A 72,089-nucleotide genomic window follows, 5' to 3' on the forward strand; every position below is an offset into this window, starting at 1 on the left:
TGAAGGGCATTTTGAAGTCGATAATATTATGGTCGCTATTACCTAGGTGCCCCCCTATCTGTACCTCAGTTATTCTATCAGGCCTATTAGTCAATATTAAGTCCAACACGGCCTTCCCTCTCGTTGGTTCCTGCACTAGTTGGGAGAGATAATTATCCTTAATATTTGTCAAGAACCTTTTTCCTTTCTGAGATCTACAGGTTTCTGTTTCCCAGTCAATATCCGGGTAGTTGAAATCCCCCATTACAATCACTTCATTATGTTTTGCTACTTTGTCTATTTGTCCTAATAGCAGATTCTCATTCTCCTCTGTTATATTGGGTGGCTTATAGCAGACCCCCAGTAATATTTTATTATTATTTTTAGTTCCCTCTATCTCTACCCACATGGACTCGACACCCTCTTCTCCCTCTCCTATATCTTCCCTTAGTCTGGGTTTTAGACATGACTTTACATATAAGCAGACTCCTCCGCCTTTCCCCTGTTTCTGGTCCCTTCTAAATAAACTATAATCTAATAAATTTACCGCCCAGTCGTAGCTATCGTCTAGCCAAGTCTCTGTTATACCTACGATGTCATACCTCTCCTCCCATATAAGCGCCCGCAGCTCATCCGCCTTATTGGTCAGGCTTCTTGCGTTGGTCAGCATGCAAGATAAAACTTTGGGGTTATTTAGCATCCTATTCTTCTCTAACGATCTAACTGTACTATCCCCACCCCCCTCTCCACCCTCATTATATTCACTTCTCCCCTTCCCCCTTGCTTGCCTCACATCCCACCTATTTCCTTGGTTTCCCCCCCCCCGTCTCTAGTTTAAAAACTCCTCCAACCTATTAGCTATCTTCTTCCCCAGCACCGCTGCACCCTCCCCATTGAGGTGCAGCCCGTCCCTACGGTAGAGCCTGTATCCGACCGCGAAGTCGGCCCAGTTCTCCATGAACCCAAACCCTTCTGCCTTGCACCAACTCTTTAGCCACTTATTCACCTCCCTAACTTCCTGTTGGCGCTCCTGTGTGGCTCGCGGGATTGGTAGTATTTCTGAGAAAACTACCTTGGAGGTCCTTGCCCTAAGCTTCCTACCTAGGTCCCTGAAATCATTTTTAAGGACCCTCCATCTACCACTCACTTTGTCATTGGTGCCGATGTGGACCATGACCGCTGGGTCTTCGCCAGCCCCACCCAGTAACCTGTCAACCCGATCCGCGATGTGCCGGACTCGAGCGCCAGGGAGGCAGCACACCGTTCGGCGATCCCGGTCTTTGTGACAGATTGCCCTGTCTGTCCCCCTAATAATAGAGTCACCCACTACCAGAACCTGTCTTGCCTGCCCTACACTTCCCCCCTCCCCCTCATTACTGGAGCATACACTCCCCCGGCGGTCAGAGGATCTGTCATGCTCCAATAATGCCGGTTCTGAACCAGCCTTCCTATACTTCTTCCCTCTATCCCTCCTTACTGTTATCCAGCTCCCTGCCTGTTCAGCCTGCACTTCCCCTCTATGCTCCACCCCCAGTATTGACCCATTGAGTGTCTGCTCGGTGAGCAGCAAACTCCGTTCTATGTTGTCGATGCTCCTCAGTACCGCTATCTGAGCACTTAGATCCAGAATTTGGGCTTCCAAGTGCACGATATGCTCACATCTCTCGCAGCAGTATGGATCCTCGAGTGGGTGCTCACGGAATGCATAGATTGCGCAAGATGTACACTGCACGGCTCCGTCCAACATGGACGTCATTCTAAATATGGGGATACAGTCAGTATATATATACAAGTACAAAACACAATTATTTATATATAGGTGTATGGACGGGGATCAATTAGGGATGTGCAAGTGTATCAATTAGATATTGACAGGGGATCAGTTAAGTATGGACGGGGGATCAATTAAGCATCAAGTATGGACGGGGGAATCAGCTAAGTAGGTCAGGTGGATTAATTAAGTAAAAAGTAAAGTAAAGAAAGAATGAAATACAGTCAGCAATTCAGTCCTAAGTCCTCCCTTCCAAACTCCCTGAATCCAAAGTCACTGAAAAACAAGTCACACACTTACTTTCGTTCGCACTTACGCTCCGGACACACGCAGCTCGTTCACACTCGCAAACTAAGAGATTTAAAGTGTTTTTTTTTTTTTTTTTCCTTTTCCAGCAATGTACCCTTCACCTCAATGCACTTCCAAAGGACTTTATGCCCAACCAGCTGCCCCTTATAAACCCTTAATTATGACCCCTTCCCCTTAATTAACCCCTTGTGAGTAAATCTACACCTCAGGATTTTAGTGCAATGTAGTTAACCTTTAAATACACAGGTAGTAAACTAAGAAACTAAAACTGTAGTGAGAAAATAGATTTTAAAAAGCCCAATAAATCTAAACAGGTAGAAAAGCACTCAGCAGATCACAATGCAGCACTCACCGCAATTCACACAGGTATTTTCTGCAGGATTCCCAATACCTCTTCACGCAATTCACACAGGTATTTTCTGCAGGATTCCCAATACCTCTTCACGCAATTCACACAGGTATTTTCTGCAGGATTCCCAATACCTCTTCACGCAATTCACACAGGTATTTTCTGCAGGATTCCCAATACCTCTTCACCTTCACCTCAATGCACTTCCAGTTCTAGGCTTTATCAGGTAAGTTTTGGCAAACTCCAGCCTGGCTTTTTTATGTCTCGGGGTAAGAAGTGGGGTCTTCCTGGGTATCCTACCATACAGTCCCTTTTCATTCAGACGCCGACGGATAGTACGGGTTGACACTGTTGTACCCTCAGACTGCAGGGCAGCTTGAACTTGTTTGGATGTTAGTCGAGGTTCTTTATCCACCATCCGCACAATCTTGCGCTGAAATCTCTCGTCAATTTTTCTTTTCCGTCCACATGTAGGGAGGTTAGCCACAGTGCCATGGGCTTTAAATTTCTTGATGACACTGCGCACGGAAGACACAGGAACATTCAGGTCTTTGGAGACGGACTTGTAGCCTTCAGATTGCTCATGCTTCCTCACAATTTGGTTTCACAAGTCCTCAGACAATTCTTTGGTCTTCTTTCTTTTCTCCATGCTCAATGTGGTATACACAAGGACACAGGACAGAAGTTGAGTCAACTTTAATCCATGTTAACTGGCTGCAAGTGTGATTTAGTTATTGCCAACACCTGTTAGGTGCCACAGGTAAGTTACAGGTGCTGTTAATTACACAAATTAGAGAAGCATCACATGATTTTTCAAACAGTGCCAATACTTTTGTCCATCCCCTTTTTTAGGTTTGATGTGGAATTATATCCAATTTGGCTTTAGGACAATTCTATTTGTGTTTTTTCATTGAAGACAAATTAAATGAAGATAATAATACCAAAGAATTTGTGATTGCAATCATTTTCAGGAAGAAACTGAGTATTATCTGACAGAATTGCCGGGGTGCCAATACTTTTGGCCACCACTGTATTTCATGCGGCAGAAGTTAGCCTCCAGCAATGGAAGAGGGAACCGAGAAAGTGTAGAAAATGCTCTATCATGGCCGCAGTGGTAAGAGACATTGGAAATGCACGATCAAACCTATCATATCATAGGATTATCTATCATCTATCTATCCTTATATTCTCTATTTCATATCTATCTATCCATCTATCTATCCATATATGTATCTATCTATCTTTCTATCTATCCATGTATGATGGATGGATAGATAGATGGATAGATGAATAAATAGATGGATAGATAGATGGATAGATAGATAAATAGATAGATAGATAGTGTAGGGATTTGTACTCACTGAGCCGCGTTGGAGGTAGGCACAGGTTCACACAGTGATGCAGTCCACGGGTTCAAACAAACTGGTGGCTTATTTTAGTGTCCATACACCAGTTAAGAAACAAAAGTTACAGCCTTTTCCTGGCACAAAAAGGAATAACAGAACAAAGCTCAAAATAACAAGTCCATGCAGCACGGATTCAGCCGTTTAAACAAGGTGCTTTTCTCTGCCTCCTGCAGAGTCTAAGAAGCACCTGCAAGGTCTGCTCACCTTGCCCAGCAAACACAGACAGACAGAGACAGGCGCAGCTGTCTTAAATTAGCCTTCCAAGACCGGACTGGAGGTAAGTGAGCAGCTGTTCCCCCCCAGCTCTTTCAGCTGCTCATAAAACCCGGCCCTGTAATCCGGACCCATTAAATTCCTCTCAGCACTATGTGTGCTGGAGCCTGCTTCTCCGGATCCTACATCACCGAAGCATGGCACTTCGAGGACACATACCTCCCATCCACGATCTGTCCGGCAGCAACCTTACATACACCCCCCCTCTGTCCAAAGCCGTAGGGCTTGGCACCTTCTGTCACCATACAATAAATCCTTGACAAGGCAGCGGCATTCCCATGTTGTTTCCCAGGCCTATGCTCTACCTGGAAACTAAAATCTTGTAGAGCCAGGAACCACCTAGTCACTCTGGCATTGTTTCCCTTCTTTTCTCGCATCCACCTCAATGGGGCATGGTCTGACACTAACCTGAACCTTCTACCTAATAGGTAATACCTCAGAGTGTCTAACGCCCACTTAATGGCCAAACATTCTTTTTCTACAATGGAGTAGTCCTTCTCACAAGCGGAGAGCTTCAGACTGAGGTATTTTACAGGGTGTTCTTCTCCGTTAATCTCCTGGGACAAGACTGCTCCCAGCCCGACATCCGATGCATCCATCTGGACCACAAACTCCTTGGAGAAGCTGGGTGCCACCAAGACTGGTTGTTTACAGAGGACCAGTTTCAATTCCTGGCAGGTCGCTTCTGCTTCCGGGGACCACTTGGCCATAGCTGACTTCATCCCTTTCAGAAGATCCATCAGTGGGGCTGCTATCAGGGCAAAGTTAGGGACAAATCTTCGATAGTAGCCCACAATGCCTAGAAACGCCCTGACCTGCTTCTTCGAGAGGGGCTGTGGCCAGTTCAAGATCGCCTCGACCTTATTTATTTGTGGTTTTATTTCCCCTCTACCAACCACGTACCCTAGGTACTTGGCTTCCTCCATCCCCATGGCACATTTCTTCGGGTTGATAGTAAAGCCCGCCTTCCTTAGGGCATCAAGTATGGCTTGAACTTTGTCCAGATGACTTTCCCAGTCCTGGCTAAATATGACGATAGCATCTAGGTAGGCCGCTGCATACTGTTTGTGGGGTGCTAAGATCCGGTCCATGGCTCTCTGGAAGGTGGCCGGAGCTCCCTTCAACCCAAACGGCATCCTGACGTATTGGCGTCGAGAAGGCTGTCTTCTCCTTAGCCTCTTTGGACAGGGGAATTTGCCAATATCCTTTGGTGAGGTCCAGAGTGGTGATGTACCGAGCCCGTCCTAGCCTTTCGATAAGCTCATCTACCCTAGGCATTGGGTAGGCGTCGAACTTTGAGACCTCGTTCAGCTTCCTATAGTCGTTGCAAAACCGCCATTCCCCATCTGGTTTCGGCACTAAGACTATAGGACTGGACCATCCACTTTTGGACTCTTCAATGACTCCCAGGTTTAGCATCCGCCTTACTTCTTTAGAGATCACCTCTCTGCGGGCTTCGGGGATCCGGTATGGTTTTAGATTGACGCGAACATGAGGCTCTGTGAGAACCTCATGCTCTATGACCTGAGTGAGTCCTGGCAACTCCGAAAACATGTCTTTATTTCGCTGTAACAACTCTTTGCACTGTTGCTTTTGGGCATGTGACAGTGACTCTGCCACCTTGACCTCTTTCACATCGGCCTCAGCCTCAGCCACTAAACAGGGAGCTTCCGCAGGCTCTCTATCTTGCCATGGCTTAATCAAGTTAACATGGTAAATTTGGTAGGGCTTCCTCTTCCCTGGTTGGTGGATCTTAAAGTTGACTTCCCCCACTTTCTCTACCACCTCATAGGGGCCCTGCCACTTGGCCATGAACTTGCTCTCCACTGTGGGACTAGCACAAGCACTTGATCTCCTGGGTTGAACGATCTCACCCTGGCCGACCTATTATACACCCTGGACTGTGCCTCTTGTGCCTTGAGGAGGTGCTCCCTCACAATGGGCATCACATGGGCAATCCTCTCTTGCATCTGGGCAACGTGCTCCACCACTCTCCTATAGGGAGTGGTCTCAGCTTCCCAGGACTCTTTCTCCACCTCCAGGAGTCCTGAGGGTGTCGTCCATAGAGTGGTTCAAACGGGGAGAAACCTGTGGAAGCTTTGGGAACTTCCCTCATGGCGAACAACATATAGTCCCAGTCTCGGCCATCCTTTTCCACTGCTTTCCTCAACATTGCTTTCAAGGTTTTGTTAAACCTCTCTACCAGTCCGTCCGTCTGGGGAGAGTACACGGAGGTTCTCAGTTGTGCAATCTGCAGTGTCTTGCACAATTCCCTCATGACCTTCGACATAAATGGAGTTCCTTGGTCTGTTAGGATCTCGTTAGGCAACCCGGTTCTTGAAAACATGTGGACTAACTCCCGGGCTATACACCTGGTGGAGGAGTTTCGTAGTGGTACGGCCTCCAGATACCATGTAGCATAATCTAATACCACCAGGATATACTGATGCCCTTGGGCGGACTTGACCAGAGGCCCCACTAGATCCATTGCTATGCGTTCGAATGGAACCTCGATGACTGGTAGTGGCACTAGGGGACTGCGGAAGTGGGCCACTGGGGAGGTTATCTGGCATGTGGGGCAGGAACGACAATAACTCTATATTTCTCTATAGCAACCTGGCCAGTAGAATCTTTGGAGGATCCGTTCTTGAATCTTGTCTGCACCCAGGTGACCACCCAACACATGAGAATGAGCCATGTCTAACACCCTGCGTCTATAGGGCCCTGGCACCAGCAACTGTTCTATTACCTCACCCCTTGGCTTGGTTATTCTGTACAGCAAATCCCCATTCACAGCAAAATGAGGGAACCGAGTGTCAGCCCCCGGTTCCTGAGGCACCCCATTTAACACAGTAACATTTTTAAAGGCCCCTTTCAGAGTTAAATCCCTGAGTTGGGCAGTTCCAAAGTTTCCCTCGGACACCTCCAGCTCAGGGATATTGGACTCAGGGGATGCTACTTCATCCTCATTGCCCACCAGCACACACATGGGAAACTCATCTACTATGTTCTGCGGGTAAGTTTCCTTAGGGGCGATCTGGCTGTCGTCCAAGCAACCAGGTGTCCCCGCTTTCCCCCACATTTCCCAGAATAATGCAAAGTAACGTCCAATTATTATGGGATGCAATAGGTCCTTAACGACCGCCACTTCATGAGATGTGGTGCCACAGTCTGTGTTTACATCCACCTGGGCCACAGGATAGTTCTTAGCGTCCCCATGGATACACCGGACATCCACCACCTTCCCAGAAACCAGCCGATGAGGGAGTGTGGCCCTTATCAGGGTCACCAAACTTCCTGAGACCAATAGTCCAGAGACTTGTGCCCCGTTAACTGACACTGAGCATGCCTGAGGGCCCTCGCCATGTTGACGAACCGCGCTGCAGGCGGGGTAGGCAAAATAAGAGCAACGCCGGCCCATGTTACAGTCCATTGGTTCAGAGGTTATGGGACACCGGGAGGCAATATGGCCAGGGGTATGACATCTCCAACACACTATATTATGGGGTGGGACCTTGGGCAGCAACTCAGACCCCTCCTGAACTCTAGGATGCCCCCCAGGTGTGGCGCTAGCTCGCTTCTTTTGGGTGTCCGCCACCTTTTGGGAACCCCAGTATTGAGAGGCTACGACCCCTTGTTTTCCCAACGGACTCTCAACCGCCTGGTATCTTTCCACCAACCCCACCAAGTCATCAGCATTATAGGGATCTCCCTGGGCAACCCAGGATTTTACCGACTTCGGGAGAGAGTGTATAAACCTGTCTATAACGACCTCTATCTCATATCATAGGACTATCTATCATCTATCTATTATCTATATGACGCGCCCCCTGGGCCATGGGGCACCCGGGACCGGACTTCAGGGCAATGCTGGGAGTAGTAGTGGCGACCCGGTCCCGTGGCTCAGGGTGGCCAGACCAATATTGTGGCAGTCTCTGTATCAGTATAATGCAATGTCCGACTACGCCACCCGTGGATTGCGGTCAATAAGAACCGCCGCTGCTGAGCAGACCTCTGAGGCTGATGTTGTGAGGGCAGCAGAGTGTAGTATAACTCCCCACGGGAGGAGTATAGCCTCAGGCTAGTGAGTGTGGATGATAGGAGTGATGGTGCACGAGCGCAGCAGGAACGACTCAGAGGCTTTGCAGTGCAGTTCAGGGTCTTTACTGATGGTGATAAGGCAGACCCTCCCGGGAGTACTGGCTAGCATAAGAGGCCTGGTCAGTCTGTGAGCAAACTGGAGTTCCCCTGGCCAGGTGGAGTTGTAGGCCTCCCCGACTATCTGCACTCTTCCTGGCTACCTTGCTGTAAGCGAGTGGAAGTAGCCCACGTCCCTGAGTGTTCCGTGTGGTGCTCACCTGTATGGCTGGTGACTTGGGGCCTTCTGATAGCCCCCGCTCCTCGATTGCAGTGCTGGTCCCTTGCTCGTGACTGAGCCTCCGGGCTTCTATGGCCAGAGGACTTGAAATCCCCTGCCGGCGGGTTTCTGCTGCTGGGTATATATAAGTCCCCGCAACCTCGGACTCCTGTGTCCGGTTCTCAGAGTCTTCTGCCAGGACGAACTCCGCTTAGCTCAAGTCCCTGGTCTTCAGCTCCTGCTCCTACAGAGCTCCTCGCTGTTACTTTCCCTGTGTCTGGAACTAACTCCAGGCTCTGACTTCACTAACCCCGCCCCAGATCCAGTTTATATAGGGCAGGTTCCTCCCCTATCTGGTCTGGGACAGGAGGTGTTGCATGTTTAAGGGCTCCGAACCAGGAAACCTCCCACTTGCTCTCAGACATAATATTTCTATTACAGTGGTAACCAGACCCTGGGGTGCCACATATCCATCTATCTATCTCATATCTATCTATCTATCAATCTCATATCTATCTATCTTCTCCACTTTTTATCTGGTCTCAGGTATGACTTTCATATTACCCACGACTGTTACTTGCCACAGGTGAGTTTTAACGAGCATCACATGCTTGAAGCAAAGTTGTTTTTCCACAATTTTGGAAAAGTGCCAACAATTTTGTCCGGCCCATTTTTGGAGTTTTGTGTGAAATTATGTCCAATTTGCCTTTTTTTCACATTTTTTGTGCTGTTTCAATACACACAAAGGAAATAAATATTATAACAAATGTATAACAAAACGTGTAATTGTAATAATTTTCTGGGAGAAATACTTCACTTTCTGGAACAATCTCAAGGTTGCTAAACACTTCCAGCCATGACTGTGTGTATACATGGGCCCTCAATAAACCATCCCTCTCAACGAAAAGGCCACAGCAAGGGTCAGGAATCGGTGGCCTTCCCTCTCCGAATCTTAGGGAGAGACGGTTGTGCTTCCAGCATCCACCTAGGCTGCCACCCCAGTGGAACTAATAGCAGGGTTGCCAACTGTCCAGAAATTCTTGGACAGTCCATAAAAATAGGGCACTTTTTTCCCTGTCCGTAAAAAAAAATGTGATGCGTCCATAATCTTTCTGAAGCTGGAGAGACTTGTTCAGATGGAGGGAGATGTAGGGGCATCATATTGTGTATAGGGAGATGTAGGGGCATCATATTGTGTATAGGTATAATATTGTGTATCTGCATGTGTGGGGACATCTTACGGTGTATATGGAGCTGTGAGCACATCATACTGTATTTAGGGAACAATGAGGGAATCATACTGTATACAAGGAGCTGTGGAAACATAATGCTGTGTAAAGGGTCTGTGGGGTCATCATCTAATATACAGTACAGACCAAAAGTTTGGACACACCTTCTCATTTAAAGATTTTTCTGTATTTTCATGACTATGAAAATTGTACATTCACACTGAAGGCATCAAAACTATGAATTACCACATGTGGAATTATATACTTAACAAAAAAAGTGTGAAACAACTGAAAATATGTCTTATATTCTAGGTTCTTCAAAGTAGCCACCTTTTGCTTTGATGACTGCTTTGCACACTCTTGGCATTCTCTTGATGAGCTTCAAGAGGTAGTCACCGGAAATGGTTTTCACTTCACAGGTGTGCCCTGTCAGGTTTAATAAGTGGGAGTTCTTGCCTTATAAATGGGGTTCGGATCATCAGCTGTGTTGTGCAGAAGTCTGGTGGATACACAGCTGATAGTCCTACTAAATAGACTGTTAGAATTTGTATTATGGCAAGAAAAAAGCAGCTAAGTAAAGAAAAATGAGTGGCCATCATTACTTTAAGAAATGAAGGTCAGTCAATGCAAAAAATTGGTAAAACTTTGAAAGTGTCCCCAAGTGCAGATGCAAAAACCATCAAGCGCTGCAAGAAACTGGCTCACATGAGGACTGCCCCAGGAAAGGAAGACCAAGAGTCACCTCTGCTTCTGAGGATAAGTTTATCCGAGTCACCAGCCTCAGAAATCGCAGGTTAACAGCAGCTCAGATTAGAGACCAGGTCAATGCCACACAGAGTTCTAGCAGCAGACACATCTCTTCAACAACTGTTAAGAGGAGACTTTGTGCAGCAGGCCTTCATGGTAAAATAGCTGCTAGGAAACCACTGCTAAGGACAGGCAACAAGCAGAAGAGACATATTTGGGCTAAAGAACACAAGGAATGGACATTAGACCAGTGGAAATCTGTGCTTTGGTCTGATGAGTCTAAATTTGAGATCTTTGGTTCCAACCACCGTGTCTTTGTGCGATGCAGAAAAGGTGAACGGATGGACTCTACATGTCTGGTTCCCACCGAGAAGCATGGAGGAGGAGGTGTGATGGTGTGGGGGTGCTTTGCTGGTGACACTGTTGGGGATTTATTCAAAATTGAAGGCATACTGAACCAGCATGGCTACAACAGCATCTTGCAGCGGCATGCTATTCCATCCGGTTTGCGTTTAGTTGGACCATCATTTATTTTTCAACAGGACAATGACCCCAAACACACCTCCAGGCTGTGTAAGGGCTATTTGACCAAGAAGGAGAATGATGGGGTGCTACGCCAGATGACCTGGCCTCCACAGTCACCAGACCTGAACCCAATCGAGATGATTTGGGGTGAGCTGGACCGCAGAGTGAAGGCAAAAGGGCCAACAAGTGCTAAGCATCTCTGGGAACTCCTTCAAGATTGTTGGAAGACCATTTCCATTGACTACCTCTTGAAGCTCATCAAGAGAATGCCAAGAGTGTGCAAAGCAGTCATCAAAGCAAAAGGTGGCTACTTTGAAGAACCTAGAATATAAGACATATTTTCAGTTGTTTCACACTTTTTTGTTAAGTATATAATTCCACATGTGTTAATTCATAGTTTTGATGCCTTCAGTGTGAATGTACAATTTTCATAGTCATGAAAATACAGAAAAATCTTGAAATGAGAAGGTGTGTCCAAACTTTTGGTCTGTACTGTATATAATCGTCTTATCCCGTCTGTCTGTCTGTCCTTCTGTCCAGGAAATCCTGCGTCGCTGATTGGTCCAGCCGCGGCCAATCAGCGACGCAGGATTTCAGAAAAAGATGGCGGCCGTTAGCAGCTCATCTGCCGCACGGAGGTCAGCGGCGATGCAGCCGGGAGATGACCGGCGCTAGCCGCTCATCTCCCGGCTGCTCGCAGCAGAAGTACCGCGACCGGCGGCGCCGCTGATCTCCCGACGGCAAGTGTGAAGCGAGGACCGGGGAGCGGCGCCGCCAGTCGGGATACTTCGGCTGTGAGCAGCCGGCCATCTCCCGGTTCCTTGCAGCGGAAGTACCCGCACAGGTAGCGTCGCTGCCCGGTCCTCAGTAATACGATTCGCTGATTGGTCGGAATCAGCGATATTGGCGCCGCGACCAATCAGCGATACTGGCGCCAAATTTAAACACCGCTCTGCTGATTGGTCGTGGCCGGCGGCCGCGACCAATCAGCGATTTTGGCGCCACATTTAAACACCACTCTGTTGATTGCGCCTGGTCGGCCGCATACAGATTCTAGAATACCCGATGCGTTAGAATCGGGCCACCATCTAGTACTGTATATAAAGAGCTGTGGGAGCCATCACACTATATATAGAGACCTGTGAAAAGCTTATGTGTTGATCCAGAGGAAGTAAAAAAAAACCATGAGGCAGATGCTGCTTGCCCAAAATTAGGGGAAAAATTCCTTCCCGACTCCACATATGGCAATCAGACTAGTTGCTTGGATCAACGTCCCATAATAAAATCTAGTATGAATAACCTGTAATGTTATTCAAGAAAGTCACACAGGACCTCCTTGAACTTTTTTTTAGAGAATTAAGTATTACAAGGTCATGTGGTAGAGAGTTCCTTTAGACAAAGCGAATTAGGAGCTTGATGCTAGAGTAGTTGAATTAAAACTGAAAAAAATTATTAACACAGCAAAAAAGAGGAACAGTATTTATTCTCCAGCCCAGGTCTCAAAACTAATGCACTAATCAGGATGAAGCAAACCATATAATAAAGGCAGGGGCAGCACAGGTGCAAAATACTGATGAGACAACCAACTCATAACCTACCAATTCTTGGAGGGGGTCATTGCTTAGTATTAAAACTGCACACAAAAAATGGCTTGTATAGGTCACTGGTCACACACAGATTGTTAGGGGAATGGTTGCAAACAACTTTATTAAATAATGGAAAGCAAACGAACCCGGGGTCCGTGATGCAGCCTGGAGGACTGTGGACGAACACCTTCCGGGTAAGAAGGTAAAACAACCAACTGAAATAACAATCCCCCCCGTGTTACTGCACACCGGAACGGGAATAGGGATTCGCACTATCTCCATTAACTGCACGAGAGATGTGCGACAAATAATGGAGCCGTAGCCCTGTTAACTGCACAGAGGCTACGCAGCAGGCGCTCGGATGCGTGTGTGATTCACGCCGGCTTATACGTGCTCCCAGCCGGCTTGCTACCGGACTGAGGAGTATCTCTCCACGTGGCTAACAGGCGGTGCCGGGAATACGGAGTCCGCAGTCTGCTCGGGGTGTATAGCGACCCCCTTGTTGGAGCCAGAGTGTCAGACGAAGCTACCTGCCTCCCTCCATCTAAGGCTGTCTATCCCCTGCTAAACCTGCCTGTCAGAAGCTATAACAGCAAAAGCACACGTGGAGCCGAAACGACCAAGCGTCCACACAATAACACCAACTCAGCTCAATGATCAGAGTGCGCTGCCATGTTTGTGGGCGTGCTATTTAAATATTAAGCCCTGCCCATCGTCACATTATTGGTGACGTCACCCGCGACCAATCAGGCGGTGCCAGGTCACCGGATCAGCTGACTCCCAAACCACCAATCACGGTCCGCCATGTCACGGGCATGCTCAGTGCAGTGTATCCTGGACTTAGGCTGTAACAGCCCTGTTTCCCTCCGCAACCTATCCTTCATGTTGCTAGGAACAAAGACCCGAGAGACAACTTGTACATCTCGTGCACCAGCTAGGCGTTGGGACTGACGATGATGCTGAGAAGCATCTGGACCGGAATGGGAGACCACAGAATCCACTGATGATTCTGAACCCATTTCGGATCCAGAAAACACCTGACGCCTAACACAGATAGTGCTCAATATAGGGCTTACAGCCTATTAGTGACCCTCATACTGTTAGATTAGGCAGGCTGCAAAGCACTATCTAAGTGCACCCCATGAGGACAAACCCCCTAGTTTACAAATCCAGCATTGATGGGCTTGTCTGAACCCTGAATAAAAATAACGTGCAAAATCTATATATGAGGTACTGGTAGATATTTTGGCGCTGGTCACGCACAGTGTCTGGTTTACAGCCTATTAGTGACGCCCATACTATTAGATTAGGCAGGCTATGCTCCCCTCATACACCTTACCACGGTGTGTAGTGTGACATGGAGCTAAACCCCCTGTCTGCTTAAGAATAAGGCTGCGAAAAACCTTCTCTTTATTGATAGTAGAGAAACCTCCATACAGTAGATGCGGAAAACATACGATGAACCCCAGTATTGTACCACATAGATAGGGCTCTTACCGGCTAAGCTTGGAGCAGGCTGTGTGCACAGAGCTCAAGATACAAAACTGTAGGGATGTGGACTGTCTTACCCTGTTCCTGCCCCTGAAGACAACAAACGCGTCATGTGAATACTGTCTTGCGGTTTTATATCTAAAAGTGATATGTGTCTTATGTAATGTATAATGGTGATGTAACAGCATGTGAAGTGTTAATGCATAATGTGAGTATAGCATAAGATAAGCTTAGGATACCATAAGACATAAGTATAACATAAACCCTAAAATACAAATTTTATTAAATCTCTTTAAAATCGGGACATGCGGCATAAAGATGATACGCATCAGTATTGCACTTTATCAAGATAAGTTCCTTTTATTGTTTAGTCTTGTGATCATTTATGTCATTGATACCTCTATGGGTGATTAATTCCAGGGCTGGCTAGGGTTATCCAGGGATAGCCGCCGTGGAGCGGGGGCGCCACAGTGTCAACATTAACTAGGGTGTCACCCTCCACTATAAGGCAGGTAATCAGCATCTAGGGTGTTGAACAGGGCTGATTGTAGCCTTTGTTTGGATGCCCGAATGTATCCTTTGGCTTGGAGGTCCAAAGATATTAGGAACGTTCTTGGGTGTTTTTATAAATTTGCACATTGTCACTTTATTCACTGTTGTCACTTTAATCATTTAGTACACACTGAGGATTGATTGTTTGATGTGATATCTGTACCAGTTTCTGGTAGACTGTTAGATCTTTGGTCTATGTAAGTGTGGCACCCCAGGGGTCTGGTTTCCACAGTAACAGCAATGTTATGTCTGAGAGCAGGTGGGAGGTCTCTTGGTCAGGAATCCTATGCATGCCACACCTCCTGCCCAGTCCTGGGAGGGGAAGGACTTCCCCTATATAAACCTGGGGCTGAGGCAGGGTTAGAGAGTTCAAAGGGAGAGTTCAGCCAGGAGGGCTGACAGGGAGCTGTGGCTCCGGCTGGGCCTAGCTCCTGGGCCATGCCAGAAGTAGAGACAGAGAAGAGAAGCAGCTATGGGAAGAAACAACAGGAGCTCTGTGGGAGCAGTGCTACAAGGAGTCAGGGGCTGGCAGCTGCAGAGCTCGCCCTGACTGAGAAGCTATCACCGGACCCGGAGTCCGAGGCTGTGGGGACTAACTCCTATCCAGCAGCAGAAACCGACCGGCAGGGGATTGCAGGTCCTCTGGCCCAGAAACCCGAAGGCACGGTCACACGCGTGGGACCAGCACCGCCGTCGTGGAGCGGAAGCTACTAGAAGGCCCCGAGTCACCGGCCATACGGGTGAGCACCACACGGTACACTCAGGGACGTGGGCTACTTATACCCGCCTCTAGCAAGGTAGCCAGAAGAGTAACGTTAGTTTGGGAGGCCTACAACTCCGCCTGGCCAGGGGAGATCCCATCTGCTCAAGGACTGACCAGGCCCCAATCGCTAGCCAGTACTCCGGGAGGGTCTGTCTTTGTCACCAGTAAAGACCCTGAACTACACCGTACCGTCTCCGAGTGGTTCCTGCTACCCCCATCATCCACGTCGGCTGCCCTGAGGCCATACCCCTCCCGTTGAGGGTTATACTATCACGCTGCACAATCCTACCACCGGCCTCAGCGGTCTGCCCTGCAGCAGCAGCTCCTTAGCTGCACTCAACGGGTGGCGTAGTCGTCCAACATCTACCGCTAATACAGCGCCACTTAGTCTGACTCCCTGGGCACGGACCGGGTCACCGCCACGAGACTACAACCCTCACCAGATCCGGCTCCGGGTAAGCTCCCGCGTGCGCAACGCTGCGCGACACAGGCCCAGGGGCGCGTCAACTTTTGGCGTAGTCGGCAGGATCTCGTGCCCGCAACCACCGGGTACTGCGTGCCTGAAAAAGACTGTTCAAACTTACCAGTGGTGAAGATTCCCGCCATCCGGCGCCATCTTCGGCCTTCTTCCCGCCCTCCGTGGAGGTTTCCCGCCATTGGACGCCATCTTGAGGACGCCGCGCGGGAAGAAGAGGGGCGTGGACTCCGAAAGCGCGCGAGAACTGAAGCCCCGCCTCACGTCCGGACGTTGCGTAAGGTCCTGGAAGGAGCCCAGCAGACGCCGACGTCACAGGAGCGCGACGGAAGGTCCTCAACCCTGACGATCCACTGCGGAGCCGCGGCCTACGGAAGAGGATCATCGCAAGGTAGGCCACGGTCCACTAGGGGGGAGAAGGATGTCGGATACGGAGGAGAGCTTCACCGCTCCAACCCCCGCCAGCACCACCGCTGTTGCGGTCATGCCTTTCACCATGCCCTATATCCCGGGGGCAGCCTGGCTACCCCAGTACTCAGGGGAGTCACATACCCTGCAGGACTTTAGAGAAAAGCTGGATAGCCTCTTCCAGTTGTACCCCCTCACAGAAGAGCAAAAAGTGAGCATCCTGGTGGCCCAATTAACCGGGGCAGCCCAAAGGGAGGTAAAGTCCTGGCCACCTGGGAGGAGGACTGTCGCAGAGATACTAGCCCGGCTAACCAAGGAGGGGCTGCAGTGCTACCAATACGAGGAAAGCCAAGAGGACCCGGACGGGTCTGAGGACTACCCTCAGGAGGGAGCACAAAGAGGACACCGCTACTGAAGGGAAGTAGCATAAACAAAGAACTGTATATCGTTACCCGTCAGGGTATGAGAACTGATGCTAATTAAAATATGGTCCCCGTTGGGATTAGTGAATTGTTCCCCGTGTGTCCCTATCCCTTACCAGGCTGAGGACTGTGAGCAGCCATCCCCTATCCCTTACCAGGCTGAGGACTGTGAGCAGCCAATCCTTATCCCCACTGGCCGAGGACTGAGAGCGGCCATATCTTGTAAATAATTATGTGTCTCTAGTAATTTATAGGAGTCTTTGGTGGATTTACCGGGAATCCTGTGTACATAGTTGGAGCGTAACCTAGGGATGGACTAAAGACTGTTAAGGACTCGGGGCAGGACAGACCCCTACCTGGTTACATCTCCCTGTTTTGGTGAAATGGACACCTTGCTTTTCTTCAAAGACTGCACCCGGTTGCGGACACGCCGTGACCATCTTTATGTGTTTTTCTTGTTGTATTATTATTGTTTATACCTTATTATGTTTTTCAAAAAAAAAATTGTTTAGTCCCGGAGTACTAAATTTCACTAGGGGGGAATGTGGCACCCCAGGGGTCTGGTTTCCACAGTAACAGCAATGTTATGTCTGAGAGCAGGTGGGAGGTCTCTTGGTCAGGAATCCTATGCATGCCACACCTCCTGCCCAGTCCTGGGAGGGGAAGGACTTCCCCTATATAAACCTGGGGCTGAGGCAGGGTTAGAGAGTTCAAAGGGAGAGTTCAGCCAGGAGGGCTGACAGGGAGCTGTGGCTCCGGCTGGGCCCAGCTCCTGGGCCATGCCAGAAGTAGAGACAGAGAAGAGAAGCAGCTATGGGAAGAAACAACAGGAGCTCTGTGGGAGCAGTGCTACAAGGAGTCAGGGGCTGGCAGCTGCAGAGCTCGCCCTGACTGAGAAGCTATCACCGGACCCGGAGTCCGAGGCTGTGGGGACTAACTCCTATCCAGCAGCAGAAACCGACCGGCAGGAGATTGCAGGTCCTCTGGCCCAGAAACCCGAAGGCACGGTCACACGCGTGGGACCAGCACCGCCGTCGTGGAGCGGAAGCTACTAGAAGGCCCCGAGTCACCGGCCATACGGGTGAGCACCACACGGTACACTCAGGGACGTGGGCTACTTATACCCGCCTCTAGCAAGGTAGCCAGAAGAGTAACGTTAGTTTGGGAGGCCTACAACTCCGCCTGGCCAGGGGAGATCCCATCTGCTCAAGGACTGACCAGGCCCCAATCGCTAGCCAGTACTCCGGGAGGGTCTGTCTTTGTCACCAGTAAAGACCCTGAACTACACCGTACCGTCTCCGAGTGGTTCCTGCTACCCCCATCATCCACGTCGGCTGCCCTGAGGCCATACCCCTCCCGTTGGGGGTTATACTATCACGCTGCACAATCCTACCACCGGCCTCAGCGGTCTGCCCTGCAGCAGCAGCTCCTTAGCTGCACTCAACGGGTGGCGTAGTCGTCCAACATCTACCGCTAATACAGCGCCACTTAGTCTGACTCCCTGGGCACGGACCGGGTCACCACCACGAGACTACAACCCTCACCAGATCCGGCTCCGGGTAAGCTCCCGCGTGCGCAACGCTGCGCGACACAGGCCCAGGGGCGCGTCATAAGTACGAATAAGGGACTTTTAGGGTCTAGGGGCAGCTGCCATTCAGCAAGGGTGCCATTGTCATCTATATGTAGGATGCCCATCTCCGTTGACATGCAGGTTCAGGCTAGGGTATCTATAGGGTGAGTTTTATTGAAGTACAGTGGGTACGGAAAGCATTCAGACCCCTTTAAATTTTTCACTCTTTGTTTCATTGCAGCCATTTGGTAAATTCTAAAAAGTTCATTTTTTTCTCATTAAAGTACACTCTGCACCCCATCTTGACTGAAAAAAACAGAAATGTAGAAATTTTTGCAAATTTATTAAAAAAGGAAAACTGAAATATCACATGGTCATAAGTATTCAGACCCTTTGCTCATATTTAAGTCACATGTGTAACGGGTCTGGGAGGCGGAACCTCTGGGCTACTATACAAGGGGGTGGTCCTTGTAAGGGAGCGGGTGGCGACCAGGCAGGCAATCACAGCAGGTGACCGGGACAGTCTCTGGGTGTACGGGCAGGAGGTCACGGCAAGTGATCGAGGCAGTCTCTGGAAGAACGGGCTGGAGGTCACGGCAAGTGACCGGGCAGTCTCTGGAAGAACGGGCTGGAGGTCACGGCAAGTGACCGGGGCAGTCTCTAAGTAAAGGGTAGGTACGACCTGTGATGGCTGAACCTCCAGGTAGGCTAGCAAGGCAGATGGAGGATGTGTGCTCCCAGGTGAGCAAGCGAGAGTCTCTGGAATAGCAGGTGGTCACAGCACGTGACGGCGGAGCCTCCAGGTAGGCAAGCAGGCAGGTAGCGGAGAAGCGCTCCCAGGTGAGCGGGCAAGAGTCTCTGGAATAGCTGGTGGTCACAGCACGTGACAGCGGAGCCTCCGGGCTGGCAAGCAGGCAGGTAGCGGAGAAGCGCTCCCAGGTGAGCGGGCAAGAGTCTGGAATAGCTGGTGGTCACAGCACGTGACAGCGGAGCCTCCGGGTTGGCAAGCAGGCAGGTAGTGGAGAAGCGCTCCCAGGTGAGCGGGCAAGTGTCTGGAATAGCTGGTGGTCACAGCACGTGACAGCGGAGCCTCCGGGCAGGCAAGCAGGCAGGTAGCGGAGAAGCGCTCCCAGGTGAGCGGGCAAGCTGGTCCATAGACAGACTGACCGGAGTTGTAAGGCAGACCGTCGGACCTCAGGCAAGCAGGCAGGTAGCTGATGTGCACTCCCAGGTGAGCGGGCAAGTTGGTCCTTAGACAGACTGACCGGAGTTGTAAGGCAGACCGTCGGACCTCAGGCAGGCAGGCAGGTAACAGGAAATCAGGCAGGATTAGGACAGCAAGCTGGCAGGAATCTGGCAGGTAACTGGCAGGTAACTGGCAACGGGACCTGAGGGCTGAAGCAGAGTAGAACGGTGCAACAACATTGCTCGGGCACCTCCATTTTGGAGGAGGTGCCTTATATATGGTAAAGTCCTCCGGCCATTGGCCGGGGACTCCTTAGGACGGCGCGCGCGGCCCCTTTAAGAGGGAGGGAGGGCGCGCGCGCGCGCCCTAAGCACAGTGGCCGGGAAGGAGCGCGCGCTGCCAGCAGAGCGGGAGAGGGACGCCGGGCACGGAGCAGAGCGGTGAGGGGAACAGCGTCCCTGCCTAGCAGAGGGCAGGGACGCCGGCACTACAGTACCCCCCCCTTTAGGCCCCCCCTTTTTTAGGCCAGATAGAAATTTAGCTAGGATGAGAGGGGCATGGATGTTCTCCCGGGGCTCCCACGTTCTCTCCTCAGGACCAAACCCCTTCCAATCTACCAAAAAAAAGGTCTTTCCTCTTACCCTTTTGGTGGCAAGAATGTTCTCTACCTCAAACTCGTCCTCAGCAGAAACCGGAGCAGGAGGCGCACCTGTAGACTTGGAAAAAGAGTTAAGCACCACGGGTTTGAGGAGAGATACATGGAAGGAGTTAGGGATCCGTAAGTTGGCCGGGAGTTTCAATTTATAGGCCACCGGGTTGATCTGACTGATGACCTCCAGAGGACCGATGAACCGAGGCCCTAACTTGTAAGAAGGTATCTTGAGTCGAACATATTTAGATGAGAGCCAGACTTTATCTCCTGGACGAAATTGTGGAGGATCCAGGCGTTTTTTGTCAGCGTGTCTTTTCATACGCTCGGATGACAGAAGGAGTGCGGACCGGGTACTCTCCCATATGGAGGAAAATTTGCTAACGAGAGATTCCGCAGCCGGGTTGTCCACAGAGGTGGAGACAGGAAAAGGAATCCGAGGATGCTGACCAAAGACTACAAAAAACGGGGATTTGGAGGAGGATTCGCTCTCGTGATTATTATAAGAGAACTCGGCCCATGGTAGGAGATCCACCCAGTCAGAATGGTGGGCATTAACGAAGTGCCGGAGGTAACTGGTCAGGTTCTGATTGATCCGCTCCACTTGACCATTGGACTGTGGGTGGTAAGCGGAAGAGAAGTCCAGGGTGACGTCTAGTAGTTTACAAGTGGCTCTCCAGAAACGTGAGGTGAACTGTACCCCACGATCCGACACGATGTGGAGGGGCAGGCCATGAAGACGGAAGATGTGGCGGATAAAGTCTTTAGCCAGCTCGGGTGCAGACGGAAGGCCTGGCAGGGGAATAAAGTGAGCCATCTTGGAAAAGCGGTCAGCGACCACCCAAATGACCGTACAACCGGCAGAGACGGGGAGATCAGTTATAAAGTCCATTGCTATATGCTGCCAGGGGGCAGCAGGTACAGGAAGCGGAAGGAGGCGTCCGGCTGGCAGATGTCTCGGGACTTTGTTGCGGGCGCAGGACACACAGGCAGAAACAAAGTCTATTATGTCCTTGTGCAGGGTAGGCCACCAATAGTGCCGGGCAATAAGCTGGAGGGTCTTTTTCTGACCGGCGTGGCCAGCTAGTTTAGACGAATGGCCCCAGTGTAGGATCTTCTCCCGATCAGGTACTGAAACAAACGTCTTACCGGGAGGGAGACGATTTAGACTCACAGGAGCCACCTGCATTACTCTGGCGGGATCGATGATATGTTTAGGTTCTTCCTCGAGATCGGACACCAGAAAGGATCGGGACAAGGCGTCTGCTTTGACGTTTTTGTCAGCCGGGCGAAAATGAAGAACAAAATCAAAGCGAGCAAAAAACAAGGACCACCGGGCTTGGCGCGGGTTAAGTCTCTGGGCATGCTGGAGGTAAGCCAAGTTCTTGTGGTCAGTGTAAATTATTACCGGATGAAGAGCCCCCTCGAGTAGGCAACGCCACTCCTCCAACGCCAGCTTGATGGCCAATAACTCTCGGTCTCCTATGGAATAGTTGCGCTCAGAAGAGGAGAAGAGTTTGGAGAAGAAGCCACAAGTTACCATTCTCCCGGAAGATGATTTTTGAGTAAGTACCGCTCCGGCTCCAGAGGAGGAGGCGTCAACTTCCAGGAAGAACTGCTTGTTGCCGTCCGGGCGATGCAGCACCGGGGCGGAAGAGAAGGCCTGTTTTAGGGAAAGAAAGGCCTCCTCTGCTTCGGGCGGCCACTCTTTGGGATTAGTACCCTTACGGGTGAGCGCGGAAATTGGGGCAGTCCGGGAAGAGAAGTGCGGGATGAAGAGGCGGTAATAGTTGGCGAAGCCCAGGAACCGTTGAATAGCCTTCAACCCCTCTGGTCGGGGCCATTTCTCGATGGCAGACAGTTTCTCAGGATCCATTTGTAGGCCAGTCTGAGAGATAATGTAGCCCAGAAATGGAAGCGAGGTCTGCTCAAAGAGGCACTTCTCATATTTAGCGTAGAGATGGTTCTGCCTGAGCCTGAGCAGGACCTGACGAACATCCCTCCGGTGAGTCTGGAGATCCGGAGAGAAGACCAAGATGTCGTCCAGGTACACCACTACGCAGGAGTAGAGAAGGTCCCGGAAGATGTCATTGACCAACTCTTGAAAGACGGCAGGAGCGTTACAGAGGCCAAAGGGCATTACCAGATATTCATAGTGGCCGTCCCGGGTGTTGAATGCCGTCTTCCATTCATCCCCCTGACGGATACGAACCAGGTTGTACGCCCCACGGAGATCCAGTTTGGTGAAGATTCTAGCCCCCCTCAGACGATCAAATAACTCCGGAATGAGCGGAAGGGGGTACTTATTCTTCACCGTGATCTGGTTAAGGCCTCTATAGTCTATACAGGGACGGAGAGAGCCGTCCTTCTTTTTGACGAAAAAGAAGCCTGCTCCCGCCGGGGAGGTAGATTTCCGGATGAATCCCCTGGCCAGATTCTCCTCAATATATTCGGACATCGACCGGGTCTCAGCAGCGGATAATGGATAAATACGCCCACGGGGAGAAGTACCAGGTAACAGGTCGATAGGGCAGTCGTATGGTCTATGAGGGGGTAGTGTCTCTGCCTCCTTTTTATTAAAGACATCAGCATAAGACCAATAAGGAATCGGAAGTCCAGGTAGATTAGCTGGGGTAGGAGAAGGACGGACGGGATGAACGGGAACCAGACAGGTCTTATGGCAGCCCTGTCCCCAGCGAAGGACTTCTCCGGTCTGCCAGTCAAGAACGGGTGCATGTTTCTGGAGCCAAGGTAGGCCTAGCAAGAGGGCGTGAGAGAGTCCAGGCAGAACATGGAAGGAGATACTTTCAGAATGCAGCATTCCCACCTGCAGAGTAATGGATTCGGTGATGAGTTGGATGGGGCGTGGTAAGAGCCCCCCATCCACGGCAGCAACAGACAAGGGTACAGCCAGAGGTTTGGTGGGGATGCGGTATTTCTCTACCAGGGACTGTGAAATAAGATTCCCGGCTGCTCCAGAGTCCAGTTGGGCTAGTTCGAAATAACGGTTCTCCCCGTAGACGATTGAAACTGACAACAGCAGGGATGGAGAGGATTTATTCTTGTCTAGGTGGACCTCTCTGAGCGAACCTAGACACAGGCGTTTCCCGACCTCTCCGGGCAGGCACGGATCCGGTGCTCCTTACTGCCACAGTAGAAGCAGGTCCCCTCGGCACGGCGTAAGTCCTGACGGGTCTTGACCATCTTGGTCTGGTCGACCTGCATAGGCTCAGGAGGGTGTACCTGGTTAGAGACAGAAGGAGTGACGGGTTTCTGAAAAGTAGGAGCTAGACGTGGTAACCTCCTCTCACGGGTGACCTCTCTGGCACGCTCCTGGAACCGTAGGTCAATCCGGGTGGCAAGAGTTATTAAGTCATCGAGAGTGGTAGGAATGTCCCGACCGGCAAGTTCATCTTTAATACGGCCGGACAGACCCTCCCAGAAGACGGAAACCAGAGCGTCGTTATCCCAGGCCAGCTCCGAGGCAAGGGTACGGAACCGTATGGCATATTGGCCCACGGTGAGACTTTCCTGATGGAGGCGTAGCAGCGATGATGCGGATGAGGTCTTCCGTCCGGGTTCGTCGAAGACTTTCCGGAAAGCCGTGAGAAAAGCAGGCAAGTTGGACACCAGGGGGTCTCCTCTCTCCCATAGAGGATTTGGCCAGGCCAGGGCCTCCCCGGTGAGATGGGACATGATGAATGCAATTTTGGCTCGGTCGGAGTTAAACTGGTGGGACAATAGTTCAAAGTGCAGGGTGCACTGATTTATGAAGCCCCGAGCCTGGGCTGAGTCGCCTCCGAAGCGAGGAGGTGCAAAAAGCCGAGGTCCGGGGTAGGATATCATGGTGTTAGTGGACAGCGGAGCTGCCGGATTGCGAGACATGGCACTGGCGGAGGTTGTTGGTGGAGCAGTCAGAGTGTCCAGGCGAGTATTGACATTCCGCAGGTGACCCAGGATGGACTCCTGTTGGGACCTTTGACGGGACAGTTCATGACACAGGTCCGAGAGCGAGGGAGCTTGGGTGCCACCGGGTTCCATGGCCCGAGCAAACTGTAACGGGTCTGGGAGGCGGAACCTCTGGGCTACTATACAAGGGGGCGGTCCTTGTAAGGGAGCGGGTGGCGACCAGGCAGGCAATCACAGCAGGTGACCGGGACAGTCTCTGGGTGTACGGGCAGGAGGTCACGGCAAGTGATCGAGGCAGTCTCTGGAAGAACGGGCTGGAGGTCACGGCAAGTGACCGGGCAGTCTCTGGAAGAACGGGCTGGAGGTCACGGCAAGTGACCGGGGCAGTCTCTAGGTAAAGGGTAGGTACGACCTGTGATGGCTGAACCTCCAGGTAGGCTAGCAAGGCAGATGGAGGATGTGTGCTCCCAGGTGAGCAAGCGAGAGTCTCTGGAATAGCAGGTGGTCACAGCACGTGACGGCGGAGCCTCCAGGTAGGCAAGCAGGCAGGTAGCGGAGAAGCGCTCCCAGGTGAGCGAGCAAGAGTCTCTGGAATAGCTGGTGGTCACAGCACGTGACAGCGGAGCCTCCGGGCTGGCAAGCAGGCAGGTAGCGGAGAAGCGCTCCCAGGTGAGCGGGCAAGAGTCTGGAATAGCTGGTGGTCACAGCACGTGACAGCGGAGCCTCCGGGCTGGCAAGCAGGCAGGTAGCGGAGAAGCGCTCCCAGGTGAGCGAGCAAGAGTCTGGAATAGCTGGTGGTCACAGCACGTGACAGCGGAGCCTCCGGGCAGGCAAGCAGGCAGGTAGCGGAGAAGCGCTCCCAGGTGAGCGGGCAAGCTGGTCCATAGACAGACTGACCGGAGTTGTAAGGCAGACCGTCGGACCTCAGGCAAGCAGGCAGGTAGCTGATGTGTGCTCCCAGGTGAGCGGGCAAGTTGGTCCTTAGACAGACTGACCGGAGTTGTAAGGCAGACCGTCGGACCTCAGGCAGGCAGGCAGGTAACAGGAAATCAGGCAGGATTAGGACAGCAAGCTGGCAGGAATCTGGCAGGTAGCTGGCAACGGGACCTGAGGGCTGAAGCAGAGTAGAACGGTGCAACAACATTGCTCGGGCACCTCCATTTTGGAGGAGGTGCCTTATATATGGTAAAGTCCTCCGGCCATTGGCCGGGGACTCCTTAGGACGGCGCGCGCGGCCCCTTTAAGAGGGAGGGAGGGCGCGCGCGCGCGCCCTAAGCACAGTGGCCGGGAAGGAGCGCGCGCTGCCAGCAGAGCGGGAGAGGGACGCCGGGCACGGAGCAGAGCGGTGAGGGGAACAGCGTCCCTGCCTAGCAGAGGGCAGGGACGCCGGCACTACAACATGCTGTCCATTTCCTTGTGATCCTCCTTGAGATGGTTCTACTCTTTCATTGGAGTCCAGCTGTGTTTAATTAAACTGATAGGACTTGATTTGGAAAGGCACACACCTGTCTATATAAGACCTCACAGCTCACAGTGCATGTCAGACCAAATGACCAGTATTGAGTAGAAGCCCCCTTTTGAGCTAGTGCATCCATGAGTCTTCTTGGGAATGATGCAACAAGTTTTTCACACCTGGATTTGGGGTTCCTCTGCCATTCTTCCTTGCAGATCCTCTCCAGTTCTGTCAGGTTGGATGGTGAACGTTGGTGGACAGCCATTTTCAGGTCTCTCCAGAGATGTTCAATTGGGTTTAGGTCAGGGGTCTGGCTGGGCCAGTCTAGAATGGTCACAGAGTTGTTCTGAAGCCACTCCTTTGTTATTTTAACTGTGTGCTTAGGGTCATTGTCTTGTTGGAAGGTGAACCTTCGGCCAAGTCTGAGGTCCAGAGCACTCTGGAAGAGGTTTTCATCCAGGATATCTGTGTACTTGGCCGCATTCATGTTTCTTTCAATTCCAACCAGTCGTCCTGTCCCTGCAGCTGAAAAACACCCCCATGATGCTGCCACCACCATGTTTCACTGTTGGGATTGTATTGGGCAGGTGATGAGCAGTGCCTGGTTTTTTCCACACATACCCCTTAGAATTATCACCAAAAAGTTCTATCTTAGTCTCATCAGACCAAAGAATCTTATTTCTCATAGACTGGGAGTCCTTCATGTGTTTTTAAGCAAACTCTGTGCAGGCTTTCATATGTCTTGCACTGAGGAGAGGCTTCCGTTGGGCCACTCTGCCATAAAGGCTCGACTTGTGGAGGGCTGCAGTGATAGTTGACTTTATGCAACTTTCTCCCATCTCCCTACTGCATCTTTGGAGCTGAGCCACAGTGATCTTGGGGTTCATCTTTACCTCTCTCACCAAGGCTCTTCTCCCACGATTGCTCAGTTTAGCTGGACGGCCAGGTCTAGGAAGACTTCTGGTGGTCCCAAACTTCTTCCACTTAAGGATTATGGAGGCCACTGTGTTCTTAGGACCCTTGACTAATGCAGAAATTCTTTTGTAAACTTGGCCAGATCTGTGCCTTGCCACAATTCTGTCTCTAAGCTCCTTGGGCAGTGTCAGGATGCCAGGTTTAATTTTACTTTGCCAGTAGTTTTTCCCTTAGCCAAGATGGCTTCCATTGCCTCACTGGGGTCATGTGTTTCCTGCCTGTGGACCTACTTAAACTGCATGTGTTGCAATCATGCCTTGCCTGAGTATTGTGTGCTTTTAGCTTTCTACTCACCTGTGCTAGCCCTCTGAATAGAGTCTTGCTGACCTTGTGTTTACTCCTAGTCATCCGCTGAAAGGATTGCTGCCTGAATCCTCTGCTAAGGGGACTTCTGCTGAAAGGAACCACTGGCTGTTGTTCACTCACGCTGGGATCTCTGAACTTTTGTCTTCCTGAAGAAAACTTCTCCTGGATCTCTACACCTCTGGTATAGTCACCATCTTGCTCTGTGTTTAAATACCCGGCTCCAGCTCTGCTTAAGACATCGCTGTTTCCTCCGCTGCACCTCCTGCATTCTTCAATATCCAGATCCATATTCCAGTTTGTCTTCTCTTCTGCACTACGTGAGTCCACAATCAACTGAGGAATACCTACGTCTGCTTACTATCCTTATTTCTGTTTGCATATTACTGTACCTAAGTAAACTTGGACTATCGTTAACGTTTACATACCCTAATAGTAATGAAGGCCGTGCCTTACAGATTAGGTTCTAAGAAGTATTGTTTGGAATGAACTTACCTTCATAAACTGTTTGCTGTGATCTTTTGCACTTGAGTTTAAAATAGACTTTCACACTACTCTTGTCTCAGTCTCTGCTTTTGGCCCACGCCATTGGACTTCAGGGTATCTACTAACATCGTAACAGGCAGTTCCTTTGAGCTCATGATTCTCATTTGGTCTGACATGCACTGTGAGCTGTGAGGTCTTATATAGACAGGTGTGTGCCTTTCCAAATCAAGTCCTATCAGTTTAATTAAACACAGCTGGACTCCAATGAAAGAGTAGAACCATCTCAAGGAGGATCACAAGAAATGGACAGCATGTGACTTAAATATGAGCAAAGGGTCTGAATACTTATGACCATGTGATATTTCAGTTTTCCTTTTTTAATAAATTTGCAAAAATTTCTACATTTCTGTTTTTTTTTCAGTCAAGATGGGGTGCACAGTGTACTTTAATGAGAAGAAAAAAAGAACTTTTTAGAATTTACCAAATGGCTGCAATGAAACAAAGAGTGAAAGATGTAAAGGGGTCTGAATGCTTTCCGTACCCACTGTATATAGTACTCAATGTTCCAGGCAGTGGGAGGCATTACTGGGATCCAGAGCAGTCGCTCCAGTCACGTCCAGAGCCTAAGGTCTGGCATAGGAGCTGCCGGACACTTTGTGTGCTCTGAAGTACAAAGGAAGATGGACAGGGACCTGCATAGATGGAAGTTGAAGGCCAGTCCCGGGTGCACTGCAGAGGTGGACGAGAAATACAGGATGAGCTAGCAACAGGGCTGAAGAGGAGTTATGCTAAGAAGGAGGATAATGTGAATTGCTGTGCCTTATCCCATCTGTACCCACCTGATGAACTTGAACTGTCAAGTATATGTTTGACTGTTACAAAGAACTTCGTGTTCCCTAAATTGTGAGCGGCGGCTTCTGAGGACAGAAGCCTGAAGGCAGTGGAGGCCTGCGGCCTACAAGAGAGTGTGCTGCACCCCACACCCTAGAGCACACTGGGACTGGGACACCCATTGTTTGTAAAGTGCCAGAGCGAAATCAGACCGACGTTCAGTCACGACTACCGCTCTGTGCCACTTTACAAGATGAGTGATAAGGGAACTTCTCCATCAGAAGAGACGAGGAAATAATGGTCGCTGCCCAAACTGTGACAAGAACAGGACCACAATGCAACAAGAACTGTCTCACAATGCTCTTGGAACTTTCCCATAATGCATTGCAAATTGAAACTAGAGCAAATACATTAAATCACTAGCAGACAGTGCAGTTATCAAACAATAAAAAAGAGACAGGATTCAAATGCAAGCAACATAATGTCAGAACTGATATACACATAAAGTGACTAGATTCCCTGGATAGCTAAATTCGCTGCTGAGGCAAGAACACGGGCTGCCCAGCACTATTTAAGTGCACCCCATGAAGATAGACACTCTAATTTACAAGGCCATAACATATAGGTGCATCTCACAAAATTAGAATATCATCAAAAAGTTAATTTATTTCAGTTCTTCAATGCAAAAAGTGAACCTCATATATTATATAGAGTCATTACAAACACAGTGATCTATTTCAAGTGTTTATTTCTGTTAATGTTGATGATTATGGCTTATAGCCAATGAAAACACAAAAGTCATTAACTCAGTAAATTAAAATAATTAACAAAAAACACCTGCAAAGACTTCCTAAGCATTTAAAAAGGTCCCTTAGTCTGTTTTAGTAGGCTCCACAATCATGACAATCATGGTGAAGACTGCTGACTTGACAGATGTCCAGAGTTCCAATTTTCATTTGAAATCAAGGTCCCAGAGTCTGGAAGAAGAGTGGAGAGGCCACAATCCAAGCTGCTTGAGGTCTAGTGTGAAGTTTCCACAATCAGTGATGGTTTGGGGAGCCGTGTCATCTGCTGGTGTAGGTCCACTGTGTTTTTTCAACACCAAAGTCAGCGCAGCCGTCTACCAGGAAATTTTAGAGCACTTCATGCTTCCCTCTGCCACAGTATCAAGCTACCAGGGGGGCAAAGGGGGCGGTGGCCCCGGGCCCCTCGCTCTTAGGGGGCCCATCCAGGGCTATGCCAGTGTAACTGTATCTAGCATGCCCCTGGTGCCAGCATCGGGCCCCACTGCCCGCCACCGCCGCAAGTTTACTGATGAGAGAGGGAGCGCGGATCTCTCTCCCATTAGTCCCTTCTGTGACTGACGTCTCTGACATCATCACTTGGCGACCAGCCCGCTGTGCTGAAGATGTGTGCGTGCTGGGTGCTCTGAGCAGCGAGGGAACCAGGAGGAGAGATGAGTACTGTTTATTTATTTTTTGCCGGGTGGGGGGCGGCATTATATTACAGACTCTGCCTATGGGAAGGGGGAGGTGCATTATACTACAGACTCTGCCTATGGGGGAGCATTATCCTAAAGACTCTGCCCACAGAGAGGGGGGGCATTATACTAAAGACTCTGCCTATGGGGAGGGGGGGCATTATACTACAGACTGTCTATGGGGAGGGGGGGAGCATTATACTAAAGCCTCTGTCTATGGGGGGGCATTCTACTACAGACTCTGCCTATGGGGGGCATTATACTACAGACTCTGTTTATGAGCAGGGGAGAGCAGTAGACTACAGACTCTGCCTATGGGGGGACATTGTACTACAGACTCTGCCTATAAGAGGGGGAGCATTATACTACAGACTCTGCCTATGGGGGGTGCATTTTACTACAGACTCTGCCTATAGGTGGGGCATTATACTACAGACGCTGCCTATGAGATGGGGGGGGCATTATATCACAGACTCTGCCTATGAGGAGGGGGGGCACATTATACTACAGACTCTGCCTATGAGATGGGGGGGCATTATACTAAAGATTCTGCCTATGAGGAGGGGGGGATTATACTACAGACTCTGACTATGAGGAGGGGGGAGCATTATACTACAGACTCTGCCTATGGGGGGGCATTATACTACAGACTCTGCCTATAAGGAGGGGGGGAGCATTATACTACAGACTCTGCCTATGGGGGGGACATTGTACTACAGACTCTGCCTATAAGAGGGGGAGCATTATACTACAGACTCTGCCTATGGGGGGTGCATTTTACTACAGACTCTGCCTATAGGTGGGGCATTATACTACAGGCGCTGCCTATGAGATGGGGGGGCATTATACCACAGACTCTGCCTATGAGGAGGGGGGGCACATTACACTACAGACTCTGCCTATGAGATGGGGGGGGGCATTATACTACAGATTCTGCCTATGAGGAGGGGGGGGCATTATACTACAGACTCTGCCTATGAGGAGGGGGGAGCATTATACTACAGACTCTGCCTATGGGGGGGGCATTATACTGCAGACTCTGCCTATGGGGGGGCATTATACCACAGACTCTGCCTATGAGGAGGGGGGGAGCATTATACTACAGACTCTGCCTATGGGGGGGAGCTTTATACTACAGACTCTGTCAATGGGGGGAGCATTTTACTACAGACTCTGCCTATAGGGGCGCATTATACTATACGAAGGACTATGGGGAGTGCATTATACTATATTGAGGACTATCTGGTGCATTATACTATATGTAGGCTATTTATACAGTGTGGGAGATAATGTGGGTTCTTTGAACAGCGTGGGGGCCATCATACAGTGTGGGAGATAATGTGGGGTCTTTGTATAGTGTGGAGGCCATCATACAGTGTTGGAGCCATCAGCTTGGGGGCTACTAAGGGGTCAGTATACTTTGTGGGGGTACTATACAGTGAGGGGGAATTATATCGTGAATAGGAGAACATCATACTGGTTAGAGCGGAGCTCTACATGGGGGGAGACTCAGGACATTATTAAATCTTAGGTGGGCACTTATTGTTATAGGGGAACTCAGGTTATCGTGACTGTCGAAGGGGCACTATTACTTTCTAGGGGGCACAATGTGGGCACTGTTTTCTAGGACACTTGCACACGGCATTACTTTATTTTAGAGGTTTGTTTTACCATCTAGAGGGCACACAGTAGGTGCAGTAATAGGGACACATTTTGCAGCAGAGGCTCAGTATTGGGGTATCAGCAGGATGAGAAGTTTGTGCAGGTTGGGGATAGATGTGGTCAGTGCCTGAAATGTAAGGAGTCAAATGTGTCTTTGTTGTGATCTCTGCATACCTGAGACTCTGAGCCCTGGCTGGAGAAGCTGTCGTGTCGGTCTGGGCCAGATGGAAAAGACGGGAAAAGTGAACAATTTAATCAGAAAGAACGTCAGCTGTAAGGTACTATATATAACTGAGCTGTGATCTCTTATATGTTTTGCAGGACTGGCATCTATCAATATATGTCACCATATGGCGGTAATATCAGTGCTGGTCTTTGTATAGAGATTATTTTTAGTAACAGCGCGGTCATCTGCTGAGGTTTTCCTACATCAACTATCTGGGTGCGCCGCTATAGTTGGAATCAGGGTTACCTGGTTAGAGGCCCACTCAGAAGTTTCGGCCCCCTGAACCAAAACCTTAGCTACGCCAAGCTTTTTGGAGATGGAAATTTCATTCTCCAGCAGGACTTGGCCCCTGTCCACACTGACAAAAGTACTAATACCTGGTTTAAAACAACAGTATCACTGTGCTTGATTGGCAGCAAACTCACCTGACCTTAACCCCATAAAGAATCTATGGGGTATTGTCAAGAGGAAAATGAGAGACACCAGACACAACAATGCAGACGAGCTGAAGGCTTCTATCAAAGCCACCTGGGCTTCCATAACCCCTCAGCAGGGCCACAGGCTGATCGCCTCCATGCCACATTGCCACATTGATGCAGTAATTGATGTAAAAGGATCCCCGACCAAGTATTGAGGGCATTTATTGAACATACATTTCAGTAGGATAACATTTTGGATTTTGAAAACATTTTTCAAGCTGTTGTTATAAGGTATTCTAATTAATTGAAATAATGACTTTTGAGTTTTCATTGGCTGTAAGCCATAATCATCAATATTAACAGAAATAAACACGTGAAATAGATCACTCTGTGTGTAATGGCTCTATATAATATATGAGTTTCACGTTTTGTATTGAAGAACTGAAATAAATTAACTTTTCTGGTGATATTCTAATTTTGTGAGATGCACCTGTAGATGGGCTTGGCTGCACCCTGAATAAAAATAGCATGTAAAAAATATATATGATATATATGAGGTATTGGTCGATATTTTGGCCAAAATATACAAGCTCGCAACCTGCTCAAGGGTCCTCATACTTGCGAGTCCCTACACTAACATTAAAAGCAAAGTCACAAAAACAAGGAATTAAAGTTCCCACCAAAATTCAAGAATTAACACAGCAAATACAGCAACAATAATTACAAGGATGCAGCAAACCCATATAATGAAGAAGTCAGCAACACAGGTGCAAAATATTGATGAGACAACCACTCACAACCTACCAATTCATGGAGGGGGTGATTGCTTAGTATTAAAACTGCACACAAATAAGCCTTGTATAGGGCACTGGTCACACATAGGTAGTGCACAATGTCTGGCTTACAGCCTATTAGTGAAGCCCAAACTATTAGATTAGGCGGGCTGTCCAGCACTTTTTAAGTGCACCCCATGAAGACAGACACCCTAGTTTACAAGGCCAACATTGATGGGTCTGGCTGCACCCTGAATAAAAATAACGTGCAAAAAATATATATGATATATATGAGGTATTAGTAAATATTTTGGCCAAAATACACAAGCTCGCAACCCGCGTCAAGGGTCCTCATACTTGCGAGTCCCTACACTAACATTAAAAGCAAAGACAAATTTAAATTCCCACCAAAATTCAAGAATTAACACAGGAAAAAAGGGCAACAGTGTTTACCTGCCTAGGTCTCAGTACTAATCATACCATATAATAACGATGACAGCAATACAGGTGCAAAATACTGATGCGACAACCACTCACATATTACCAATTAATGGAGGGGGGTGATTACATAGTATTAAAACTGCACACAAAATTATATGGGATTGCTACATCCTAATAGTGCATTAGTTCTGAGATCTGGGCAGGTAAATGCTATATTAATAATTGATTTTTTGAGGAAAGTTAAATTCTCTTTTGTTGGCTTTACTTTTAATCTAACTGAAATACACATAAGCTTTTTTCCTAAACATTAGGATCTGTGTAGAGCCATCAGCTCAAAAAGGCTTCCTTTGACAGACTTGGCATAAGCAGGTCAAAAGGAACCCTGATCTTTACCATTACACCCCTTTAGAGGAATGGAGACTTACCACATGCTCAGGGTTGCATCTACAGAGTAGCTGCTGGCCAGAGGAGCGAGCTTGAGGCTATAACTCTAACTAAAGCTTTTTTATTACTAAATGATGGGTTCTGTCTAAGGCCATTGGCTCAAAAAGGCTTCCTCGGACAGACTTGGCGCAAGCTACTCCATTCTGCAGATCCCAAGGGAACCCTGGCCTTTACCATTACACCCCTGTACAGGGATAGATACTTACCATAGGCCCAGGGTTGCATCTACAGAGTAGCTGCTGGCCGGAGGAGCGAGCTTGAGGCTATAGTGGTTGATTCAACTCTAACTAAAGCTTTTTTTTCCTAAATACTGGGATCTGTTTAAGGCTGTTGGCTCAAACAGACTTCCTCGGACAGACTTGGCGCAAGCTACTCCATTCTGCAGATCCCAAGGGAACCCTGGTTTTTACCATTACACCCCTGTACAGGGATAGATACTTACCATAGGCCCAGGGTTGCATCTACAGAGTAGCTGCTGGCCGGAGGAGTGCGCTTGAGGCTTGAGTAGTTGAATCAATCCTAACTAAAGAAAAACCTATCTAATGCCACTTTCTTGTTAGGACCTGTCTGAGGCCTATGGCTCAAAAAAGCTTCTTTGGAAAAACTTGGCAAAAGCCAGTCTATCCTACAGGTTCCAAAGGAACTCTGACCTTCACTCTTACATCCCTGTACAGTGATAAAGACTTATTACAGGGCCTTGATTGCATCTACATAGTAGATGCTGACTGGAGGGGCAAACTTAAGGTTAGAATGGTTCAGCCAACCCTAACTATTGCTACTTTCTTAAATGTTAGGATATTTCTGAGGCCGTTGGCTCAAACAGGCTTCCTTGGACAGACTTGGCGCAAAACACACCATTTCTGATGTTTCCAAATGAACCCTGGGCTTCACCCTTGAACCTCTATACAGGGACCGTTTCATAGTTTTAAGGTTGAAAGACACAAGTCCATCAAGTTCAACCTAAAAGCTAATGTGTTGATCCAGAGGAAGGCAAAAACCCCATGAGGCAGATGCTAATTGCCCCATATTAGGGGAAAAATTCCTTCCCGACTCCACATATGGCAATCAGACTAGTTCCCTGGATCAACGTCCCATAACAAAATCTAGTACGGATAACCTGCAATTTTATATTATTCAAGAAAGGCACACACATGCCCTCCTTGAATTTTTTTTAGAAAATTAAGTATTTCAATTTCATGTGGTAGAGAGTTTCATAACCTCATTGCTCACACAATAAAAATTTGCCAACTAACTTCCTTTAGACAAAGTGAATTAGGATCTTTATGCTAGAGTAATTGAATTAACTCTAACTGAAATAGATTAATGCTTTTTTCCTAAATGTTGAAATTTGTTTAAATCCATCAGCTCAAAAAGGCTTTCTCGGACAGACTTGGCGCAAGCTACTCCATTCTGCAGATCCCAAGGGAACCCTGGCCTTTACCATTACACCCCTGTACAGGGATAGATACTTACCATAGGCCCAGGGCTGCATCTACAGAGTAGCTGCTGGCCGGAGGAGCGAGCTTGAGGCTATAGTGGTTGATTCAACTCTAACTAAAGCTTTTTTTTCCTAAATACTGGGATCTGTTTAAGGCTGTTGGCTCAAACAGACTTCCTCGGACAGACTTGGCGCAAGCTACTCCATTCTGCAGATCCCAAGGGAACCCTGGTTTTTACCATTACACCCCTGTACAGGGATAGATACTTACCATAGGCCCAGGGTTGCATCTACAGAGTAGCTGCTGGCCGGAGGAGTGCGCTTGAGGCTTGAGTAGTTGAGTCAATCCTAACTAAAGAAAAACCTATCTAATGACACTTTCTTGTTAGGACCTGTCTGAGGCCTATGGCTCAAAAAAGCTTCTTTGGAAAGACTTGGCAAAAGCCAGTCTATCCTACAGGTTCCAAAGGAACTCTGGCCTTCACTCTTACAGCCATGTACAGTGATAAAGACTTATTACAGGGCCTTGATTGCATCTACATAGTAGATGCTGACTGGAGGGGCAAACTTAAAGTTAGAATGGTTCAGCCAACCCTAACTATTGCTACTTTCTTAAATGTTAGGATATTTCTGAGGCCATTGGCTCAAACAGGCTTCCTTGGACAGACTTGGCGCAAGACACACCATTTCTGATGTTTGCAAATGAACCCTGGGCTTCACCCTTGAACCTCTATACAGGGACCGTTTCATAGTTTTAAGGTTGAAAGACACAAGTCTGTCAAGTTCAACCTAAAAGCTAATGTGTTGATCCAGAGGAAGGCAAAAACCCCATGAGGCAGATGCTAATTGCCCCATATTAGGGGAAAAATTCCTTCCCGACTCCACATATGGCAATCAGACTAGTTCCCTGGATCAACGTCCCATAACAAAATCTAGTACGGATAACCTGCAATTTTATATTATTTAAGAAAGGCACACACATGCCCTCCTTGAATTTTTTTTAGAAAATTAAGTATTTCAATTTCATGTGGTAGAGAGTTTCATAACCTCATTGCTCACACAATAAAAATTTGCCAACTAACTTCCTTTAGACAAAGTGAATTAGGATCTTTATGCTAGAGTAATTGAATTAACTCTAACTGAAATAGATTAATGCTTTTTTCCTAAATGTTGAAATTTGTTTAAATCCATCAGCTCAAAAAGGCTTTCTCGGACAGACTTGGCGCAAGCTACTCCATTCTGCAGATCCCAAGGGAACCCTGGCCTTTACCATTACACCCCTGTACAGGGATAGATACTTACCATAGGCCCAGGGCTGCATCTACAGAGTAGCTGCTGGCCGGAGGAGCGAGCTTGAGGCTATAGTGGTTGATTCAACTCTAACTAAAGCTTTTTTTTCCTAAATACTGGGATCTGTTTAAGGCTGTTGGCTCAAACAGACTTCCTCGGACAGACTTGGCGCAAGCTACTCCATTCTGCAGATCCCAAGGGAACCCTGGTTTTTACCATTACACCCCTGTACAGGGATAGATACTTACCATAGGCCCAGGGTTGCATCTACAGAGTAGCTGCTGGCCGGAGGAGTGCGCTTGAGGCTTGAGTAGTTGAATCAATCCTAACTAAAGGAAAACCTATCTATTGCCACTTTCTTGTTAGGACCTGTCTGAGGCCTATGGCTCAAAAAAGCTTCTTTGGAAAGACTTGGCAAAAGCCAGTCTATCCTACAGGTTCCAAAGGAACTCTGGCCTTCACTCTTACAGCCCTGTACAGCGATAAAGACTTATTACAGGGCCTTGATTGCATCTACATAGTAGATGCTGACTGGAGGGGCAAACTTAAGGCTAGAATGGTTCAGCCAACCCTAACTATTGCTACTTTCTTCAATGTTAAGATATTTCTGAGGCCGTTGGCTCAAACAGGCTTCCTTGGACAGACTGGGCGCAAAACACACCATTTCTGATGTTTCCAAATGAACCCTGGGCTTCACCCTTGAACCTCTATACAGGGACCGTTTCATAGTTTTAAGGTTGAAAGACACAAGTCCATCAAGTTCAACCTAAAAGCTAATGTGTTGATCCAGAGGAAGGCAAAAACCCCATGAGGCAGATGCTAATTACCCCATATTAGGGGAAAAATTCCTTCCCGACTCCACATATGGCAATCAGACTAGTTCCCTGGATCAACGTCCCATAACAAAATCTAGTACGGATAACCTGCAATTTTATATTATTCAAGAAAGGCACACACATGCCCTCCTTGAATTTTTTTTAGAAAATTAAGTATTTCAATTTCATGTGGTAGAAAGTTTCATAACCTCATTGCTCACACAATAAAAATTTGCCAACTAACTTCCTTTAGACAAAGTGAATTAGGATCTTTATGCTAGAGTAATTGAATTAACTCTAACTGAAATAGATTAATGCTTTTTTCCTAAATGTTGAAATTTGTTTAAATCCATCAGCTCAAAAAGGCTTTCTCGGACAGACTTGGCGCAAGCTACTCCATTCTGCAGATCCCAAGGGAACCCTGGCCTTTACCATTACACCCCTGTACAGGGATAGATACTTACCATAGGCCCAGGGCTGCATCTACAGAGTAGCTGATGGCCGGAGGAGCGAGCTTGAGGCTATAGTGGTTGATTCAACTCTAACTAAAGCTTTTTTTTTCTAAATACTGGGATCTGTTTAAGGCTGTTGGCTCAAACAGACTTCCTCGGACAGACTTGGCGCAAGCTACTCCATTCTGCAGATCCCAAGGGAACCCTGTTTTTTACCATTACACCCCTGTACAGGGATAGATACTTACCATAGGCCCAGGGTTGCATCTACAGAGTAGCTGCTGGCCGGAGGAGTGCGCTTGGGGCTTGAGTAGTTGAATCAATCCTAACTAAAGAAAAACCTATCTAATGCCACTTTCTTGTTAGGACCTGTCTGAGGCCTATGGCTCAAAAAAGCTTCTTTGGAAAGACTTGGCAAAAGCCAGTCTATCCTACAGGTTCCAAAGGAACTCTGGCCTTCACTCTTTCAGCTCTGTACAGCGATAAAGACTTATTGCAGGGCCTTGATTGCATCTACATAGTAGATACTGACTGGAGGGGCAAACTTAAGGCTAGAATGGTTCAGCCAACCCTAACTATTGCTACTTTCTTAAATGTTAGGATATTTCTGAGGCCGTTGGCTCAAACAGGCTTCCTTGGACAGACTGGGCGCAAAACACACCATTTCTGATGTTTCCAAATGAACCCTGGGCTTCACCCTTGAACCTCAATACAAGGACAGTTTCATAGTTTAAAGGTTGAAAGACACAAGTCCATCAAGTTCAACCTAAAAGCTAATGTGTTGATCCAGAGGAAGGCAAAAACCCCATGAGGCAGATGCTAATTGCCCCATATTAGAGGAAAAATTCCTTCCCGACTCCACATATGGCAATCAGACTAGTTCCCTGGATCAACGTCCCATAACAAAATCTAGTACGGATAACCTGCAATTTTATATTATTCAAGAAAGGCACACATATGCCCTCCTTGAATTTTTTTTAGAAAATTAAGTATTTCAAGTTCATGTGGTAGAGAGTTCCATAACCTCATTGCTCACACAATAAAAATTTGCCAACTAACTTCCTTTAGACAAAGTGAATTAGGATCTTTATGCTAGAGTAATTGAATTAACTCTAACTGAAATAGATTAATGCTTTTTTCCTAAATGTTGAAATTTGTTTAAATCCATCAGCTCAAAAAGGCTTTCTCGGACAGACTTGGCGCAAGCTACTCCATTCTGCAGATCCCAAGAGAACCCTGGCCTTTACCATTACACGCCTGTACATGGATAGATACTTACCATAGGCCCAGGGCTGCATCTACAGAGTAGCTGCTGGCCGGAGGAGCGAGCTTGAGGCTATAGTGGTTGATTCAACTCTAACTGAAGCTTTTTTTTTTCCTAAATACTGGGATCTGTTTAAGGCTGTTGGCTCAAACAGACTTCCTCGGACAGACTTGGCGCAAGCTACTCCATTCTGCAGATCCCAAGGGAACCCAGGTTTTTACCATTACACCCCTGTACAGGGATAGATACTTACCATAGGCCCAGGGTTGCATCTGCAGAGTAGCTGCTGGCCGGAGGAGTGCGCTTGAGGCTTGAGTAGTTGAATCAATCCTAACTAAAGAAAAACCTATCTAATGCCACTTTCTTGTTAGGACCTGTCTGAGGCCTATGGCTCAAAAAGCTTCTTTGGAAAGACTTGGCAAAAGCCAGTCTATCCTACAGGTTCCAAAGGAACTCTGGCCTTCACTCTTACAGCCCTGTACAGCGATAAAGACTTATTACATGGCCTTGATTGCATCTACATAGTAGATGCTGACTGGAGGGGCAAACTTAAGGCTAGAATGGTTCAGCCACCCTAACTATTGCTACTTTCTGAAATGTTAGGATATTTCTGAGGCCGTTGGCTCAAACAGGCTTCCTTGAACAGACTGGGCGCAAAACACACCATTTCTGATGGTTCCAAATGAACCCTGGGCTTCACCCTTGAACCTCAATACAGGGACAGTTTCATAGTTTTAAGGTTGAAAGACACAAGTCCATCAAGTTCAACCTAAAAGCTAATGTGTTGATCCAGAGGAAGGCAAAAACCCCACGAGGCAGATGCTAATTGCCCCATTTTAGGGGAAAAATTCCTTCCCGACTCCACATATGGCAGTCAGACTAGTTCCCTGGATCAACATAACATAACAAAATCTATTACCACTAACCTGAAATGTTTTATTATTCAAGGAACATTTTTCATAAAGCAGTTTTCACCGAAAATGTGTTGCACAACTGTTTGAATCTCAGTAAATTCCTGCGCAACTTACATTTGAATACTCTGACCTTTTTACACCCACTCTTTTAACTTCTTAAATAGTGAACAGAGCTTATCTGGACCGCTTGTGGCTTAGCTTTACCTGAAAACTTATTACAAATTAGGCTGGAAAAGTGGTGTAAAATAGGACTGAAATTGACTCCATCTTTTGACTGGAGTACATTTCTTGAGGTGTAGTACGTCAGCTTTAAGGGGATATTTCAATAAATGAATGACCCTGGCTGCAGGTATAAAGAATCAAACTGTGCTGTCCTGACCCATTCCTGGGATTGTGTATGGCACTGACATCACCTCAATACTGCCGCAGCCAACAAATGTAATCAGACGGACTGCCCAGCTGAGCGCACTGAGCTGCTGCAGCACTGAGATGGTGGAACCTCTTTTTTTTAATTAAATGACCTGCAGCTAGGGACATTCATTTATTGAAAGGGAACAACCCCTTTAAGGATGAGTCAAGTTCATTAAGAGGTTTAGTCTTTTTAATGAATTTGGTGCACGTTCCTCCAATAGGCGCTTCATGAATGCTGGTATAGAAATCCACCAGCCTTGATGAATCGGCCACCATAGGTGTACATGGCATGAGCATATACAGAACAGTTGTGTAGTATACGTTACCAGGCCCTCATGATGCTCTTGGTCCTGGATGGCCTTCCACAGTCTGCTTTCTTGCTTCATCATCTTGAAGGGCTCCACTTTCTTTTCTTCTGGCTGGCATGGTGCGGCTCTATCATCCTGCTCCTTTAACACGAAGGGACGAATGACTGTAAAGCTGCCAGGAGCGTTTTTTTATCCCCTTAGATCATTGTGACACCACAAAGTGATGACATAGACAAGTGGGTGAGGCGCCTTTATTCAGTCATCGGGTGTGGTCAGAAGAAATTAGCATATTCCGTGATGTTACTACAATGAGAACAGACATGAACATTCTATTCGGAACCCGACCGCCATTATCAGCGGAACCTTCACTGCTGTCAGATTGGCACTAAAAACAAAAAGAGACCGCGGTGAACCTGGACAGTAACAATCTACAGGGACAGTGACTGCTAAGCGGACTTCATGTCAGATGTTATGCAGTTTTGTCAGAAAAAAAACAATAAAATATATAAAAGACAGGCTCCAATAAACCTTAAACACTGGGCTGTAGTCACAGATTCTCCTTCCACCTGCAGCACATTGCTCCCCTGCCTAACCCTCCCCGTCCTGCAGCATGTTTCTCACCGCTTAATTCTCCCACTCCTGCAGCACATCACTCCCCTGTCTAAACCTCCCCCTCTTGCGGCACATTGCTCCCGTCTAATCCTCCCCTCCTTGCAGCACATTGTGCCCTTTCTAAATCTCCCCCTTCCTGCACCACATCACCCACTGCCAAATCCCCTCTTGCACCACATCGCCCACTGCCAAATCCTGCACTTCCTGCAGCATATCGCTCCCTGCCTAATCCTCTCCTATTGCATTACATCACTCCCCTGCATAAGCCACCTCTTCCTGCAGCACATCGCTTCCCTGCCTAAGCCTCCCCCTCCTGCATTACATCACTCCCCTGCCTAATCCTCCTCTTCCTGCAGCACAGCGCTCCCTGCCTAATCCTCCTCTTCCTGCAGCACATCGCTTCCCTGCCTAAGCCTCCCCCTCCTGCCTTACATCACTCCCCTGCCTAATCCTCCTCTTCCTACAGCATATCGCTCCCTGCCTAATCCTCTCCTATTGCATTACACCACTCCCCTGCATAAGCCACCTCTTCCTGCAGCACATCGCTTCCCTGCCTAAGCCTCCCCCTCCTGCATTACATCACTCCCCTGCCTAATCCTCCTCTTCCTGCAGCACAGCGCTCCCTGCCTAATCCTCCTCTTCCTGCAGCACATCGCTTCCCTGCCTAAGCCTCCCCCTCCTGCCTTACATCACTCCCCTGCCTAATCCTCCTCTTCCTGCAGCACAGCGCTCCCTGCCTAATCCTCCTCTTCCTGCAGCACATCGCTCCCCTGACCCCCTCTTACGTGACATCTTTTCTATCAGTTACATTTGTGAAGTAACTGCTGTCTCCTGTGAGCAGTGGAGAGCGAAGCTGAGAGCCAGGAGGCTCTGCCCCTCTGCCCCTTCTTGCCACATCATCATCCATCTACATCAGGGCTGTCAAACTCAAATATATAGAGGGCCAAAAGGAAGAGTTTAACTCAGAAAAATAAGTCAACACTTTATCAGATGTTTCTGTGAAAACTTGAGTACAACAAATAAGATTTTGTTATTTTCCCTCAGTTATAAAAAAAATAGTTATGAGAAAAGTGTGACAAAAAGGAGTCATAAAATGCACCAAAATGAAATATCACAATTTATGGCTCAAATTGAGGTGAAGCAAGGAAGAGGTTGAGCTTAGCTAATGAGATGCATCAAACATACAGGTGCTTCTCACAAAATTAGAATATCATCAAAAAGTTAATTTATTTCAGTTCTTCAATCCAAAAAGTGAAACTCATATATTATACAGAGTCATTACAGAGTGATCTATTTCAAGTGTTTATTTCTGTTAATGTTGATAATGATGGCTTACAGCCAATGAAAACACAAAGTCATTATCTCAGTAAATTAGAATAATTAACAAAAATCACCTGCAAAGGCTTCTTACGCATTTAAAAAGGTCCCTTTGTCTGTTTCAGTAGGCTCCACAATCATGGGGAAGACTGCTGACTTGACAGATGTCCAGAAGGCAGTCATTGACACACTCCACAAGGAGTGTAAACCACAAAAGGTCATTGCTAAAGAAGCTGGCTGTTAACAGAGTGCTGTATCCAAGCATATTTATGGAAAGTTGAGTGGAAAGAAAAAGTGTGGTAGGAAGAGGTGCACAAGCAACCGGGATAACCGCAGCCTTGACAAGATTGTTAAGGAAAGGCCATTCAAACATTTGGGGAAGATTCACAAGGAGTGGACTGCTGCTGGAGTCATTGCTTCAAGAGCCATCACACACAGACGTATCCAGGACATGGGCTACAAGTGTCACATTCCTTGTGTCGAGCCACTCATGACCAATAGACAACGCCAGAAGCATCTTACCTGGGCCAAGGAGAAAAACACCTGGACTGTTGCTCAGTGGTCCAAGGTGTTGTTTTCCGATGAAAGTAAATTTTGCATTTAATTTGGAAATCAAGGTCCCAGAGTCTGGAGGAAGAGTGGAGAGGCCACAATCCAAGCTGCTTGAGGTCTCGTGTGAAGTTTCCACAATCGGTGATGGTTTGGGGAGCCATGTCATCTGCTGGTGTAGGTCCACTGTGTTTTATCAAGACCAAAGTCAGCGCAGCCGTCTACCAGGACATTGTAGAGCACTTCATGCTTCCCTCTGCCGACAAGCTTTATGGAGATGGAAATGTCATTTTCCAGCAGGACTTGGCACCTGTCCACACGGCCAAAAGTACCAATACCTGGTTTACACAACAGTATCACTGTGCTTGATTGGCAGCAAACTCACCTGACCTTAACCCCATAGAGAATCTATTATAGAGAATCTATGGGGTATTGTCAAGAGAAAGATGAGAGACACCAGACCCAACAATGCAGACGAGCTGAAGGCTTCTATCAAAGCCACCTGGGCTTCCATAACCCCTCAGCAGTGTCACAGGCTGATCGCCTCCATGCCACATTGCCGCATTGATGCAGTAATTGATGCAAAAGGAGCCTGGCCAAGTATTGAGGGCATTTACTGAACATACATTTCAGTAGGACAACATTTCAGATTTTAAAAACATTTTTCAAGCTGGTGTTATAAAGTATTCTAATTTACTGAGATAATAGCATTAACAGAAATAAACACTTAAAATAGATCACTCTGTCTGTAATGACTCTATATAATATGAGTTTTACTTTTTGTATTGAAGAACTGAAATAAATTAACTTTTTGATGATATTCTAATTTTGTGAGAAGCACCTATAGTATGCTATATGCCCAATTTTAACAAATGTACTGCAATTTTTGCTGAATGTGTTCAGAAATGTACAGATGTGTAAGCAGACAAATGCAGAGACTTAGGCTATGTGCCCACGATGCACAAAAGCTCCGGATTTTTCCTGAGCGTTTCTGCATCTCCCTGGCAGAAAAAACGCATGCGGATTGTACATGCGGATTGTACATGCGGATTGTACATGCGGATTGTATATGCGGATTGTACATGCGGATTGTGCATGCGGATTGTACATGCGGATTGTACATGCGGATTGTACATGCGGATTGTATATGCGGATTGTATATGCGGATTGTACATGCGGATTGTACATGCGGATTGTATATGCGGATTGTACATGCGGATTGTACATGCGTTTTTCCTGCCAGGGACATGCAGAAGTGAAGCGTTCTTCACATGCATTTCCACATGCGGGTTGACAAGCGCTTTACAAGTGATTTTAGCATCACTTGGAAAGTGCTTGTCAATTTGGTCACACTATAGAAATCCATGAAAACGGCATGGATTTATATAGTGTGACCCCAAAGACTGGTTAAAAATAAAAAAATCTACTGTATAATTGTCTTATCCCGTCTGTCTGTCTGTCTGTTTGTCCGTCTGTCCTGGAAATCACGCGTCGCTCATTGGTCCGGCAGCGGCCAATCAGCGCCGCGGGATTTCTGAAAAAAGATGGCGGCCGTTAGCGGCTCATCTGCGGGACGGAGCTCAGCGGCGATGCAGCCGGGAGATGAGCGCCGCAAGGCGCTCATCTCCCGGCCGGTACCAGCAGAAGGACATCGACCGCCGGACCCATCTGCGGGACGGAGATGCAGCCGGGAGCCAAGATCGTGTAGCCAAGATCGGTGATTGGTCGCGGCCGATATTTAAATTTGGCGCCCAAATCGGTGATTGGTCGCGGGCAGCGTCCGCGACCAATCAGTACAGTAGTGTTTAACTTTTGCGGCAAGATCAGTGATTGGTCGCGGGCCAAGACCGCGACCAATCACCGATTTGTGCGGCACATTTAAATAGCGGCCGCGACCAATTGGATGTCAGCGCCGCTCAACGGTCCTCCCTTCACACCCTAGCCGCATGGATGTCAGCGCCGCTCCCCGGTCCTCCCTTCACACCCTAGCCGCATGGATGTCAGCGCCGCTCCCCGGTCCTCCCTTCACACCCTAGCCGCTGATGTCCCCACAGTATCTGCATGGTGTTACAAAGGTCTACCAAATATGTGTATGTAGGGGTTTTTTTTATGATTTTATTTTGAATGAGGCGAAAGGGGGGTGATTTAAACTTTTATATTTTTTTATTTTTTTTCATATTTTTTAAAACTTTTTTTTTCACTTTTTGCTTGCTTCTGTAGTTTCCATAGGAGACTAGAAGCAGCAACTGTCCGATCGCCTCTGCTACATACAGGGGACGATCAGATCCCCTGTATGCAGCAGAAATGGTCCTGTGCTATGAGCGCCGACCACTAGGTGGCGCTCACAGCGACAGGATCATTACAACCACTGGTGTCTGCTGCAGACCCAGGGTTGTCATGACCACCCATCGGCGACCCACGATCATGTGACGGGGTTGCCGATGGGAGGGGTAAGTGACGCGCTTCCAGGAAGCGCGCATTAAATGCCGCTGTCAGAGATTGACAGCGGCATTTAATATGTTAACAGCCGCTGGTGGATCACGATTCCACCCGCGCCTGTTGCGGGCACATGTCAGCTGTAATAATCAGCTGACATGTGCTTGGTTCAGTGCGGGCTCAGCGCCGGAGCCCTCACTGAACCGGAGGATAACGACATGCGCGTACTAATACGTGACATGTCGTTAAGGGGTTAAAGCTGTCAAACAGTTGCAAATCATGCACACGGGAGCGATTCAACCATATCACCGAGCAGCTGTAAATACTCGGAGCTCGGGCCGAGCATACTCGGACAGAACATACTCGCTCAACACTAGTTAAAACAAGTTATCACCGATCCATGGGCTCTACAGGATAGGTGATCACTTATTGAGCATTTGTGTCCGAACATTGGAAAACGCACCTATCGGAAGAATGGGGAAGTTTTATCCCTGACAGAACACTTATCCCTATTTTAAAATGCTGCGGCAGGTGGGACGTCTGACCGCAGCTCTATTCATTCTCTTAGAGACTTGCAAAAAAGAGCAGCGCTCACAGCCACTGAGAGAATGAATGGATCAGTGGTCGCATCTCACATGCCGCTCCAGTCTAATGGGGAGAAAAGCTCCACATTCTGCCGGTGTGTGCAAGCAGTCAGACCCCCACCAATCAATATTATCAATGATCCTGTGGAGAGGTGATTACTTGTTTTCACCGGAGAACCCCTGTAAGTGCATCTCTGCCACTCTTGTCCAAGTATTTAATCGCTAAGGCCACGGCCCTACTATCAGTATTCGGTCAGTGTCCAGTCAGTATTTTTTCTCAGGAGTGGGAGCCAAAACAGGTGATGAACAATCAGAGAAAAGGTATAATAGAAACAAGTCACCAATTCTGCATTAATCAACCATTCCTGGTTTCGGCAGCCACTCCTGAGAAAAATACTGACCAAATACTGATGGTGGGGCTGTGGCCTAATGGAAAAAAATCTTTTCCTAGTTAAGATCAGCGAGAATAAAATGACCGCCATACACAACACAGTCCACTATATCAACACCAATAATACCACATACAAAAGGGACAAATATCGCCACACCTTGACTAGATCACATATTACCACTACATAGTGACCGAATAATACCACATACAAGGAACAAATATGGCCAAACTATGACCAGACCATATATTACCACCCCAAGGTGACCAAATACTACAATACTGATCATGAATACAAAACCACAATACTAACAACACTGTTATTACCACCAGCAACATTATACACAGGAGCTCTGTATATAGTGTCAGTGTACAGGTAACACAGTGATCACCAGTGACATTATAGACAGGAGCTCTGTATATAGTGTATAGGTAATACAGTGATCACCAGTGACATACACAGGAGCTCTGTATATACTATATACACACGTGGTCAAAATTGTTGGTACCCCTCGTTTAATGAAAGAAAAACCCACAATGGTCACAGAAAAAACTTGAATCTGACAAAAGTAATAATAAATTAAAAATCGATTAAAATGAACAAATGAAAGACAGACATTGCTTTTCAACCCTGCTTCCACAGAATTTAAAAAAAAATTAAACTCTTGAAATAGGCCTGGACAGAAATGATGGTACCCCTGAAAATAATGTGACAAAAGGGACATGTTAAATCAAGTTGTGTCCACTAATTAGCATCACAGGTGTCGACAATCTTGTAATCAGTCAGTGGGCCTGTATATAGGGCTACAGATACTCACTGTGCTGTTTGGTGACATGGTGTGTACCACACTCAACATGGACCAAAGGAAGCAAAGGAAAGAGTTGTCTCAGGAGATTAGAAAGAAAATTATAGACAAGCATGTTAAAGGTAAAGGTTATAAGACCATCTCCAAGCAGCTTGATGTTCCTGTAACTACAGTTGCACATATTATTCAGAAATTTAAGATCCATGGGACTGTAGCCAACCTCCCTGGACGTGGCCGCAGGAGGAAAATTGATAACAAATCAAAGAGACGAATAATATGAATGGTAACAAAAGAGCCCAGGAAAACTTCTAAAGAGATTAAAGGTAAACTTCAAGCTCAAGGAACATCAGTGTCAGATCGCACCATCCATCGTTGTTTGATCTAAAGTGGACTTCATGGGAGACGACCAAGGAGTACACCATTGTTGAAAAAAAATCATAAAAAAGCCAGACTGGAATTTGCCAAACTACATGTTCACAAGTCACAAAGCTTTTAGGAGAATGCCCTATGGACAGATGAGACAAAAATGGAAGTTTTTGGCAAGGCACATCAGATCTATGTTCACAGATGGAAAAATGAAGCATATCAAGATAAGAACACTGTCCCTACTGTGAAACACGGAGGAGTCTCTTTTATGTTTTGGGGCTGGTCTGCCGCATCTGGCACAGGGTGTCTTGAATCTGTGCAGGGTACAATGAAATCTCAAGACTATCAAGGGATTCTAGAGAGAAATGTGCTGCCCAGTGTCAGAAAGCGTGGTCTCAGTCGCAGGTCATGGGTCTTGCAACAGTATTATGACCCAAAACACACAGCTAAAAACACCCAACAATGGCTAAGAGGAAAACATTGGACTATTCTGAAGTGACCTTCTATGAGCCCTGACCTAAATCCTATTGAGCATCTTTGGAAAGAGCTGAAACATGCCGTCTGGAAAAGGCAACCTTCAACCATGAGACAACTGGAGCAGTTTGCTCATGAGGAGTGGCCAAAATACCTGTGGAGAGGTGCAGAAGTCTCATTGACAGTTACAGGAGTCGTTTGATTGCAGTGATTGCCTCAAAAGGTTGTTCAGCAAAATATAAAGTTAAGAAGAACCATCATTTCTGTCCAGGCCTGTTTTATCAGTTTATTTTTTTTTTTTTTATTCTGTGGAAGCAGAAAAGCAATGTCTGACTTTCATTTGTTCATTTTCATAGATTTTTAATTTATTATTACTTTTGTCAGATTCAAGTTATTTCTGTGACCATTGTGGGTTTTTCTTTCATTAAACGAGGGGTACCAACAGTTTTGACCACGTGTGTAGTGTAAGTGTACATGTGTGTCACCCTGGCCTGGATGCCACAAGTGTAATTAAAGCTGTGTCTGAGAGCAGGGGGGGAGGTTCTCTAGTCAGGGGAACATTAGCATGCAATGCCTCCTGTCTCAGGCCAGTAGGGGGAGCAGGCTGCCCCTATAAAAGCTGGTGCTGAGGGCAGGGTTAGAGAGAACCCAGATGACCTGTCTCAGGACTGAGACGTGTCTCAGCAGAGCAGGGACAGACAGTTGCACTGCACCTAAGAGGAAGTGTGGCAGGAGGAGAGCCACAAGCCAGAGACAAGAGGCGAAGAGAGCCTGTCTTGGCAGATAACAGACTTAATCTACCAGAGTTTGGTGTCTGAGGCTGGAAGGATTCCACATCCCCCAGCAGAGAACCAGTCTGCAAGGGACTGTATATTCCTTGGCCTAAGAAGCCTGGAGGCCCTGCCACAACAGAAGGGACCAGTAAAGCCATACAAGGCTGGGAGGAGAAAGGAACCCACGTCGCAGGCCATACAGGCGAGAAAACATGGAAAGCTCGGAAACGTGGGCTGTTACCCTATCAGGAGGAGATAGCCAGAAGGAGCGCAGAAAGCACGGTAGGCCTACACCCTCACCCTGACCAGGGCCAATTTCCCCGTTGCTCTCAGACATCCAGGTCCCCTCCTAGCCGGGACTGTTTGTGGGTCAGTTTACCTGTTTAGTAAAGACCCTAGACTGCAACCTGTTGTCTGTGTGCTCCTTGCTCCTCCAGCACTATCAGCACTGGGACTCCCACTACCATCACTCCCAACATCCATTATACTGCCCTGGGGCCGCACTCTTCCCGTGGAGAGTCACACTACCCTAGCTGCACACCTCATCAGCCCCAGCGGTCTGCATGCAGCGGCGGTTCCTAATAACCGCAATCCATGGGTGGCGTAGTCGGACATTATCAGCAGAACATAGCAGACTACCATTGGCCTGACCACCCTGAGCCACGGAACCGGGTCGCCACTACTACCCCCATCGTCTCCCTATTGCCCGGATCCGAGTGCCGCATGGCCCAGGGGGCGAGTCAGCTTTGGCGTAGTCGGCAGGATTTCGTGCCCGCAACCACCGGGTACTGCGTGCCTGAAAAAGACTTTTGTAACTTACCTGTGGCAAAGTTTCCCGCCGTCCGGAGTCTTTTCCCGCCATCCGGAGCCGATTCCCGCCATCGGACGCCATCTTGGACCGTTTCCCGCCGTCTTCTGCCGCCTTCCCGCCATCCGCAGCTGCTTCCCGCCATCGGACGCCATCTTCAGGACGCCGCGCGGGAAGAAGAGGGGCGTGGACGTCAAAACCGCGCGAGATCCGAAGCTCCGCCTCACGCACCGACGCTGCGCAAGGTCCTGGAAGGGAGAGAGAGCGACGCTGACGTCATCAGGACGCGACGCCAGGTCCTCGTCCATAGCAGCAGCAGCGGAGCCGCGGCCTACAGAAGAGGATCGTCGGAAGGTAGGCCACGCGTAACTAGCGGGGGAGGAAGATGACGGACACAGAGGCGCCCACTACCACCAACGCAACTGCAGCAGCGGTGATGCCCTTTTCCTTGCCCTACATCCCTGGAGCGGCCTGGCTGCCCAAATACTCAGGGGAGCCCCATGCCCTAACTGACTTCAAGGAAAGGCTATACAGTTTGTTCCACGTTTACCCCCTGACAGAGGAACAGAAGGTCAGCATATTAACAGGGCAGTTAACTGGCGCAGCCCAGCGGGAGGTAAAATCATGGCCCACTGAGGAGAAAAGGACTGTGAAGGGTATTCTGGCCCGGCTGCGGGGTACCTTTGACACACGTACCTCCGCTGAGATTAAAATGAGGTTCTATGGATGTAAGCAGCGGGCACAGGACAGCATCAGAGACTATGCCCTAAATCTGCAGGAAGCCTTGAGGGCTATTCAACAAACTGACCCTGGCAGTGTGCAGGAAACGGATAAGCTGCTAACAGAACAATTCATAGAAGGTCTGCTGTCTAGCGCCCACAGGGCCCAACTGCGCCTCATGTTCTTTCAGAACCTCGACCTTACCTTTGCCCAATTTAAGGACAGGGCCATAAGGGTGCTCCGTGAATCTGCAACCAGTGGCGCTATAAACCCCCGGCGCCCTGCTATCACTTACCACCAGGAGGCGGCGCCCTCCTCTATGGACTCCGTGGAGGCTGATGCACAGGCCCTGAACCAAGCCCCGTCGAAAGATCTGCACCAACAAGTCCAGGAGCTGACCAGGAGCGTCGCGGCGTTGACCAGGACCGTCCAGGCGTTGCAAGTGGACCCGTCAAAACCCATCGAGCTGGCTTCAAGTCCGGAGGATGTCCCATGGCGTCGACAGAGGAGGATCCCGTCGTTCCGAGGGAGGCCCACAGACCGCTACGCAGAGGATGGACAGCCCATTTGCTGTCGATGCAACCAGCCCGGACACATTTCCAGGTACTGTAATTTAAACGGGTCCAACCTGGGGCAGAGGGCCAACCCCCAGGCATAAGATCACCAGGCCCTTACAATTGGCGTAATAAGTACGTTGGGGGGCGCCCGGTTTTACCCGTGGTGCTGGACGGTATCCCCATGAGCGCCTTGCTGGATACTGGGTCACAAGTAACCACTATCCCTTATGTACTTTTTAAGCAGTATTGGACTGATGCTGATATCACACGGTATCCAGACGGTAACTTGAGCATCATCGCCAGTAATGGCTTACCCGTGCCGCAGATGGGGTTCAAGGAGATGACCATTAAGATTGGTAAAGTTGAACTACCGGCACAGGGAGTGATTATTGTGGACATTGACCGTCGTGAAAGTCACCCTAAAATAACTGTGGGTACTAATGTAATTGAAAATTGTCTTTCAGAGGTAATTGTAATCTTACAACAGGTGGCGGTGAATGCTAGTTCCAGCCAACAGAGAGTCCTCAACAAGGAGATAAAAGCCCTGATGAGACGGCAGCAGGTAGAACTGTCTGGTGGTGAGATCGGTAGCGTAAGACTGAGTGACCCATTCCCCATTTCCATGCCTCCCAAAAGTGAAATGATGATCTGGTGTCGGACTGCAATCGGGTTGAGAGGTAGAGACTACCAAGCCATGGTAGAACCCGTGTACTCAGACAGCAGGCCCACCATTTTGACAGCCCGGGGGGTGGTTGATGTCCGTCATGGGAGGGTGCCCGTCCGCATTCTCAACATTGGGGAGAGGGAGGTACACTTACTCAGGTACGCTACACTCGCCAAGCTGTTTGTGGTCGAACACAAAGCTATCAGGGCCGTGGAACCCTTGCCTCCATCTCCTCAGGCGGAGGGTAATGGCTCCCAGAAACAAAAGGAGGACTGGTGCCAGAAACTCCACGTGGGTGCTGACTCCACTCCCCTGCACCAAAAACAAGGAGTCTACCGGGTGGTACAGGAGTACGAGAGAGTCTTTAGTAAGCACCCGCTAGACTTCGACAGAGTAAAGGGGATAGAACACCACATCCCCACAGGGAGCCACCCACCGATAAAAGAGAGGCACAGACCTGTACCCCCTGCACATTATCAGAACGCAAGGGGCATGCTAAGAGAGATGAAAGAAGCTGGGGTTATTAGAGACAGCTGTAGCCCCTGGGCAGCCCCCTTGGTTCTGGTCAAAAAGAAAGACGGCACCATGAGAATGTGCGTCGACTATAGACAAATCAACCGTATCACTCACAAAGACGCATATCCGCTGCCTAGAATAGAGGAGTCTTTAGCCGCACTAAAATCAGCTAACTTCTTTTCTACTTTGGACCTTACTAGCGGGTACTGGCAGGTTCCTGTGGCAGAGGCTGACAAGGAGAAGACCGCCTTCACCACCCCGATGGGACTGAGCGAATTCAACTGCATGCCTTTCGGGCTCTGCAACGCACCAGGGACCTTCCAGCGGCTGATGGAATGCTGTCTAGGGCACCGAAACTTCGAGACGGTCCTCCTTTACCTGGACGACGTGATCGTCTATTCGAAGACCTACGAGGACCATCTGAAGCACCTGGCCGAGGTGTTCGAAGCCCTGGCAGGCTATGGCCTGAAGGTGAAACCATCGAAGTGTCACCTGCTGAAACCAAAGGTCCAGTACCTAGGGCACGTGGTAAGCGCGGAAGGAGTGGCCCCCGACCCTGACAAGGTCGCGGCAATCAAGAGCTGGCCAAGCCCCTCGAACATCAAAGAGGTGAGACAGTTTCTCGGGTTGGTAGGCTACTACCGAAGATTCATCCCCGGGTTCACCAAGATGGCAGCTCCTATGCAGGACCTCCTGATCGGACAGTCTAAGTCCAGGAGGCAAAAGCCGCCCTTCAAGTGGGATAAACCGGAAGAGGAGTCCTTCCGCCAGCTAAAGATGGCCCTCACAGGGGATGAGATCCTGGCCTACCCTGATTATGGCCAGCCTTTCATTCTCCACACAGATGCCAGTAATGTGGGACTGGGAGCCGTATTGTCCCAAAACCAACAGGGCAGAGAACGGGTGATCGCATACGCCAGCCGGAAGCTGAGGCCCACCGAGAGGAACCCGGAGAATTACAGCTCCTTCAAGCTAGAATTCTTGGCGGTGGTGTGGGCCGTGACGGAACGCTTCAAGCATTACCTGGCCTCCGCAAAGTTCACCATGTACACGGACAACAACCCGTTGACACACCTGGACAATGCAAGACTGGGTGCCCTGGAACAGCGGTGGATGGCCCGTCTCTCCAACTATGACTTCGTGATCAAGTACCGGGCAGGCAAAACCAACTCCAACGCGGACGCCCTATCAAGGATGCCTCACTTACCTGAAGGTGACGAAGACCCAGAAGAGCTGGAGGAGGTAGAACTCCCCGCGTTTCACCGGTATGGAGCCGCTCAACACTCTCACCGCGTGAAGGAGGAGGATCTAACAACTGTGATGATGAATCCCCTACCTCACCACAGCTGGGCCGAGACCCAAGATAGTGACCCTGCAGTCCGCCTGGTGAAAGATCTGCTGACCCAGGAAGACGCCCGCTTAGATCCAGATGCCCCAGAGGAAGCCAAGCAGCTATGGAAGGAGAAGAGCAAGCTGTTCCTCTACGAAGGCAAGTTGTGCAGAAGGATTGTCAACCACCGGACGCACGAGCTGACCTGGCAAGTCGTGGTCCCAAGGAGGGATGCAGCTATGGTCCTGGGGGCTTACCATGACAGAGCGGGACACTTCGGTTGGAAGAAACTGGAGTTCCTACTAAGAGGAAGATTCTTTTGGGTCGGCATGAGAGGAGCTGTAGAAAAATGGTGCAGAGACTGTGGCCCTTGTCACCTAAGGAGGAAGGACCGTGCCAGCCAGAAGACACCCTTGAGGCCCATCATCACCACGCAGCCTCTTGAGCTGGTAGCTCTGGACCATGTCAAATTGGCTCCCAGCCGGTCAGGATACATCTATGCCCTGACAATCGTGGACCACTATTCCCGTTTTCTAGTGGTGGTCCCGGTAAAGGACTTGACAGCCCAAACAGCGGCCAGAGCCTTCCAGCAATATTTCTGCCGTCCACACGGGTATCCGGAACAGGTCCTGACAGACCAGGGTCCAGCGTTCGAGGCAGAAATCTTCCAGGAGTTCTGCAACCTCTATGGCTGTAAGAAGATTCGTACAACGCCTTACCACCCCCAAACCAACGGGATGTGTGAGAAGATGAACAATATAGTCATTGATCTCCTGAAGACGTTGCCCCTGGAGGAACGCAGCCTGTGGCCAGAAAAACTGCCGGACCTGATAGACCTATACAACAATATCCTGGTGAATGCTACAAACTGCACCCCGGCTTACCTGATGCGAGCTAGACCAGGAAAGCTGCCCGTAGACCTGGAGATGGGAGTCCTAATACCTGAGGACACCTCCCCGGATGCGGACTGGGATTCGGAAAGGCAACTGCAGTACAAGAAGGTACAGGAGAGTGTGGAGAAGAGCCTGGCCCAGGTGAGAGAGAAGCAAGAAAGACTCTTCAATCAACACGCCCCTGCTAGTCCCCTAGAACCTGGTGAGCAAGTCCTAAAGCGAAAAAGAAGGCTACATAAGTTGGACGACCAGTGGGAAAGGGAACCCTACACCGTACTGCAGTCTGACCACGACAACCCAAAGGTGTGCGTAATCACCAAGGACGGAGGAGAAACCACTAGTGTCGTCTCCAGAGACCATCTCAAAAGGTGCCCCGAGCAACTCCGTAGTGCAGAAGAGGATCAGAGTGACCTTGAACCCGCAGAGGACAAGGAAGAAATGATCAGCACCGTTCTCGGAGAGTTTCCTCAGTCCTGGACTCGCATAAATGATGCCATAGTGGTACTTGTCCTGCATTTCCTGCAACCGGCACAGCAACAACCAACACCAGAGCCGGAAGGTGAAGAGGAGCAAGCAGTTCCAGAGGCAGAAGAGCCTGTACCAGCAGCCCAGGAGAGTCAACCCTCTGCTGACAGTGAGCCTGCCATGCCTGCGGTAAGCCAAAGGACCCGCAGACAGCTGCCTGCCCTACCTGTACACCCAGCTGGTAGCTGCACCCCTAACGCTAGTGGGGAAAGCCAAGTCAGTCCACCACCAGACAGTGGGCTACGTAGGTCAACCAGGAGCACAAAGGGACAGATACCCGCTCGCTGGAGAATATAGTGTACTAAAATTGTAAATAACCCTGTTGCCAAATGTTGAATTGTTTGCAAAGTTACATGCATGTTTGGTAATACTCTGTTTCAGTTTCTTGCAGCTACCGTAAGGACTCACAGGTTATGGACTTTTTATAACCGGGACCTTGTATGGACTGCGTTCAGAGCCTAACCCAGGAATGAACTAAGACTGTGAAGGACTTGGGGTAGGACAGACCCCCACCTGGTTAAGGTTCCCCGTTGTGCTGGTGATATGGACACCCGGTCACAGGCCACACTGTGACCTTAAGAACTCAATTTGTGCGTCGTCTGTCTATTAATGTTTTATTGTTTTGCATATTGTCTTTGTTTACTGTTTAGTCCCGGAGTACTAAATTTCACTAGGGGGGAATGTGTCACCCTGGCCTGGATGCCACAAGTGTAATTAAAGCTGTGTCTGAGAGCAGGGGGGAGGTTCTCTAGTCAGGGGAACATTAGCATGCAATGCCTCCTGTCTCAGGCCAGTAGGGGGAGCAGGCTGCCCCTATAAAAGCTGGTGCTGGGGGCAGGGTTAGAGAGAACCCAGATGACCTGTCTCAGGACTGAGACGTGTCTCAGCAGAGCAGGGACAGACAGTTGCACTGCACCTAAGAGGAAGTGTGGCAGGAGGAGAGCCACAAGCCAGAGACAAGAGGCGAAGCAAGCCTGTCTTGGCAGATAACAGACTTAATCTACCAGACTTTGGTGTCTGAGGCTGGAAGGATTCCACATCCCCCAGCAGAGAACCAGTCCGCAAGGGACTGTATATTCCTTGGCCTAAGAAGCCTGGAGGCCCTGCCACAACAGAAGGGACCAGTAAAGCCATACAAGGCTGGGAGGAGAAAGGAACCCACGTCGCAGGCCATACAGGCGAGAAAACACGGAAAGCTCGGAAACGTGGGCTGTTACCCTATCAGGAGGAGATAGCCAGAAGGAGCGCAGAAAGCACGGTAGGCCTACACCCTCACCCTGACCAGGGCCAATTTCCCCGTTGCTCTCAGACATCCAGGTCCCCTCCTAGCCGGGACTGTTTGTGGGTCAGTTTACCTGTTTAGTAAAGACCCTGGACTGCAACCTGTTGTCTGTGTGCTCCTTGCTCCTCCAGCACTATCAGCACTGGGACTCCCACTACCATCACTCCCAACATCCATTATACTGCCCTGGGGCCGCACTCTTCCCGTGGAGAGTCACACTACCCTAGCTGCACACCTCATCAGCCCCAGCGGTCTGCATGCAGCGGCGGTTCCTAATAACCGCAATCCACGGGTGGCGTAGTCGGACATTATCAGCAGAACATAGCAGACTACCATTGGCCTGACCACCCTGAGCCACGGAACCGGGTCGCCACTACTACCCCCATCGTCTCCCTATTGCCCGGATCCGAGTGCCCCACGGCCCAGGGGGCGAGTCACATGTAATACACTGACTCACCAGTGACGTCTCTAGGTGAAGTCCTTCATCTTCGCTTTTCTTCTTCATCTGGCACAGACGGCCATCACTTCTTCCAGCCAGGAATCATCTCTGCAGAAAATAACACACAGTTATCAATAACTGATCTCTTCTAGGGAATATTCCCACTCCACCCCCCGACTTCTACACTACACCAGTTGAAGAAAAAAAGCGATATAGTGCCACCCTGCACAGTAACAGGAGCCCGCTTTTGTCCTATCCCATGGAAAACAATTTCCTAAAAAGTAAATTATATTACAGAAGTAATAATGTCTCTAATTGGACTCTAAAATAATAATGTTCCTCACTGGCCACCATAAACTAATAAAGTATGTTCCTCAATCTGGCCCCAAACAGTAATTAAGTCCCTTGTTCAGCCTGGCACCCCCATATATCCATCCTGGCCCCCCCTTCCCTGCATATATCCATCCTGACACCCCTCATATATCCCTTCTGGCCCCCATATGTCCAGTGTGACCACTCCATATATTTATCCTAGCCCACGTGTATCGAGCCTGCCCCCTCCCATATACCCATCCTAGTCCCCCATGTGGCCCTCCTGTTCCCCCCATATATCCATCCTGGCCTCCATGTGTCCAGCCTGCCCCCCCACATATCCATCCTGGCCTCCATGTTTCCAGCCTGCCCCCCCATATATCTGTCCTGGCCTCCATGTGTCCAGCCTGCCCCCTCCCATATATCTGTCCTAAAGCCCCATGTGTCAAGCCTGCCCCCCATATATCCATCCTGGCCTCCATGTGTCCAGCATGCCCCCCCTACATATCCTTCCTGGCCTCCATGTGTCCAGCCTGCCCCCCACAATATATCCATCCTGGCCTCCATGTTTCCAGCCTGCCCCCCATATATCCATCCTGGCCTCCATGTGTCCAGCCTCCCCCTCATATATCCATCCTGCCCTTCCCCCCTGCATATATCCATCCTGACACCCCCCCATATATCCATACTGGCCCCCATATGTCCAGCGTGGCCCCTCCATATATTTATCCTAGCCCACGTGTATCGAGCCTGCCCCTCCACATATCTATCCTAGCCCCCCATGTGTCCAGCCTGCCCCCCACATATCCATCCTGGCCATCATGTGTCCAGCCTGCCCCGCCCCCCATATATCCGGCCCCCCCATATATCCATCCCCCTCACATATCCATCCTGGCCTCCATGTGTCCAGCCTGCCCCACCATATAGCCATCCTGCCCACCCTTTCCCATGTGTCCAGCCAGGCTCCCCCTTATGTGTCCAGCCAGGCTCCCCCCCTTGTGTGTCCAGCCAGGGTTCCCCCTTGTGTGTCCAGCCAGGCTCTCACCCTTGTGTGTCCAGCCAGTGTTCCCCCTTGTGTGTCCAGCCAGGGTTCCCCCTTGTGTGTCCAGCCAGGGTTCCCTCTTGTGTGTCCAGTCAGGGCTTCCCCTTGTGTGTCCAGCCAGGGCTCCCCCTTGTGGGTCCAGCCAGGGTTCCCCCTTGTGTGTCCATCCAGCTCCCCCCTTGTGTGTCCAGCCAGGGCTCCCCCTTGTGTGTCCAGTCAGGGCTCCCCCTTGTGTGTCCAGCCAGGGCTCCCCCTTGTGTGTCCAGCCAGGGCTCCCCCTTGTGTGTCCAGCCAGGGTTCCCTCTTGTGTGTCCAGTCAGGGCTCCCCCTTGTGTGTCCAGTCAGGGCTCCCCCTTGTGTGTCCAGCCAGGGCTTCTCCTTGTGTGTCCAGCCAGGGCTCCCCCTTGTGTGTCCAGCCAGGGCTCCCCCTTGTGTGTCCAGCAAGGCCCCCCTTGTGTGTCCATCCGGGCCCCCCCTTGTGTGTCCAGCCAGGGTCCCCCCTTGTGTGTCTAGCCGGGCCCCCCCTTGTGTGTCCAGCCAGGGGCCCATCCCATTCTGCATCCACTCATATACACACAGACACACACACAGACACCTCTTACCTTCCTGCTCTCCCGTGCGGTGTCCTCCTTCTCCGGTGACGTCATACGCCGGCCGGGGAAGGGAGACGCGCAGCTTCAGCTGCTTCACTGGGACGTGTGTCGCGGCGGTTCAGGTAATGAACGCCGCGTGAGCGCGTCCCTGCATACACTGTGCCTGCGCTTTTAAAGGGCCCGTGCCCCTTAAAACCGCAGGTTTTTTTATTTTTTCATTCTCTTCTCCCCCTCTCCTCTGCAGAAGGGTACCCCGCCAGCCCAGTCCCACCCTGTTGATGACTTATCCTAAAATCGGTCATTAATATATAAGTCCTGGACAGTCCCGTTAAGCTTGTTTTACCTAGTTATAAAAGCCCTTTAAGTCCTCATTATAAGGTAAGGTATGAATGGATCTAATTAAATTCTCCAAAGAGAACTATTTATACATTTTAGTCACTGTGAGCTTTCTACAAGATATTGCGGGCAGTATATAGCGAATATACGGACACAGAGCCATTCGCCGGCTCAGATTGCCAATAAGCACGTTGTAAATATGAGACCTTGACATCATAGGTTACTTGGCTTAATATGAAATTGTCCCTCATGTGTACCGCATTGTGGGCAGGGACTATATGTACATCACTGCAGAATATGTTGGCAATAAAAAGTCAACAGAAATGAATATCATGCAGATCCTCACCAGGACTCCAGCAGTGTCACCATCCTGCCACCATACAGCTATAGAAGGACAATAAACCTGCAGGGTTCTCCCCTCAGTTATTTTTCCTTTAATTTTATTATCTGTTTCTTACTCACAGTGAAAGAACAGTCATCAGATATTTTATTCTTCACTTTTTATTTTACAGTCTCAGCTCTGAAGAATAGAACGTCTTATGAATAAATGACAGCTCACTTATTACAGTGGTGGCCAAAAGTATTGGCACCCCTGCAATTCTATCAGATAATACTCAGTTTCTTCCTGAAAATGATTGCAATCACAAATTCTTTGGTCTTATTATCTTCATTTAATTTGCTTGCAAGGAAAAAACACAAAAGAGAATGAAGCAAAAATCAAATCATTGATCATTTCACACAAAACTCCAAAAATGGGCCAGACAAAAGTATTGGCACCCTCAGCCTAATACTTGGTTGCACAACCTTTAGCCAAAATAACTGCGAACAGCCACTTCCGGTAACCATCAATGAGTTTCTTACAATGCTCTGCTGGAATTGTAGACCATTCTTCTTTGGAAAACTGCTCCAGGTCCCTGATATTTGAAGGGTGCCTTCTCCAAACTGCCATTTTGTGATCTCTCCACAGGTGTTCTATGGGATTCAGGTCTGGACTCATTGCTGGCCACCTTAGAAGTCTCCAGTGCTTTCTCTAAAACCATTTTATAGTGCTTTTGGAAGTGTGTTTTGGGTCATTGTCCTGCTGGAAGACCCATGACCTCTAAGGGCGACCCAGCTTTCTCACACTGGGCCCTACATTATGCTGCAAAATTTGTTGGTAGTCTTCAGACTTCATAATGCCATGCACACGGTCAAGCAGTCCAGTGCCAGAGGCAGCAAAGCAACCCCAAAACATCAGGGAACCTCCGCCATGTTTGACTGTAGGGACCATGTTCTTTTCTTTGAATGCCTCTTTTTTTTTCCTGTACACTCTATGTTGATGGTTTTTCCCAAAAAGCTCGACTTTTGTCTCATCTGACCAGAGAACATTCTTCCAAAACATAGTAACATAGTTTGTAAACATAGTTAGTAAAGCCGAATAAAGACTTGCGTCCATCAAGTTCGACCTGTTAGTTCTGTAATTGGTAAAGTTGATCCAGAGGAGGGCAAAAACCCCAAATGATTTGGCCAATCTTCACCTGAGGAAAAATTCCCTCCTGACTCTGAAACCAGCAGTCAGAATAAATCCCTGTATCAACTTACTATTTTATTTTATTTTTAAGTATATGCTGAAATCTGCCTGGTATCTAGAAATGCATCCAGTCCCCGCTTGAACTGGTGTAGTGAATCTGACATCACCGTCTCCTCACTCTGTGAAATCCATATTCTCACTGCTCTTACCGTAAAGAACGCCTCTAGTGACGCTTACCCAATCTGAGTATATTCCATTTATAACCACCCTCTGCCTTCTATCCCTTAGCCAGTTAGCTACCCACTTGCAGACATTTTCCCCCAGCCCCATCATTCTCATTTTGTATACCAACCTATTATGTGGCACGCTATCGAAAGCTTTTGAGAAGTCGAGATACACGACATCCACTGGTTCCCCCTGATCTACTCGAGAGCTAACCTCCTCGTAGAAGTCAATCAGGTTTGTTTGGCAGGAGCGATTCCTCATGAATCCATGTTGGTTCGGGATTAAAAGATTATTAGCATCAAGATGCTCCGTAATTGCCTCTTTAATGAAGCTTTCAAAAATTTTGCCCACAACGGACGTCAGACTCACCGGCCGATAGTTTCCGGCGTCACTTTTCGCTCCCTTTTTGAATATTGGCACTACATTCGCCTGTCGCCAATCAAGTGGCACAGACCCAGTCTCAACAGAGTCCTTAAATATAAGATATAACGGTCTGTCTATCACATTACTTAGTTCCCTTAGTACCCGTGGGTGTATGCCATCAGGTTCTGGTGATTTGTTTATTTTAATGTTACTGAGGCGTTTCTGTACCTCAACTTGGGTTAGATTTGTCATACTTAGTGGAGGATTAAGCTTGTCACTTCTCATTTCTCCTGTTAGTTTGATTTCCTTTGTGAAAGTTGTCGAAAAAAAATTATTTAATAGATTAGCTTTATCCTCATCTTTCTCTATGATTTTGCCTTCCTCACTTTTTATTGGTCCAATATTATCCGATTTAATCCTTTTACTATTTATATACGTAAAGAACAGTTTGGGATTTGATCTACTTTCCCTAGCAATACGTCTCTCTGTTTCCTCCTTCGCTATTTTTATTTGTTTTTTACAGGTTCTCGTTTTTTCCTTGTAACACATTAGTGCCTCCTTACTGTTTTCCTGTTTTAATCTCTTGAATGCCTCTTTTTTGCTATTTAACGCCCCTTTTACGTTCTTGTTCAACCATATTGGTTTCCTCTTATTTCTGGCCCTTTTATTCCCATACGGTATATACCTCTCGCACTGAGTATTCAGAATTCTTTTGAAGGTTTCCCATTTACTATTCGTATTCCATTGATTAAGTACTTTGTCCCAGTCAATAAGTTGAAGGCTTTCTTTCAGCTGATCAAACTTCGCCCTCCTAAAGTTTAATGTTTTTGTTGTTCCCTTATTGATAACCCTACTGAAGGGCATTTTGAAGTCGATAATATTATGGTCGCTATTACCTAGGTGCCCCCCTATCTGTACCTCAGTTATTCTATCAGGCCTATTAGTCAATATTAAGTCCAACACGGCCTTCCCTCTCGTTGGTTCCTGCACTAGTTGGGAGAGATAATTATCCTTAATATTTGTCAAGAACCTTTTTCCTTTCTGAGATCTACAGGTTTCTGTTTCCCAGTCAATATCCGGGTAGTTGAAATCCCCCATTACAATCACTTCATTATGTTTTGCTACTTTGTCTATTTGTCCTAATAGCAGATTCTCATTCTCCTCTGTTATATTGGGTGGCTTATAGCAGACCCCCAGTAATATTTTATTATTATTTTTAGTTCTCTCTATCTCTACCCACATGGACTCGACCCCCTCTTCTCCCTCTCCTATATCTTCCCTTAGTCTGGGTTTTAGACATGACTTTACATATAAGCAGACTCCTCCGCCTTTCCCCTGTTTCTGGTCCCTTCTAAATAAACTATAATCTAATAAATTTACCGCCCAGTCGTAGCTATCGTCTAGCCAAGTCTCTGTTATACCTACGATGTCATACCTCTCCTCCCATATAAGCGCCCGCAGCTCATCCGCCTTATTGGTCAGGCTTCTTGCGTTGGTCAGCATGCAAGATAAAACTTTGGGGTTATTTAGCATCCTATTCTTCTCTAACGATCTAACTGTACTATCCCCACCCCCCTCTCCACCCTCATTATATTCACTTCTCCCCTTCCCCCTTGCTTGCCTCACATCCCACCTATTTCCTTGGTTTCCCCCCCCCCGTCTCTAGTTTAAAAACTCCTCCAACCTATTAGCTATCTTCTTCCCCAGCACCGCTGCACCCTCCCCATTGAGGTAGAGCCTGTATCCGACCGCGAAGTCGGCCCAGTTCTCCATGAACCCAAACCCTTCTGCCTTGCACCAACTCTTTAGCCACTTATTCACCTCCCTAACTTCCTGTTGGCGCTCCTGTGTGGCTCGCGGGATTGGTAGTATTTCTGAGAAAACTACCTTGGAGGTCCTTGCCCTAAGCTTCCTACCTAGGTCCCTGAAATCATTTTTAAGGACCCTCCATCTACCACTCACTTTGTCATTGGTGCCGATGTGGACCATGACCGCTGGGTCTTCGCCAGCCCCACCCAGTAACCTGTCAACCCGATCCGCGATGTGCCGGACTCGAGCGCCAGGGAGGCAGCACACCGTTCGGCGATCCCGGTCTTTGTGACAGATTGCCCTGTCTGTCCCCCTAATAATAGAGTCACCCACTACCAGAACCTGTCTTGCCTGCCCTACACTTCCCCCCTCCCCCTCATTACTGGAGCATACACTCCCCCGGCGGTCAGAGGATCTGTCATGCTCCAATAATGCCGGTTCTGAACCAGCCTTCCTATACTTCTTCCCTCTATCCCTCCTTACTGTTATCCAGCTCCCTGCCTGTTCAGCCTGCACTTCCCCTCTATGCTCCACCCCCAGTATTGACCCATTGAGTGTCTGCTCGGTGAGCAGCAAACTCCGTTCTATGTTGTCGATGCTCCTCAGTACCGCTATCTGAGCACTTAGATCCAGAATTTGGGCTTCCAAGTGCACGATATGCTCACATCTCTCGCAGCAGTATGGATCCTCGAGTGGGTGCTCACGGAATGCATACATTGCGCAAGATGTACACTGCACGGCTCCGTCCAACATGGACGTCATTCTAAATATGGGGATACAGTCAGTATATATATACAAGTACAAAACACAATTATTTATATATAGGTGTATGGACGGGGATCAATTAGGGATGTGCAAGTGTATCAATTAGATATTGACAGGGGATCAGTTAAGTATGGACGGGGGATCAATTAAGCATCAAGTATGGACGGGGGAATCAGCTAAGTAGGTCAGGTGGATTAATTAAGTAAAAAGTAAAGTAAAGAAAGAATGAAATACAGTCAGCAATTCAGTCCTAAGTCCTCCCTTCCAAACTCCCTGAATCCAAAGTCACTGAAAAACAAGTCACACACTTACTTTCGTTCGCACTTACGCTCCGGACACACGCAGCTCGTTCACACTCGCAAACTAAGAGATTTAAAGTGTTTTTTTTTTTTTTTCCTTTTCCAGCAATGTACCCTTCACCTCAATGCACTTCCAAAGGACTTTATGCCCAACCAGCTGCCCCTTATAAACCCTTAATTATGACCCCTTCCCCTTAATTAACCCCTTGTGAGTAAATCTACACCTCAGGATTTTAGTGCAATGTAGTTAACCTTTAAATACACAGGTAGTAAACTAAGAAACTAAAACTGTAGTGAGAAAATAGATTTTAAAAAGCCCAATAAATCTAAACAGGTAGAAAAGCACTCAGCAGATCACAATGCAGCACTCACCGCAATTCACACAGGTATTTTCTGCAGGATTCCCAATACCTCTTCACGCAATTCACACAGGTATTTTCTGCAGGATTCCCAATACCTCTTCACGCAATTCACACAGGTATTTTCTGCAGGATTCCCAATACCTCTTCACGCAATTCACACAGGTATTTTCTGCAGGATTCCCAATACCTCTTCACCTTCACCTCAATGCACTTCCAGTTCTAGGCTTTATCAGGTAAGTTTTGGCAAACTCCAGCCTGGCTTTTTTATGTCTCGGGGTAAGAAGTGGGGTCTTCCTGGGTATCCTACCATACAGTCCCTTTTCATTCAGACGCCGACGGATAGTACGGGTTGACACTGTTGTACCCTCAGACTGCAGGGCAGCTTGAACTTGTTTGGATGTTAGTCGAGGTTCTTTATCCACCATCCGCACAATCTTGCGCTGAAATCTCTCGTCAATTTTTCTTTTCCGTCCACATGTAGGGAGGTTAGCCACAGTGCCATGGGCTTTAAATTTCTTGATGACACTGCGCACGGAAGACACAGGAACATTCAGGTCTTTGGAGACGGACTTGTAGCCTTCAGATTGCTCATGCTTCCTCACAATTTGGTTTCACAAGTCCTCAGACAATTCTTTGGTCTTCTTTCTTTTCTCCATGCTCAATGTGGTATACACAAGGACACAGGACAGAGGTTGAATCAACTTTAATCCATGTTAACTGGCTGCAAGTGTGATTTAGTTATTGCCAACACCTGTTAGGTGCCACAGGTAAGTTACAGGTGCTGTTAATTACACGAATTAGAGAAGCATCACATGATTTTTCAAACAGTGCCAATACTTTTGTCCATCCCCTTTTTTAGGTTTGATGTGGAATTATATCCAATTTGGCTTTAGGACAATTCTATTTGTGTTTTTTCATTGAAGACAAATTAAATGAAGATAATAATACCAAAGAATTTGTGATTGCAATCATTTTCAGGAAGAAACTGAGTATTATCTGACAGAATTGCCGGGGTGCCAATACTTTTGGCCACCACTGTATTTCATGCGGCAGAAGTTAGCCTCCAGCAATGGAAGAGGGAACCGAGAAAGTGTAGAAAATGCTCTATCATGGCCGCAGTGGTAAGAGACATTGGAAATGCACGATCAAACCTATCATATCATAGGATTATCTATCATCTATCTATCCTTATATTCTCTATTTCATATCTATCTATCCATCTATCTATCCATATATGTATCTATCTATCTTTCTATCTATCCATGTATGATGGATGGATAGATAGATGGATAGATGAATAAATAGATGGATAGATAGATGGATAGATAGATAAATAGATAGATAGATAGTGTAGGGATTTGTACTCACTGAGCCGCGTTGGAGGTAGGCACAGGTTCACACAGTGATGCAGTCCACGGGTTCAAACAAACTGGTGGCTTATTTTAGTGTCCATACACCAGTTAAGAAACAAAAGTTACAGCCTTTTCCTGGCACAAAAAGGAATAACAGAACAAAGCTCAAAATAACAAGTCCATGCAGCACGGATTCAGCCGTTTAAACAAGGTGCTTTTCTCTGCCTCCTGCAGAGTCTAAGAAGCACCTGCAAGGTCTGCTCACCTTGCCCAGCAAACACAGACAGACAGAGACAGGCGCAGCTGTCTTAAATTAGCCTTCCAAGACCGGACTGGAGGTAAGTGAGCAGCTGTTCCCCCCCAGCTCTTTCAGCTGCTCATAAAACCCGGCCCTGTAATCCGGACCCATTAAATTCCTCTCAGCACTATGTGTGCTGGAGCCTGCTTCTCCGGATCCTACATCACCGAAGCATGGCACTTCGAGGACACATACCTCCCGTCCACGATCTGTCCGGCAGCAACCTTACATACACCCCCCCTCTGTCCAAAGCCGTAGGGCTTGGCACCTTCTGTCACCATACAATAAATCCTTGACAAGGCAGCGGCATTCCCATGTTGTTTCCCAGGCCTATGCTCTACCTGGAAACTAAAATCTTGTAGAGCCAGGAACCACCTAGTCACTCTGGCATTGTTTCCCTTCTTTTCTCGCATCCACCTCAATGGGGCATGGTCTGACACTAACCTGAACCTTCTACCTAATAGGTAATACCTCAGAGTGTCTAACGCCCACTTAATGGCCAAACATTCTTTTTCTACAATGGAGTAGTCCTTCTCACAAGCGGAGAGCTTCAGACTGAGGTATTTTACAGGGTGTTCTTCTCCGTTAATCTCCTGGGACAAGACTGCTCCCAGCCCGACATCCGATGCATCCATCTGGACCACAAACTCCTTGGAGAAGCTGGGTGCCACCAAGACTGGTTGTTTACAGAGGACCAGTTTCAATTCCTGGCAGGTCGCTTCTGCTTCCGGGGACCACTTGGCCATAGCTGACTTCATCCCTTTCAGAAGATCCATCAGTGGGGCTGCTATCAGGGCAAAGTTAGGGACAAATCTTCGATAGTAGCCCACAATGCCTAGAAACGCCCTGACCTGCCTCTTCGAGAGGGGCTGTGGCCAGTTCAAGATCGCCTCGACCTTATTTATTTGTGGTTTTATTTCCCCTCTACCAACCACGTACCCTAGGTACTTGGCTTCCTCCATCCCCATGGCACATTTCTTCGGGTTGATAGTAAAGCCCGCCTTCCTTAGGGCATCAAGTATGGCTTGAACTTTGTCCAGATGACTTTCCCAGTCCTGGCTAAATATGACGATAGCATCTAGGTAGGCCGCTGCATACTGTTTGTGGGGTGCTAAGATCCGGTCCATGGCTCTCTGGAAGGTGGCCGGAGCTCCCTTCAACCCAAACGGCATCCTGACGTATTGGCGTCGAGAAGGCTGTCTTCTCCTTAGCCTCTTTGGACAGGGGAATTTGCCAATATCCTTTGGTGAGGTCCAGAGTGGTGATGTACCGAGCCCGTCCTAGCCTTTCGATAAGCTCATCTACCCTAGGCATTGGGTAGGCGTCGAACTTTGAGACCTCCTTCAGCTTCCTATAGTCGTTGCAAAACCGCCATTCCCCATCTGGTTTCGGCACTAAGACTATAGGACTGGACCATCCACTTTTGGACTCTTCAATGACTCCCAGGTTTAGCATCCGCCTTACTTCTTTAGAGATCACCTCTCTGCGGGCTTCGGGGATCCGGTATGGTTTTAGATTGACGCGAACATGAGGCTCTGTGAGAACCTCATGCTCTATGTCCTGAGTGAGTCCTGGCAACTCCGAAAACATGTCTTTATTTCGCTGTAACAACTCTTTGCACTGTTGCTTTTGGGCATGTGACAGTGACTCTGCCACCTTGACCTCTTTCACATCGGCCTCAGCCTCAGCCACTAAACAGGGAGCTTCCGCAGGCTCTCTATCTTGCCATGGCTTAATCAAGTTAACATGGTAAATTTGGTAGGGCTTCCTCTTCCCTGGTTGGTGGATCTTAAAGTTGACTTCCCCCACTTTCTCTACCACCTCATAGGGGCCCTGCCACTTGGCCATGAACTTGCTCTCCACTGTGGGACTAGCACAAGCACTTGATCTCCTGGGTTGAACGATCTCACCCTGGCCGACCTATTATACACCCTGGACTGTGCCTCTTGTGCCTTGAGGAGGTGCTCCCTCACAATGGGCATCACATGGGCAATCCTCTCTTGCATCTGGGCAACGTGCTCCACCACTCTCCTATAGGGAGTGGTCTCAGCTTCCCAGGACTCTTTCTCCACCTCCAGGAGTCCTGAGGGTGTCGTCCATAGAGTGGTTCAAACGGGGAGAAACCTGTGGAAGCTTTGGGAACTTCCCTCATGGCGAACAACATATAGTCCCAGTCTCGGCCATCCTTTTCCACTGCTTTCCTCAACATTGCTTTCAAGGTTTTGTTAAACCTCTCTACCAGTCCGTCCGTCTGGGGAGAGTACACGGAGGTTCTCAGTTGTGCAATCTGCAGTGTCTTGCACAATTCCCTCATGACCTTCGACATAAATGGAGTTCCTTGGTCTGTTAGGATCTCGTTAGGCAACCCGGTTCTTGAAAACATGTGGACTAACTCCCGGGCTATACACCTGGTGGAGGAGTTTTGTAGTGGTACGGCCTCCAGATACCATGTAGCATAATCTAATACCACCAGGATATACTGATGCCCTTGGGCGGACTTGACCAGAGGCCCCACTAGATCCATTGCTATGCGTTCGAATGGAACCTCGATGACTGGTAGTGGCACTAGGGGACTGCGGAAGTGGGCCACTGGGGAGGTTATCTGGCATGTGGGGCAGGAACGACAATAACTCTATATTTCTCTATAGCAACCTGGCCAGTAGAATCTTTGGAGGATCCGTTCTTGAATCTTGTCTGCACCCAGGTGACCACCCAACACATGAGAATGAGCCATGTCTAACACCCTGCGTCTATAGGGCCCTGGCACCAGCAACTGTTCTATTACCTCACCCCTTGGCTTGGTTATTCTGTACAGCAAATCCCCATTCACAGCAAAATGAGGGAACCGAGTGTCAGCCCCCGGTTCCTGAGGCACCCCATTTAACACAGTAACATTTTCAAAGGCCCCTTTCAGAGTTAAATCCCTGAGTTGGGCAGTTCCAAAGTTTCCCTCGGACACCTCCAGCTCAGGGATATTGGACTCAGGGGATGCTACTTCATCCTCATTGCCCACCAGCACACACATGGGAAACTCATCTACTATGTTCTGCGGGTAAGTTTCCTTAGGGGCGATCTGGCTGTCGTCCAAGCAACCAGGTGTCCCCGCTTTCCCCCACATTTCCCAGAATAATGCAAAGTAACGTCCAATTATTATGGGATGCAATAGGTCCTTAACGACCGCCACTTCATGAGATGTGGTGCCACAGTCTGTGTTTACATCCACCTGGGCCACAGGATAGTTCTTAGCGTCCCCATGGATACACCGGACATCCACCACCTTCCCAGAAACCAGCCGATGAGGGAGTGTGGCCCTTATCAGGGTCACCAAACTTCCTGAGACCAATAGTCCAGAGACTTGTGCCCCGTTAACTGACACTGAGCATGCCTGAGGGCCCTCGCCATGTTGACGAACCGCGCTGCAGGCGGGGTAGGCAAAATAAGAGCAACGCCGGCCCATGTTACAGTCCATTGGTTCAGAGGTTATGGGACACCGGGAGGCAATATGGCCAGGGGTATGACATCTCCAACACACTATATTATGGGGTGGGACCTTGGGCAGCAACTCAGACCCCTCCTGAACTCTAGGATGCCCCCCAGGTGTGGCGCTAGCTCGCTTCTTTTGGGTGTCCGCCACCTTTTGGGAACCCCAGTATTGAGAGGCTACGACCCCTTGTTTTCCCAACGGACTCTCAACCGCCTGGTATCTTTCCACCAACCCCACCAAGTCATCAGCATTATAGGGATCTCCCTGGGCAACCCAGGATTTTACCGACTTCGGGAGAGAGTGTATAAACCTGTCTATAACGACCTCTATCTCATATCATAGGACTATCTATCATCTATCTATTATCTATATGACGCGCCCCCTGGGCCATGGGGCACCCGGGACCGGACTTCAGGGCAATGCTGGGAGTAGTAGTGGCGACCCGGTCCCGTGGCTCAGGGTGGCCAGACCAATATTGTGGCAGTCTCTGTATCAGTATAATGCAATGTCCGACTACGCCACCCGTGGATTGCGGTCAATAAGAACCGCCGCTGCTGAGCAGACCTCTGAGGCTGATGTTGTGAGGGCAGCAGAGTGTAGTATAACTCCCCACGGGAGGAGTATAGCCTCAGGCTAGTGAGTGTGGATGATAGGAGTGATGGTGCACGAGCGCAGCAGGAACGACTCAGAGGCTTTGCAGTGCAGTTCAGGGTCTTTACTGATGGTGATAAGGCAGACCCTCCCGGGAGTACTGGCTAGCATAAGAGGCCTGGTCAGTCTGTGAGCAAACTGGAGTTCCCCTGGCCAGGTGGAGTTGTAGGCCTCCCCGACTATCTGCACTCTTCCTGGCTACCTTGCTGTAAGCGAGTGGAAGTAGCCCACGTCCCTGAGTGTTCCGTGTGGTGCTCACCTGTATGGCTGGTGATTTGGGGCCTTCTGATAGCCCCCGCTCCTCAATTGCAGTGCTGGTCCCTTGCTCGTGACTGAGCCTCCGGGCTTCTATGGCCAGAGGACTTGAAATCCCCTGCCGGCGGGTTTCTGCTGCTGGGTATATATAAGTCCCCGCAACCTCGGACTCCTGTGTCCGGTTCTCAGAGTCTTCTGCCAGGACGAACTCCGCTTAGCTCAAGTCCCTGGTCTTCAGCTCCTGCTCCTACAGAGCTCCTCGCTGTTACTTTCCCTGTGTCTGGAACTAACTCCAGGCTCTGACTTCACTAACCCCGCCCCAGATCCAGTTTATATAGGGCAGGTTCCTCCCCTATCTGGTCTGGGACAGGAGGTGTTGCATGTTTAAGGGCTCCGAACCAGGAAACCTCCCACTTGCTCTCAGACATAATATTTCTATTACAGTGGTAACCAGACCCTGGGGTGCCACATATCCATCTATCTATCTCATATCTATCTATCTATCAATCTCATATCTATCTATCTTCTCCACTTTTTATCTGGTCTCAGGTATGACTTTCATATTACCCACGACTGTTACTTGCCACAGGTGAGTTTTAACGAGCATCACATGCTTGAAGCAAAGTTGTTTTTCCACAATTTTGGAAAAGTGCCAACAATTTTGTCCGGCCCATTTTTGGAGTTTTGTGTGAAATTATGTCCAATTTGCCTTTTTTTCCCATTTTTTGTGCTGTTTCAATACACACAAAGGAAATAAATATTATAACAAATGTATAACAAAACGTGTAATTGTAATAATTTTCTGGGAGAAATACTTCACTTTCTGGAACAATCTCAAGGTTGCTAAACACTTCCAGCCATGACTGTGTGTATATATGGGCCCTCAATAAACCATCCCTCTCAACGAAAAGGCCACAGCAAGGGTCAGGAATCGGTGGCCTTCCCTCTCCGAATCTTAGGGAGAGACGGTTGTGCTTCCAGCATCCACCTAGGCTGCCACCCCAGTGGAACTAATAGCAGGGTTGCCAACTGTCCAGAAATTCTTGGACAGTCCATAAAAATAGGGCACTTTTTTCCCTGTCCGTAAAAAAAAATGTGATGCGTCCATAATCTTTCTGAAGCTGGAGAGACTTGTTCAGATGGAGGGAGATGTAGGGGCATCATATTGTGTATAGGGAGATGTAGGGGCATCATATTGTGTATAGGTATCATATTGTGTATCTGCATGTGTGGGGACATCATACGGTGTATATGGAGCTGTGAGCACATCATACTGTATTTAGGGAACAATGAGGGAATCATACTGTATACAAGGAGCTGTGGAAACATAATGCTGTGTAAAGGGTCTGTGGGGTCATCATCTAATATACAGTACAGACCAAAAGTTTGGACACACCTTCTCATTTAAAGATTTTTCTGTATTTTCATGACTATGAAAATTGTACATTCACACTGAAGGCATCAAAACTATGAATTACCACATGTGGAATTATATACTTAACAAAAAAAGTGTGAAACAACTGAAAATATGTCTTATATTCTAGGTTCTTCAAAGTAGCCACCTTTTGCTTTGATGACTGCTTTGCACACTCTTGGCATTCTCTTGATGAGCTTCAAGAGGTAGTCACCGGAAATGGTTTTCACTTCACAGGTGTGCCCTGTCAGGTTTAATAAGTGGGAGTTCTTGCCTTATAAATGGGGTTCGGATCATCAGCTGTGTTGTGCAGAAGTCTGGTGGATACACAGCTGATAGTCCTACTAAATAGACTGTTAGAATTTGTATTATGGCAAGAAAAAAGCAGCTAAGTAAAGAAAAATGAGTGGCCATCATTACTTTAAGAAATGAAGGTCAGTCAATGCAAAAAATTGGTAAAACTTTGAAAGTGTCCCCAAGTGCAGATGCAAAAACCATCAAGCGCTGCAAGAAACTGGCTCACATGAGGACTGCCCCAGGAAAGGAAGACCAAGAGTCACCTCTGCTTCTGAGGATAAGTTTATCCGAGTCACCAGCCTCAGAAATCGCAGGTTAACAGCAGCTCAGATTAGAGACCAG

The sequence above is a fragment of the Phyllobates terribilis genome, unplaced genomic scaffold (assembly GCF_046119375.1).
Source record: "Phyllobates terribilis strain yellow unplaced genomic scaffold, ASM4611937v1 Scaffold_63__1_contigs__length_7903474, whole genome shotgun sequence".
Classification (NCBI taxonomy): Eukaryota; Metazoa; Chordata; class Amphibia; order Anura; family Dendrobatidae; genus Phyllobates; species Phyllobates terribilis.